The sequence below is a fragment of the Ambystoma mexicanum genome, chromosome 13, assembly GCF_040938575.1.
Source record: "Ambystoma mexicanum isolate Mex_15411 chromosome 13, UKY_AmexF1_1, whole genome shotgun sequence".
Classification (NCBI taxonomy): domain Eukaryota; kingdom Metazoa; phylum Chordata; class Amphibia; order Caudata; family Ambystomatidae; genus Ambystoma; species Ambystoma mexicanum.
In genome coordinates, this window is record NC_090938.1 from 245,881,259 (window position 1) to 245,953,347 (window position 72,089).

Sequence of the window (72,089 nt, forward strand, 5' to 3'; positions counted from 1 at the left end):
TGGGTGTTCTGAAAATGACAATCAGTGGGACAGGATTGGTAAGGTTTGTGGGGATCATGAGATGAACAAGGGGGATTGTGGTGGGGTTGTGGGAAAGGTAGTACTTAATCTGTGCCGGTTGCAAGTGTGGGAAAGAATAATCATAAGGACGTGGAAAAGAAGGATCGGGAGCATTCAGGTGCATAATAGGAAGAAAGGGAAGACAGGGATTCTGGGAGATGTATTTTCCCACGGCACTGGGTTTTGGGTTCTTATAGGATTGATTTTGTATGGAGGGGTTGTTGGGTCTGGTCTGGAGAGATCTAATGGGAGGAAGGGAGGCAAATGCAATACAGCCCATGAAAGCCTCAGATATCTCGTTCTCCTCTCCTTCTCTGGCACAATACTGCGTCTTACCTGGGCATTTCCCCAAGCATAACCCGGGTTCCCCTACCAAGGTCATATTTCCCTGATCGTTTGCCTTCAGGGTTGGGGTAAGAAAGGGCTAGTTCTTGTGTGACCACCTGAATAAGGGGTTCCCGAGATCTACTTGGGAGAACACCCTCAGGTTTCTTACAGAACCCCAGGAGAATCCAAGATGGTGAGACCCATCTGTGTGCTTATGTGTCTCTGCTGGATCCTCTAGCTCCTCCACTTCTACTGTCTGCTTTTATCATCTGGTGACATTTTCCTTTGACCCGGCAGAGTATGTCCTTTGAAGCACTGTCACATTCCCTGCTATCCAAGGGCACTTTCTGTCTTCCTCGAAGGTGACAACCCTTTACAAGGAAAGACAAAAGCTTTTACTGGCAAATCCAGTGGTTGATGTTAGAGGGACCGGCTGGGAGCAGCGGCCTACTACTTTTATTTTTTACTGTAAACAATTCCACTACTTATTTTAACCATTTTTACCATTCTGGAACTGTTCCTTTTGAAGTTAAAGCACACTTCTCCACTTTACCTTCAGATACCAATACCAGTACCAGCTAAACTGAAATCTGTTTCAAATTTTGTCTGTCAACAGCATGACCACAACCTTTGAAAAATGTTTTGCACATTGCTGCCTACTCTGTCCCCCACTGGGGCACAGCTCCACTACTTTTTAGGTACACTTCTTACACTGTGCAGACCCAAATGGTCAGTTTGGGTGAAACTCAGTGACAGAAAGAGAACAGACAGGAGTCCCTATAAGGAAGGTCACCAGAAACCAGATGCCAATAAACTGACACCAAAATGTTATGATGAGTAAAGTTGTGGATTTATAGAGCCAAACATATCGTAACCAACCATGGCTTAAATTTTGATTTTCATCTGCAACCAGGTTAGGGGAGAGCACAATTCTATGATTTAATTTAGATTCATGTTTGCCCATGGTTAAAGGCAGATACTGCCTGCTGACAAAGTGGAATCGAACAATCTGTTGAGAGGAATGCACATATCACTTTGTACTGTCACTTTGCCAAACTGCAGGGCAGTAGCTGTGAGGTGTCAGTTGACAAGCTCAGCAGAGTTACATGCTTGCACTATGCTTTTCACATGGATCACTACGAAAGACGGTTCTGATTAGCAGACTTCACTTTCAAAGACAGATCTACCTGCATGCTTTTAATGCTAAAAATCAAAACCGCTTTGACAATTCCACCCTCACAGACAGTATTCTGCCTCACACACACCATACAAAACAGCAACAGCATGCAAAATGTGCAGAATGCTTGCTGCCAATGTACGGTTGCACAAAGCAATGATGAGGTGTGAAAGGCCAATACACCAAATGAACCATGGAGCTATATACACAGAGTTAAGATGGAAGAAGTGAGGCATGCAGGGTTTATGCGGATCCTCCAAAATGGAGAAACAGGATAAAGGAGGCTGAACAAAAAATATAAAAAGGTGATTGAATAGAAAAACAAGTATAGCGATGGTAGGAGGACTGTAGGGATATATTCTTGGGTGACAGATTTGTGCAAACAAAATCATGTGTGCAGAGTCAAAAAGAGTTAAAGGGGGTTTCATAGTTTAGTATGTAAATGCAGCCATTTCGAAATAGGTGCGAGGCATCTTTTCTTTTTAGCAACAAGCCAATAAGCATTAATTTTGGAAAAGCATTTCAGAAGCATCTACCACCATATGCTGTCATTTTAAAATGCAGAAAATCTGTGGCACTGTATTGGAAATATATCATTAACTAATCCTATACTAATTTGTCCAGCTGACCCATTAACTGTTCCTCTAACATATGATGCAGTTCATTAAACACAGTGAGACTCGTTCCATTTTAGTGTTTTTCCATGGAGAGGAGAAATATTGGAGAAATATGCACCAGCAGGCACTAGATGAAACAATTCTACACTGAAGCCTTCATTCTTCTAACAGGCAAGGGGCTAGTGCAGGACATCCTTGTAATTTGATTGTTAGGTATCAAGACGTGGAAGAGCTGATGTCAGAGAGGGCTGACCTAAGAGTGACAGACAAGGAGAGTTATTTTGATCAGCTGAACTGGGGAAAGTAGGCAGAGCTGCTTGGGATATGAATGCGAACAGTCCTTCCAGGGATTCGGATGCTGTCGGTGTCTCCTTGGATGGGGGCCCAGTGAATGCAGCTTTGAAAACAGCTAGCAGCCCATAAAAAAAAAAAAGGACGGATTGCTGGCATTGAAACCGGAGGAGTTCCGAACTCGGTGTCGGTGAGCTGTGAGGTCATGCTGATGAGGTCCTGGCAGCAAGAAATTCAGACTTCGCATGTCTGGGTGAGTTAGTTTTCAAGTGAGGGGTGCGGAAAATATGAATGAGAAATTATGTATTTTTGCCAGACAGTGTAGCGAGTCAGGATTAAAAATAAAAAATGTTAGATTTCTCTCTGCATAGTTGCAATTGCGATGTGCTTCTTTATTTTTTTATTATCTTTTGTAGGCCCGATGCTGTGACCAATGTGGTAAGAAAAAATGATTGTAACATCACATAATGTAACCTTGTTATTATGATCATGTAATACATTGTGTACTGAAAGCAGATTGCATTTTTCCTTTGTGCTTCATTTCATGCGTCTGTTGGTCATTTTTCAAGGCAAAGGGAAATCATAAGAGTTTGATGTTTATACCCGAGCGGTAAAGCATTTGCCATTTTATCGCCAAAGCTGCAATAGTAAATAAGGAAGAGCATATATATATATACATCTATCTGCAAGGTAGGAAGGTGTGTGTATGTGTTTTGAATGCGCTTTTCTCTGCATGCGGAAGAGAAGGCGGTGCCCCAGAGCACATGGGTTACTGAATGTAAATAAGTCATATTGCATGTAAAAGTTACATGCAATAAGTGGCATTCTGAATAAACTCACTGGGTTCCCTACAGGTGCTAGGTCCACGGAGTACCTGCACTCAGCCAAATGTGGGTCCTAATTGTAATGAGGGAAAGTTTGTTCTATGATGGGGCAATAGTATAAAAGATATGCTCACCACTATACCACAAAAATAAGGTAATTCTAGAAATATCACAAAAAATAAGCTACCACTAAATTACCGCCAATATAAGCTGACACTATATTATCACCAAAATAGAGTAATACTGAACAATCTTTAATGGCAAGGCCAGTTTACCGCCTGTCTACCTCCAAATTACTACGGTAAGAAACTACTGCCAAATCCAGAATTTGCCCCAAAAGACAAAACCTCCTACAAAAATGGTGCGTTGGCCGTGTGGGAACAGACTATAGAGCAACTAATGGGCATGGCAAGTGTGTCCCACACCGCTATACGTGCATTAAAGGGAACTCATTTTGGGAGATCAGTGTGACACTGAAAGTGGAATCTCAGGATGTCTCAAATGGATGCCACATTTCCAGAATTGGTGAAATACTTAGAGGCAAAATTATATGCACATGCCACATGGTCATCAAATGATGCCACAGAATGGCATGACCATATCTATGGGGAAGTTCAGAAAGAACCACTGGACAGCATTTTTGAAGAGGGCAGCATAATTCTGGTCTGTCTTCTGACATTATTTAATGCTGCTGACAAACATTCAAAGAAAGGCTGTTTGATACCGCTCTGTGCCAAAACGTGGTTCATTTTAAATATGTCTCTGCAAATGCAAGAAAATGATGCTAAGCTAATTAGCAGACTAAAAGTCGAATTAGATGGAGCTAGTGAACAGGAGAAAAAGTTAAAAGCAGAACTGGAGGTATGTCAAAAAGACATGCAATCAAAATGCAATGAATTTGACACCCAATTGTCTCAAAGAAGAAAACAGTTTGAGGACAGTGAACAAGAATTAAAACACCTGAAAGGGTTGGTAAGCCACATTAGACAAGACAAAGAGGAGGCTATTTTAGAGATGCAAGCTTTACAAAGAGAGAATCTAGAGAAAGAAGGTGAGCTCCAACCTGTTGAACAAGAGATAGCTAAAATGTTTCAAGAAAGGGACAAGCGGGACAAAGAGTTTAATGAATGCCAAATACAGATGAGTGATATGCAGAATGTGATTAATAAAATGGATGATGAAAACACTTACCTGTGTAAGGAGGCAGACCAGCTCCTTAAAAAATACAAAGATTTGGAACAGCAGATATGCAATTTCAGGTCTCAGAACAAGCGCCAGGGCACCACATTCAATGGGATTGAGGTTAACTCCATTTCTACATGGGGAAATAGTGTCCCGGTGGCTGTGCCGTTGTCTGGACTTGGTTGCAGCACAATTGGGGGTTTGACTCACCCATTCGGGGTTGCCACCAATCCCATACGCCAGAGACAAGGGTTGAACCACAAAGAAATGCAACTCCAAACATAGCGCTGAGTAGCCCTATCAAGATAATGAAGTCAATCAAGGCCGTTCAAAAAAGGAGAGGATTGCTGTATAGAAGACCACTTAGAAGCAGTACATGATATATTTAAAGCCCTAAAAATACCTAAGGAACAATACAGACAATACTTTCACTTAACTATGGATGCTCCCACAGCGAGTATCATCAGAGGATTGAATGAACAGGAGAACATGTCATGTGCAGAATTTGAAAAAGAGGTTAGGCACCATTTTTCTCCATTTCAGTCATTGCAAGATGCAAAAAATAGGTGCCTATACAATGACAGCTAGGCCAAATATGTCGCCTCGCCAATTTCTCCAAGAACTAAAATGAGCCTTCTCTCGCTTTGATGTATCTTTTAATCCCAATTCCAATGAGTTTAAAACTGCCTATTTCTATGGATTGCAGAAAGATATTATATCACAGTTATTTCGTGAGTTTGATCGTGAGAAGTCCCTTGAATGGATTGTACACCAAAGTACTAAATTGTGTGAGGTGCTCTATTGCCAGAGTGGAGAGGGAGATAAAATAAAAGAAACAAGATCAAAACCTAAGGAATCCTCAGCAACAGTAATGGAGATCAGATCTGCTAAAATGTCACTTGAGTCTGCTCAGACTTCAGGCAAAAATAATATGACACCCAAACAGAGGGGTACTCCACAAAGGCTGTACCCCAGGCACCAATGTTTCAGTCACATGATCCGAGTAATAGAGTTACATTAGTCCTAGGTACCTGGGAGACAGACCCCGGGTAGGATACCGGCTCGATATGTCAGGCATAAACAACAATCAGAGACAAAATCAAGATCAAAGAAGTAATAGTCCCAACCAGACATTGGAGACACAAAGCAGATTTGACCCCAACACCATGGTATATGGTAACCAGAACAGACCACGGTATGTGGATCGATTTATTGAAAATGGGAATCAGCATAGGGAACAATACCCACAAAATGAGAGACCAAACATGAGGCAGGATATGAACTATGCTCCACGTCAATACAATCAATCACGGCCACCAGGGGATCACAACCAAAGAATAAGCACACCCTGTTCCCTGCCTCACATGAACCAAGAGTTCAGAAACAATTCAAATAGGAACCAATCCCCTGACAGATATCAGAACAGATTTAACCAGGGTGAGAACAACCAATACCGGCCTAGGCCGCAAAGAGAAGATTCTAGAGAAATGGACAGGTTTCAATGTCTTGAGGCCCAGGTAAATATGTTGGCTGAACAAATAGGGAAACTCTATAAAGTTCAAAAACAGTCATCAAATGAGGGGGCAGAAAGTCATAGATGTGACCTGGTGGCTTCTGATAACAAGTGAATAAATATTCATGACACCTGCAATGATAAAAAGACAGATTCCCATAAGCCAGTTTTGCGTAACGGTCCTGAGCTGCTTGATGATTTAAACATGAAAATGCCTGCAAATGAACAGGAGGCAGGAATTGCAACCACAGCTAAAAAAGAGGTTTGGTTTAACCTAGCGTTCAATCAAACTTTGGAAGTCTGTACAAATGAAAAAGGAAAAGGAGAAAAATATGAAGTTCCAAAGGAGCAAAAGAGACAGATTCAAGAAAGACAACCTATGCACTGATAAAATAACTGATGGGGGAGTAGATGTGACTGTTAGAACACCATACCTATGCAATCAAGATGCCGATAAAATGCAGACAGGAAAAATGAGTACTAAAAAGGAGGGTACGGTTCAGTCACCTGAAGAGCCACATATTTTTGAGGAAATCAAAAAGGCTGATATCATGTCAAATACCAATAAATGTCCAGAATTAGAAAATGGCAACCTGTCATTTGATGTTCATAAGCATGTTCAGTTGGAGAATTGCAGTGTGAACACTGATGATCCCCGGACACACTTCAAATGACCTCTGAACATGGAGAGATGGGCAGGGTTTCTCAAAAGGAAATGGACAAAAAGGAGGGAAAAATGTCTTTTCATTTACCGATGTACATAGCCAATAGTAAGAAGGGCCTGAGAAAAGTGAGTCCTGAAATCAGTATAAATTTGCACTTTCTGTGTGTATTAGAGGAAGTTGAGGACAGATATGATGCTCCCATTACTGTGGAAGAGAGGTGCAATACATTTGCAATGAATGACACAGCTGCACAGGCCACCATTATGTCCAAAGACTTGGTAAAAGGTATCAATGAAGGGAGATCCCCAAAGAATCAGATCAAAGTGAGACAAAATGAAGTGTCACAGAAGTTGACATAAAGATAGGAAAACACAGAATGAGACAGGAAGTATTGATCACATCTATTTGTGAAATTCCATTCTTGATGGGGGCAGATTTCCTGAAAAGATTGTCACCTCTCATTGATGGGGTAATTTGGGTTCTGTGGTCTTTAACCAAAAAACCATTAAGGCCTAGGAAAATAAAGTCACAAAAAAGTAAACGAATGCCATACTGTTGCTAACTCAAATGATGCAGTGGAAGTGTATCTGCAGAATAGCTGTGTGCCTAGTGTCACTGTTATTTTAATGTGTCAGGACAAAATGCAAAGTGAAAAAGAAAAACAATCCATGCAGATTTGTTTGGATCCTAGGAAGAAATGGCAAACTGAATTAGATGAACACACATTGCGCTTCTATTTAAAAGAAGATAAGTGCAAAAAACACCATCCCTAAAGCAGACACAGAAAAACATATCACCACCCTTGCTGAAATACATATGGAAGATGAGCAGCCATGGATTCATGTTGGTATAAATAGCCATTCTGAAGTGGTAAAAGCCACTTTGTCACATGAACAGGAAAGGAGTTTTATTAATTAAACATTATTTCAGAGAATAATGGAAAGGGAGGAGATCCTGAAGTTTAGAATGAAAAACCAATACGTCTCTGGATTGGACAATCCAGATTTTGAAAACAGAATTGCAGGAAGGTGCATGCTAAAGATTTCTGTTGGACAAAAAACCATCTACCACAATGTGTGGATAGTGAGTGGAACACAAAATGATTTTTACCTGGGCAATGACATAATGCACAGGATGTGTATGGTGTTAGATTTCCTTAACCAAAAAGTATGGTCTCGTCTAGGCGGGCCTGTGCCCAAATTTGAAGAGAAAAGAAAGGCTTATCATTGTGCACAATTGGTGCCATATGCAATTGAACTACAGGTGAATAAGGATAGTACTATTCCTGCATTCACCAGGCAGGTTGCTATAACACTAAAGATAAAACATGAACAGCAAATGAAGAATTCTGATACATTTGTGTGCTTGAATGAGTCCATGAAACAGCAAAGGCTGGACTATGAATATACCCCATTGGTAGATATTGGGGAGGGGTCAGTCAACATCATGGTGGATAATAAAGGGTGTCAAGATATTTCTTTAGAAGAGAATTCTGTGCTAGGAATGGCAATACAAGAATCACATTATACTGCAGATTTCAACAATATGGTGATTGGGAATATCCCTGAGAGATATGTAGATGCACAGGGTTTGTTGCCAAAGTCCCTAGATTCTCAACCCAAAAGGATGTTCAAGATTCAGTGTTTTTACCCTTATGATTCCAATGAGACAGTGTGCTGTCACCAAGAGAATTGCATATTATTTGATTTAAATGAAAATGAAACTGGAAATCAGCACATTGAAATGGAGGCTGATATGCCAAAATATTTAAAAGTGGCAACTCTGCAGAGAGATACAGCCACCCAATCAGAAGAAAGCACAGAGGTTCCTCCATTGGAGGATTTCCCAGAATTTTCAGAAATGGTAGAAGAGCAAATTCTGTTAGCAGATGCCTATGATAGCGAAGAAGATAAGAATTAATTGAGAAAAATATTTATGGAATTTAAAGACGTTTTTGCCAAAGACGCATATGATCGCGGCCTAACTGATTTACATGTTGCCACATTACCAGAAGGGTGTGGTAGAAATCCGGTATTTGTGCACCAATATCGATTGCCACTGGCATGCTTGCAGTCATTGACAGAGATAATTAAAATCTTAGAGTCTAGGGGAATTATCAGGCCCATTCATAGTACCTCCAACACTCCCATTTTGGGTGTATTAAAGCCAAATGGTCAATGGCGTCTGTGTGCAGACCTGAGGGAATTAAATAAAAGAGTGCCAGTGTCTAGATGGCCGTTGCCGTTCATTGATGATGGCCTTGCTCAGGTGCATGGGTCAAAGTTGTTTACCACATTAGATCTTACATCTGGGTACTGGTGTGTGCAATTGGCAGAAGATATTCAGAATTTGTTTGCATTTTCGTTTGATAAAACGCAATACGCTTGGTCCAGAACACTATTTGGGTATGTCAATAGTGGGAGTGAATTTGGCATATTTTTGAGAAAAGCTATGCCAGATGCGGCAGAAAGAGGGACCATAGTTTATGTAGATGATGTACTGATAAAAAATGAAAGTCTGAGAAGTCATTTTGATGAAATTAGACATGTACTTGGGCAATTGCAGAAGGCAGGTGATAAAGTACCTTTACAGAAAGCCCAAAGGTGCAAGAAAAAAGTGAATTTCTTAAGCAATGAAGTAACTGAATATGGGTTAAATCCACAAAAGAAAAAGGTGGAGCCCATACAGAAATTGAAAAATCCTAAAAACATTAAAGGTTTAAAAAGTCTATTAGGAATGACAGGATATAACTGGAAATGTATTGAAAATTATGCTGAAATCACTCAACCATTGACTAAACTGTTGAAGCTGAATGCACCCTGAAAATGGGAAATGGAGCAGTCTGAGGCAGTTGCTAAATTGAAGGCACCATGCTTGGTTTATCCCATAAAGAATAAAGATTTCTTTGTAGTAATAGGATTCACTGAGCAGTGTATGTCATCAGTGTTATCTCAAAAATATGATTTGAACCATAAAACGATTGCCTATGCAAGTAAGGCATTTTCTCAGGTTGAAACTAAATTCAGTGAATGGGAAAAGGCCCTGCGCGCAAAGGGCGAATTACTGGTGTGGATATTACTGCTGTTTGGCTGTAGCTGCGAGCGGGAGAAAAGACAGCTGCAGCTCCGGTCCGACGCAAGACTTGGCTCCGCCTCTTTTGCTCCGCCCAGACCCGGAAGTGTGAGGATAAAGCGAGTCCCCAGAGACCCTTGCGGCGCTAAGCCTGTGCGCGCAAAGGGTGAATTACTGGTGTGGATATTACTGCTGTTTGGCAGTAGCTGCGAGCGGGAGAAAAGACAGCTGCAGCTCCGGTCCGACGCAAGACTTGGCTCCGCCCCTTTTGCTCTGCCCAGACCCAGAGGTGTGAGGATAAAGCAAGTCCCCTGAGATCCTTGCGGCGCTAAGCCCATGCACGCAAAGGGCAAATTACTGGTGTGGATATTACTGCCGTTTGCTGCTTGCGGCTTCATGCTTCACGCCACCACGGCAGCACAGCTGAAAAGAGAACACTCGTGAGGGATACATGACCCGACCAACAGGGAAATTATTTTTTTTACGGCCAAGCACGCTGCGGCGACGACGATCAGACTCAGGTGTAAGGGAAAACACGGCAGGATACAGGACACCACAAGTAAGTGCTAAGAACATCACAAACATGATACATTTTCTTAACGGTGCCGAACTTTTAAAAGAAATGCCCGTGCAAAATGAGAAGCAATTAGAAACTATTGAGCAATGTAGTGCTGGGCTAAGGAGCTATGCTGAAATATCAAGTAGCTCGAGCACGTTGTTTATTCGAGAAACCCCACCAGAGTGTGACAAACTCGAGCATGAGCGATGAGACACGCACAACAAAGTACGTGACCTACAATCTGAGCTGTCTCCTCCAACAAAAAAACTAGTTGAATTAGTAAACAAGCTGCAGTCGACAACCTCAGTCAAATTTGCCCCCTCTGCACCGGCACAAAAACCAATAATGAGTGATCAACGTAATGATCCGGACGGAAGCAGAGATTCTGAGAAAATTAGTACTAATGAGTGTGCCGAGAACACAACTGAGATATCCTTGTCTAAGCAGGTCAATCCTGCAATACCCTCGCCTGAGAGGTTTGGAAACAGGGAATCAAATCAGAGAAAAAGTGAGCAAGTACCGACGTTAAGTGCAATTATACAATTATACCTAAGTATGGTGGATTTATTATCATGTGGAGCAAAATACACCTACTGCTGCCCACAAATACAGGATGCACTACTTAGTAAGTATTCACACCAGATACTCTAAACATCATAAACGATGAAGTATTTATAACGGAGAATGCAGGCAAGCAAATCCTATTGAGCAGGACGGATGAGGAATACAACAGCTCATCAGATTCTGTAAACAAATACAACCTACCACCACACAGACGAGATTCAATTGCAGTGGCGAACAAACTTCTGAAAGATCTGATGGGCATAAATCAAACCCTTACAGCAAATCAAACAACTAAAATTCAACTGCTGAGTTGCCATGATCCATTGAATATAATGAAAGCACAAAGTAGACAAAGAAATGACAGATCAATCTACCAGCTTCCTTACCACACAATGTCACAAGGAAACCAGGTGCAACCATTGAAGAGACGAAAAATGGACCAAAGCCCTACAGATACACTTTCGTGCTCACAAAAAAGAAATTGTAACTTATCACGTGGAAAACTAAAACAAATGAACCAGCAAACGCAATCCTTAACAAACTTGCAAAACTCGCAAGCAATGGCAGAACTAGGTGACTCCTCTGATTCGGAGTCATCTACGGACTCCTCGATCATGGAAAGATACTACCCAAAGATATGAAGGAAACCCGGCGGGCAATTTAAAAACAGAAAAACGCTGAACGACGCAGAAGAACGCAAGTGGTGTACGAACTTAATAGGACAAATCATTAATGAGCTACGACCAAATTTAACTTCTGCCTTGACTATTACAGTGGCTCCGCTGATCAAATTGTACGAGCAATTAAAAGAAACAAACAAAGACCAAAACACACTCATAGTACTTCTAAATTAGAAAAACAGTGAATTTAGAAATGGAAATTGTTGATATGAAGCAACAAGCAAAAAACAATGTCAAATCTTATGAGTTAATGACCATGCTGCTCAAAGAACAAATGAAAACAAACGCAGAGGACAAAAGAGTCCTAGCCGAATTGGCTAAAGAAGCGGTTCAAACGTTGAGAAACCAGACACAAATGTCCATGAAACAAGGTACGGTTGACGACGGGAAGGAAATTGCTATAAACCATAGCGAAAACAACCACCAGGAAAGAAATGTGCTCACCGCCTGACCAACAGGAACCCGAGGGGACCAACAAAGGTGCATCACACATAAAGAAATGTACCCAAAAGAAAACAGGACAGAAAAACACCCCTGAAGAAATCATAGACATTTAGGCCACAGAGATGCTCGGAAACAAGAAAATCGAAACCTTGCACAGGCCCCCTAAAGTTATACACGCCGACCATGCAGTAGAGCCTGAAAGTCAACCTTCAACCTCAGCTAACGCAGATGGTTTGGTGGAAATGCCCGCAAACAATGCCATCTTAGAAAATCATATTAAAGAACTATCAACTTCGAATTTCCCAATCTTCAATAAAAACAGTGAAGAAACACGGTCAGAGGACCTTGCAGACAAGAGGACAAAGCCAAAAAAACTGGTACGGAAGACAAAAAACATGCTAAAACGGAAGAATAACCAAACAAGGAGTTCGTGTAAATTTTTGAGAAATGTTAAAAACCTAAACGCTCTCTTACAGACAGGCATAGAAAAAGAAGAGAGGATTACATCCTAAGGAAAAAACAAGTGCTGCTGATAAACCCGAGGGCAAGTCATCAAAAGAAAATGCAAAAGGAATGACAAGCCCCGGGCCGCAAGAAATGAAAGATGCAGCTATGATTGAAATGCTGGCAAATTTACCGACACACGATCTAGATGTGGTCAACGAAGACAACATCAATCTAGATTGCACAGAAGGTGAGGAAGTGGAGGGCGAAGAAGCAAAACGTCCTAATTCACCAGCAATTGATCCAAGCGATGAATACCCGATTGGAGAACAGCCTAAGAGGATCTGTAAGATAATTCACCACGAAAAGAGGTGCCCTACTGATGCACCAAGATCGGACCCTCCGCAAATAACGCTGAGAATATTTACAACGCTCGTTGAACAATGGGCACATTATGCGAAAACAACAAAACCACCTATTTCCAACTTAGGTTTTAAACTCAAAAAAAGCAAGGACGAAATGTACATGACAGGAAGAGACGGTTAACAACAAAACAGAGCAGGAGGACCGAACGAACCGTAATAACATCATAGCCGACAAGTGTCGGGAGGAGAAAAAATATGGGATCAAAACGAACTACAAATCCTAAGAACGAGAACTTCACCTAAAAGAACGAAAACAAATGCAAACTATAGCTTGATGATAGAAAGAGTACTCTGCGGTAAGGATACATTGAAATTAAATAGGCACAATGTCTTGCAGCTATTTAAACATATACCGCAACTTCGATCAATCGACACGGAAGACATCAAAACAGTTGAGTTTCTAAATGAAGGGATAATGGATCGAGTGGTACTACATATACACTCAAAGATAGTGAGGGATTTGATTTTGAACAACAAATCCGATCTAAATTCCCTAGGTTTTGACGTCCGTGAAACAAATGACGACAAATCACTGCTAAGAGTGAATGAGAAACAACAGCTACTAAAACCTAAAGAACCGACAGAAAGCAAACAGTGGGCTAGTAACGCAAATGAGGAACAGACTGATGAGAGAAGATCAAGCGTGGAACTCTACGTAAGAACAAACAACAAAAGTGCCCAAGCAACTGAGAAAAGTTTTCCTGAATGTTCCACAAAAAATGAAATTAAAATAACTATTATCCAATCTAGGAAACCAGGAGACGAGGCGGCTGGTGACCAAACTGGAGAAAACAGAGAGCCGGAGCAGGCCAGATGGAACTGGCTAGCTGAAACTTTAAACTGCAATGGAAAAAGCTAACGCCGAAATGACCAAGTGAGGGAAGATCTAACACTGGGATCTTGGAACACTCGAGGGTTATTTCACTTATATAACACAAAACCGAAGGAACTCCTAGATCTGGACATCATTTGTTTACAAGAGACATGGGTCCAAACTTTACCTGGGGCCTTAAATTACGAACTAGTGTTCAATCCTGCAATAAAACAACTTAAGGGAAGACCTAAGGCAGGATTAATAACATTAATAAAAACAGGGAGAAACATAAAGCTAATTTTGTCGGTAAATCTGTCTCCTTATGTCCAGGTGTCACAGGTAACAATAGAATCCCCTGGAAATAAAAGAGCTAAGAGCCTATACATAATTAACATTTACTGGCAGCATAAAGCCTCAGAATAATCTGACTTCTTAGATCTGGTATGTGAAACAATCGACAAAATCAATGAAATAGAAAAAAACGCTGCAATTATTTTATGTGGAGATCTAAATATGGATTGTGTTCCCAAAGTCCATACGAAGAAAAACAAATTGGTAAGGGGAAAAAAAACAATATCAAATTAACCTGGCTTGGTGTGAGGAGCTGGATGCACGAAACATGATGCTATTGAATGGAAATGTTTCTGCCGATATTCCTGCAAACCATACTTGGGAGAGAGGTGAAAGTAGATCCATACTAGACTACTTTTACATGTCTGAGAACACACTGAGTGCAGTAATTACACTAAAAGTCATATTGATGACACAAAGTGACCACAATCTAGTCACAGTATCACTAAAGATGGCCCAAAGAGATAAGCTGGACGCTTGGAAAAATCCAATAATCGTCGTCCCAGGGAGACATATGGTTCGCCTTGACGAACGAAAACTGAACAACATGACAGACTCACTCTCAGATGTAAGAAATCATGCAATCAATGACCGGATTGACTATAGCGTTTTGCTTGAAAAGTACACTGAACATCAAAGTGTAAACCAAAAAACGGTATTCAAGCATCAGCAGGTCTATAACGTCGAAATAGTGCAAAAAAAATGAGAGCTATGCAAAAAATGATCAGAGCTCTAAATAAAACTGATGCACTTGATAGCCGACTAAAAACCAAGAAAGACAAGAAAATGTAGACAGCGTGGCTAACAGCGCATAAACATGACATTTGCAGTGAGAAGAAATGCTAATGATATCATCAAGAGACGTGAACTGATTTTGGGCCGTAATAAAAAACATAGAAACACCCCAACGAGCACTCCTTTTGAGTTCTGTTACCGAACTCAAGTGGATTGAACACTTCACAGATCTGTTCAAGAAACATAATAAAACACCAGACGTTCCAGCTGACAACCTGACAGAGTGGCCCCTTAACATCACCAAGGAGGACATTTTGATAAACCTTAAAAAGATGAGTTCCTCAAGAGCCCTGGGGCCTGACGAACGTACAACTCAAGCACCACCCAGAAGCATGGGCTAGTTTCGGCTACACTCTTTTTGCGAACATCCAAGTGGAGAAGAGAGTGCCTAAGTCTTGGAAGACGGCAGTTATTGTGTCGGTGTTCAAAAAAGGTGACCGAGCTGAACCGAAAAAAAATTTCAGACCCATTGCATTGCGAGATGTTATTGGGAAGGTTTTTGCCACCCAAATACTTAAACAACTAGGAGCATGGATTAAAGAAACCAAACAATTTGACATCCGGCAAACTGGTTTCGTCAAGGGGGTAGGGTCCTCCTTGAATTTACTGATGATCAACCTGTTAAAGATGGAAGCCTTAAAGAACAGAACAAAAGTGTATGTGGCATTTGTGGATTTGGCTTATGCCTTTGCCAGTGTTGATCGTCAGTTATTATGGACCAGGATTGAGCAAATGAACTGCCCGCCTCACTTATTGAGGCCAATACAAGAACTATACAACTATCAAAATTAGGCTGAATGCTGCAGGCACTTTAACCGCTCCAGTAAAAACGGCAAGAGGTGTAAAGCAGGGCTGCACATTGGGAGCAACTTTATTCAACCTGTTAACAGCTAACGTCAGACATGCCCTAAATGAGGTGAGATCCTTCCCTCCTAGGATGAATGTCCAAAAACTGCGGCACGTGGTGTATGCTGACGATATGGTACTATTGGACCAAACACCAATCGGGTTGCAAAGGAAATTGACTGCTCTGAAAAACTATACGGACAATAATGGCTTGGTGATAAACACCAACAAAACTGAGATTTTGGTGTTACATAACCTCAGAGGAGCCAAAACAAAATGGCGCACAAGTACACATGGTCAATTGGAAATTCCCAAATTGTATGTGTAACTCAAGCACAATACCTAGGATTAACAATAAATTCCTGCATAACCGGCGAACCAATGGTACTGAAAATACAGAGAAAATGCAGGATGTTGGGGGCGCAAGCGGCTGCAATAAACAGAAAATATTGGAAATTCAGTTTAAAGCCAGCAATGGAATTCTACAGAGCCAAAGCAATTCCAGCATTGATGTTTGGTGCAGAAACAATGCTGGGTTGTTCTTTCAGTACCTGGACATGGTGTGAGAACATCTTTTCATCTAGGACCCTCCAACTCCCGAAAGGAGCCCCAGTTGTTTGTTTGTGTTATGAACTGGGCGTATTATCAATCAACGCTAGGGTCCAGTGGAACACTTAAACCTTGTACAGAAAAATCTTAGGGGCTGACCATCTACCCCAATTTCAAATATTCAGTAGTCCAAACAAGACAACAACAGACTCTATTTTCAAACAGTGGAAAGCAAACTGTGAAAAAATGCTAGGCCAAATCGGAACAAACGCCGAAACCGTGATACAAAATCCAAACAAAGTAAAGAAGAAGCTATGGGAACTCAATTGGTGCGAAACTGCAGACCTGAGAACGACCTACAGATGCATGAAAGACGCCCCTCCTGAGGCAAGGATGATTAATAAATTGCCAAAATATCTTGAACGATTCCCATGCCCTATCAGAAGGAAAAGCTTCATTATGTTTCATCTGAATCTTTTAAGACCAAAGAAGTAATACATCTCTGGAAAAGAGGAGACATAAAAGATGATCTCTGCCGATTCTGTGGACAACAAAAAGAAACCTAAAAACACTTGCTCCTAAATTGCACACATTTGCAACAGCAAGAGAAATCCATCTAAAAAAAGTGAACATAGTGAACTCATGCCAAAATACGGACGATGTGTGGGCTGTAATGCATGAAGGATCAAACAGACAATTAATGTTTGCATTAAATAAATATTTGGGGGAGTTAGCAAAAAAACTGGACGAAAAAGACCCTAAATTATGATGTCGTTGAAGAGAAAAAAAAGAAAAAACTAAACAAAATAGTGGACACAGTAGAGAGATAGAATAGGAATGGAGGCAGAGGAAGTAACGGACTTACCTTCGGTGTCTTTTGAGTTCTGATCTGCTTAATTTCTGATCTGCTTAATTTCCTTCTCTTTCTTGGGAATTTGCTTTCTTTTTAAAAGTTTGTAAACAAACTAATAAAAAAAGGCCCTTCTGACCACTGTATGCGCATTGCAACATTTTCGTCCCATTGTTCAAGGGGAAAAGGTGATCAATGAAATGAGTCATCAACCATTGCAGTTTTTACAAAGTAAAAGGATTAGATCATGCAATCTAGCGCAGTCCAGGATTACTTTCTGGACATTGGCATTGTAGGGGATCCCTGTAGAAGTAAGATATGGACAGAATAAAAAGATCCCAACTGCTCAAGGGTTAGCATATCTATATGACTGTGCAGCTGAGTGTGCCTCAGATGAGGTAGAGGTGGAGTCCAATTTGCAGGAATTTGAACTATCACCACACAACGCTTTTGATGAAAATACATGCAAGGATTTGCCAATTGTGTATGTCGACAGGGTGCTTTTTACATTGAAAATGACAACAATAAACAGTTGGTGTCAGGGATAGAAAATGTCTGGTTGAGATGTGAGAACATTCCTAGTATAGGAATGAGAATTGGGGCCAGGAGTAGCCAGATAGCAGAGTTAGCGGCCATTTATAAAGCAATTACTACTGCAGTTGATAACAAATTCAGTGAAATTGTCCTGGTGACTTATTCTGATTATGCACGAAATTGCTTTGTGGAATATTTGCCTGGTTGGAAAGCAAGCGGCATGCTCACATATAACAAAAAGTCCCTTAAACATGGGAAAATGATTCAAGCTATAGACAAATTAGTGTCAGAGAATGGTTTAAAAACCATTGGAGGAACATTTTTGGACATTTCAAAACACCAGGAGAGGATAAGGAGGGAAATGATAGAGCAAATCAATTGGCCAAGATTGGGGCTGTTATGGGAGAATTGTTGCCCATTGAACACCTAATTGGTGAAATACAAGTAGATGCAGTTACACGCTCTAGATCCCCAAAAGAAGTTGAACAACTTGTAGTGCAATGGAGTTATGATACCCCAGATCAGGATTTGATTAAGGCACAAAAAGAAGACCCAATATTGGGAGTTTATTATGATCATTTGATAGACCCTGAACAAAATCCCTTAACTGAAAATGATTGTGCAGAAAAAGAAGAGTTGAGAGTGTTATCAAAGAACAAAAAACTAATTAAACTACAGGACGGTGTGATGATCAGGGAATCCATAACAGGGCTGATACAGTGCGTGGTACCTCTTTCATTCAGAGGGCTAATGTTACACCATGCACATGATCCGATAACTGCAGGACACACAGGTTCACAAAAAACTTTGGAAATACTAAAAGATTATGCTTACTGGCCACACATGTCCCAAAATGTGGAATTATATACCAGGAGGTTTCTAGTATGTGCACAATTTAAAAATGCTTCACCAATGCACAGAGATCCATTAATGAAAAGAGGTTTAACCCTTCCATGGTCAGATTTACAAATCGACTGTAGGGCCTGTAACGAGATCAGGTAGGGGAAACCGATATTTATTGACGGTGGTTTGTTTAATATCGAAATGGGTGGAATGCATTCCTGCGCCAGATTATAGTGCACAACAGCAGCTACGTTGCTGGTAAATCATATATTTTCAAGATTTGGGTTACCACAAAGAAAAGAGTCAGACAGAGGAAGTCATTTCACAAGCACCTTGATGAGCAAGGTGTGGCAGATGTTGGGGGTAAAAAGGAAATAGCATATCGCATATCGGCCTGCCTCTTCAGGTAACATAGAGAGAAGCAATAGATCTGTAGTGGAGATACTAAAGAAGTTTGTGGCAGAGGCATGTTCTAGTTGGGATCTACGCTTACCTTTATTGTTAATGACCATTAGGTCGACTCCTGCTAAAGCAACAGGTATCAGTCCTCATGAGGTATTGACAGAAAGAAAAATGGTACTGCCAAACTTTTATTGTACAGGACACATGAGCAAACACGTGTGAGTGCATCTACAGTTCACGAGTATGTGGAAGAATTGAGGAAGCATTTACAACATGCATTTGCGTTTGCACAGCGAAATTTGGAAAGAGATGGGGAAAGCGCAAAGTCCTATTATGATAAAAAGACATCTGTGAGAGAATATAAAATAGGTGATAGGGTATACAAATTCCATTTTGGTAAAAAAAAGCATAAAAATTCAAAATCCCTTGCAGCATGGCAAGGACCATTTGAGATTGTAGATAAGATATCCCCCGTAGTGTATAAAATATTAAAGACAGAGGGTGAAATGGTGACAGAGCAGTTTGTCCATGTTAACCAAATCAAGCCCTTTCATCCAAAGCATGAAATCATGAGACTTGAGCAGATGGAGACGGGTTAAGTGTACTAGTTGCATAAAAAGAAGTTGTCTTAAAGAATGGAGAGCATAGTATGTTTAATGTTGGCGAATGCATTGAAGGGCAGTTTCATAAGGCATGTAACCTAATGACAACGTGGTTTATGTTTCACTCCATGAGAAACCAGAGATATAGTTTAGTGTAGAAGTAAATATAAATGAAAATGTCACATTTGGAAAAAAGAAAGTGTAGTACCATGCATTCATGGAAGGTGCTGAATCAGGTTAACTAACTCTGGAACAGTGTGGTAAAATTATTCTGCATGAAAATGATTATGATGTATAGTAATGTGAGATGTAAATATTGTTGTTTTTCTCTAATGTGTGTTTAATTGCAGGTATCCAAAAGTGATAAGTCATGATGGCTTAAAAGAACATTTTTATTTTTGGCTGAGTGGTGAAAGGGATGGAAATGTATTTTGTGCTCTGTACTTAATCTGTTCTTTTCTTTTCAATTTAGATGTAAATAACGGATTGTCCTGACAGGGACCGGAGATCGCTGGACCAGAGACTGCTGGACCGGAGACCGCAGGACCAAGGACCCAGGAAAGCCTCTGGACCGAAGTATGGAGGTGAAGATAAATAGTTGAGATGCCAAAAGAGATGATTTTGGTGGAGAAGAGCCCATGAGCGCCGGCCCGGAGGGATTCCACTGAAAAGGATGTCAGTATTGAAGTTTGATGATCAGGTCATCTCAGAGGTGTAGTCCTGAAGATGGTGAATGCCATCAATGGAACAGTAGTCAGTTGAACTTAATTCCACAGCGTTGCTGGTGGGGCATAGTATTGTGCTGTGCTTTACCCAGTGAGACTTGAACTGGACACAGTGGAAATTGGATATTTGTAATTTTAAGCCATTTTGTTATTTTATTTACTTATTTTATTTAATTATTTTATTTTATTGTTTTATTGTGATGCATACACATTAATGAGAACTGTTTACTCCATAAAATACATATGGAGGTGTGCGCTTCAGTCACATGTAATTAGATCACACATGCACATGTAATTAGATCACACATGCACGTGTGTGTGAGGACTGATATGCCCAATTTGGGTTCTATTTAATTTTATGTTACAGTTAAACAATGGTTTATTGTGAAGTGCTTACATGTTCATTTTATTAAGATGTTATTGGTTCAACTGTTGTTCATCTGGCAACAATAGGGAAGGAGAGATTTCCCGGGATGCATACATTTTAGAGTTTGATACTTGTTTCCTCCAATTATGGGTTTATTAGCCAGAATTGTCAGAAAAAGGAGGGTATGTAGGAATATATTCATGCATGACAGATTTGTGCAAACAACAGCAGGTGTGCAGAGTCAAAAAGAGTTAAAGGGGGTTTCATAGTTTAGTATGTAAATGCACAAATTTCGAAATAGGTGCAAGGCATCTTTTCTTTTTAGCAAAAAGCAATAATTTTGGAAAAGCATTTCAGAAGCATTTAGCACAATGTCCTGTCATTTTAAAATACAGAAAAATTTGCATATGTACAGATGGGGTGATTTGTCTGTGTAGAACTGCATTGTAAATATATAATTAACTAATCTTATACTAATGTGTCCCACTAACCCATTAACTGTTCCCCTAACATATAATGCAGTTCATTAAACACAGTGAGATTCATTCCATTTTAGTGTTTTTCCATGAAGAGGAGAAATATTGGAGAAATATGCACCAGCAGGAACCAGATGAAACAATTTTACACTGAAGCCTTCATTGTTCTAACAGGCAAGGAGCTTGTGCAGGACATCCTTGTAATTTGATTGTTAGGGACCAAGAGGTGGAAGAGCTGATGTAGAGAGGGCTGACCTAAGAGTGACAGACAGGGAGAGTTTTTTTAATCAGCTGGACTGGGGAAAGTCGGCCGAGCTGCTTGGGATCTGAATGCGAACAGTCCTTCCAGGGATTTGGATGCTGCCGGTGTCTCCTTGGATGGGGGCTCGGTGAATGCAGCTTTGAAAACAGCTGGCAGCCCATAAAAAAAAGAACGGGTTGCTGGCATTGAAACCAAGGAGTTCCGAACTCTGTGTCTGTGAGCTGTGAGATCGCTCAGATAAAGTCCTAGCAGCAAGAAATTCAGACTTTGCATGTCTGGGTGAGTTAGTTTTCAAGTGAGGGGTGCGGAAAATAGGAATGAGAAATGATGTATTTTTGCCAGAGAGTGTAGCGAGACAGGGTTAAAAATAAACTGTGTCTGATTTCTCTCTACATAGTTGCAATTGTGATGTGTTTGTTTTTGTTTGTTTTTTATTATCTTTTGTAGGCTCGATGCTGTGACCAATGTGGTAAGAACAAATGATTGTAACATCACATAATGTTACCTTGTTATTATGATCGTATAATACATCGTGTACTGAAAGTAGATTGGATTTTTCCTGTGTGCTTCATTTCATGCGTCTGTTGGTCATTTTTCAAGGGAAAGGGAAATCATAAGGGTTTGATGTTTATGCTAGAGCGGTAAAGCATTTGCCATTTTATCACCAAGTAGTAAACAAGGAAGAGCATATATATATATCTATGTGCAAGGTAGGAAGGTGTGTGTATGTGTTTTGAATGTGCTTTTCTCTGCATGTGGAAGAGAAGGCGGTGCCCCAGAGCACATAGGTTACTGAATGTAAATAAGTCAGTAATATGAGTTACATGCAATAAGTGGCATACTGAATAAACTCACTGGGTTCCCTAAAGGTTCTAGGTCCACGGAGTACCTGCAGTCAGCCAAAAGTGGGTCACAATTGTAATGAGGGAAAGTTTGTTCTATGATGGGGCGATAGTATAAAAGATATGCTCACCACTATACCACAAAAATAAGGTAATTCTAGAAATACCACCAAAAATAAGATACCACTAAATTACCACCAATATAAGCTGACACTATGTTATCACCAAAATAGGGTAATACTGAACTATCTCTAATGGTAAGGCCAGTTTACCACCAGTCTACTGCCAAATTACTATTGCAAGAAAATACAGCCAAATCCAGAATTTGCCCCAAAAGACAACTAACTATTTTCTAGGAAACCTTCTGATAGTGGTTATTATTTGTGATGGTGGCAGCTGGCAACATCATATTGACCTATAGGAATGGTTATACTACCAGATTTCTAACGCCATGCAACAATGTGCCTATCCTTTGTTTGCTAATGCTTATATCTAAAACATGGGGAACTAGCTTGCTGTAATACTAATTTTAATCGGATCCTCCTTGGATACAATTACCAGACTTAGGACAGGGCTGTGCACACTAATTTTACCACTGACGCTATCAAATACCCCAAGCTTTACACTCTATGCACAACCAAAAATAAACAGAGCGCACAAGGACAGGCAACACATTTTTCTTTCACAATAGTGCTCATTGGTTTTTATCTGAATTTGTCAAAATATAAGACAGAATCTAAATGTGGCTATCAAACACAGGTAGAAACACTCATGTACATGGAAATGAACCTTAGCAAAATGCAAACATGGGGATCGCTTGTAACATTTCACATGTACACATTTCCAGGCAGCTCCGGAAATGGAAACACTCTCTGAATCCTTTATTTTCATACACCCCCTCCCACGACAGAAGCTCTTTTCTCTCTTAGTAATGTTATTTACACTTCATTATTTGTCTGGAAATGGGCAGCCATCTATAACCTTGAAATGTATTAGATACTTTGCCAGGCTTTCAGGCCCTCAGTTTGCTGACGATATCTACACCTTTGGCTTGGAAAATAAAACACATTGCTAATAGCTGTTTGTATTACCTGTTTTTGACATTAGTTTCACACATCTCCGTTCATTGTAATTACTTTGCAGTCCATGCTTTCCTAATTCAGTGAGGAAACTCAGCTTGCATGGGAGTTGCCTTCCATACACTGGCCACCTCACTCTTGCTCAGGCCTAGAGCTGTGCCCAGCTCCAGCAATAGAACTAGAAACCCCTCCTCCCTTCACCGTCAATTCCAAAAACAGACAGCACGCTGACAACCCATCAGTCAGTCCCCATGCCTTGTATTTTGGTCTCTCTCTTCTCTCCCTATCTTGCTCTCGCAAGTCTCACATTCCCCTCCTTCATTCAGGTCTGCTTAAATGCGCTTCCTGCAGTCCATCCCCAGCATATTCCTTCATACAGAAAGCATATAATTTCATCACCCATTTTCATACCCCCTTTCGTGCAATCATCCATCAATCAACCCTCCTCTGTCATGTGAGCTCTGAGTAGTTTTCCAGAAAGGCTCTCTGTTCCTTCCCAGTCTCCTTTGTACAGTGTTCAGCAGCATTGCTTCCCCAACGCGGATGGATATTTGTAACACTTTAATTCTAATATCCTGTGCTTCCAGCTCGCACGCTATGGGCTGTTTTAGGCAGAATGATTGTGCAATGTCATTGTGCTCTGAGCCTTACGTCTACACTGTGGATTGGTTTGCAACTTGAGCATTTTATTTTCTAAGTCATCATCCACAGTCTGCATCAACAGTTTACATCAACAGTGTGCACCAAGAGTTTGCACCATGGGCTATGGCCTAGGCTAATCACACTCTAATCACTAATTATATTAATTGTTATGTTATGTTAGGGAATTTTATAAAGTGTGCGGTCGCCCGAAGGCATCATGGCGCTGGAGAGACAGGAATCAGATGCAAGGCATAGAGCAGGCCACTGAAAGCTGAGAATCAGAACAGGTGGGTCTTTAAGGCTTTCTGAAAAAGCAGATGGCTAGTCAAAGATTTCACCGCTAGTAGTAGGGTTTTCTACAACTACGCTACTGCAATTGAGAACGCCTGGCCCCCCACATGGGAAAGACAAAAGGAAGATACACGGAGCATGCCAGTAGCCGCAGACCGCAGAGGGCAGTTAGGGACATGGCGCAAAAATTTGGCAAATAAATACTCAGCTCCCTGATCATAATTGGGTTAAAGTTTGTGAGTTAGGTATGTCAAGTAGGTTAATAACATTAATGCGTAGTCCCTGCTATACTACACTACACTGTCATGCTATGCTATGCTACTCTATCAATCAATTCAAGCTATACTATGCTTGCACCTTTCTTTGGTATGTATGGTTCTCAGCAGTGTATCACATCAGAGCAAAACCACACACCGGCTGCAAGACCATCATACTTTGTACACTTGCACACACTTTCTATAGGAGTCAGAGGTCCCGCTAAAAATTATTGCATGGCTAAAATGCTGCACTAATTGTTCCTACATGTAACACCCCTTTTGTTTCTGTAAGGTCCTAAATAAATTTAAGGGTCTCTGCAGTAACACAACTCCTGGCTGTACCTCTATCAATCCATGTGATCCTCAGCACATTCTTTTTTTTAGTAATGCGTGACCATTCATTGATTTACATGGCATTTAACCTGTGAACATGCATTATGTTGATTCCATTTGCATATAAGGTTTTTTAAAAAAATAAAAATCTGTTTTCCCTTTTTCTTTTTAAATCTTTTTTTAAATCTTCTTTTCTTAATCCTTTTTTTTAATAAACTTACACAGCTCGAATTTATATACAATTGTGTTCCATTAAAGATTTCAATGACCATTTAAAAAAAAAACAATAAAAAAATAAAATAATCAATACATTCTTAATAAATATAAAAAAATAAAGTAGTCAATAAATATTCAACTCTACTTGACCAATAACTCCACAAACAGTCCATAAAGTCAACTAATACCAACAGGCATGGCAATGAATGTCCAATCTAGAAATAGCAATTTTCAATACACCCAATGGTAGACGTTATGAAAATGAAAAGAATAATTAAGAAATGTCTGAACTGAGAACTCCATCAGACCGGTGGCGGCATATACATCACAGTGCCCAATGCTGTCCCAGCAATTTTCTACAAATACACCTGTTTGCCAGATACGCTTTGAAGTGGGAAAATGGAAAAACAGACTCCCTTCTTTCCCCTCTCGCGCCTGGCCTAAAGGTTCACGGCCCAAGCACCCGCCACGAGAAGAGTTTGCCCATCTACCAGACGACCAGATACCCTGGTACAGGAACATACGGATGTGTCCATCTGCCTGCCCAGCAGCCCGCCCTGCCCATGCCGATGCCTGCGGCATGGATCAACTGGACTAAAACTATACGTCGTTAGAGATGCCATGACGACCTAGCCAACGGATAGCACACCTGTGCCAACATACACACTGGACACTCCCGCACCAATCTACATGAAGAATATACTCAGTGCTATGACGTAGGCGACAGACATACTCACGGACGTGCATCTTTATTATTTTCCATATAGGCTTTCAGAAATGCAGAAACGCAAGACGCATCATGAACTCATCTAAAGAGCTTGCTTACGCTTCTCCTAAACTTAGGTGCCGTAATGAGAATTATAACAAAGACACGATACTGGCCATAAGACAATATGAGACTATAACCTAAAGTGCCTGTGCATGAGACGGTTCCACCTATAAACTAGGCCTGAGTAGGCTGCAAGCAAGAGCTCTCGTGGACAATTAACAGAACAAGAGTCAGGTTGCTGATCCTGCAGAATGAGCCTGGGGAAAGCAGACAGCCAAGGTCGTAATGTTGCAAACCCACATTACAAAAAGCAGACCATCAAGGGCACGATGTTGCAACCTCGCACGCCGCGCACCAACATCAAAGTCGCACCTGCAATTAAACCAGGCACCCAGTGGAAAAACAATATTAATTGTGCAGAATTCTGCCTCAAACACGGTCCCATCCCACGTGACCAAGCCGAACCTGACGAGATGCCAAACCCAGGAGGAAGGAGGCGTCTGGATCCCTCGTTACGAGACACAGGCAGATACACTTGAAAGGATCAATGGACATCTGCAACGATGGGAGTAGTCGGCCGTCTAGCTCATGAATAAGTCTTCACATTGTCTGCATGTACCAATAGTGAAACATTGTTGCAAATTGCAGGTACACCGAGAGCTGGGAACAGCGATGGTCCCAGGCTGGGAAGCTCACGGGCGCACCAATCAGAACATGGGGCTCTTATCACTGACGCCATTAACATCAACCAACCATTAGGAGTCTTCATGTAACAATTCTCATGTATCTAATTGTAGGGACAACCCAGATATATCACCTGACTAACCCTCAGCCACTCATATTATTCTCTATACGTATGCTATACTAACCCTACCACTCGAGCAACCAATTAAGAGTGGCGATAGGTTTTTTTGTTAATTTTCTAAAGTGACGAAGGTAGCGCGTCATACTACAGTAAAAAGGGCCTGCGAGCCCCACGATTGTGTGTGTGTCAGGTCAGACGCGTATGATCCTTGACCCATCCCTGCCGTTTGTGTTTAATAAACAGCAGAGTCACATTGCTTCTTGTGTGTGTCTCATACTCTATCTCTTTTGGGATATACGGGAGGAGTTGGGGCCTCCTTGCCCGGAGGTCTGCGGACGGCCCGACCGACCCCGGCAGAATTTCCCCCCGACAAGTTGGAGGCACTGCTGAGATCTGTTTAAGATCGGCATTTTTTACTTTTACTTTTTCCAGGCACTCCAGTTGCGAGAAGGCCCAGCGGCGCGGCCCTCTCTGCCGTTGCCCCCTTCTGAGGACTACAGGACCGTCGCGGAACTGCGAGAAGACCGGACAGCGCAATCCGAATATTGGCCCTCGGGAGCCGGTTGAGAAGTATCCCGCCCGCGGTTGGCGAGTGTCCAGACGTGGTCCAGACGAGGGGAGGTGGCGAGCCGCTTGGAGGGGTGCACGCAGTCGAGCAGCCCCGCATCAGGAGAACTTGGTGAGCATGCCACGCACAACAAACAATGTGAAATTGTGAGAGGGGGGGGAAGAATTAAATACGGGAGGCGGGAGGTGTTGAACAGGTGAACGGCGAAGGTTTGATAGTTTAGTGTTAGATATAGAATGAATGATAGTTGAACAAGCGCGAGAGCAGTTGGCAACGTAACACGAGAGAAGGGGGTGGAGCACGAAAACATCACGTGCGGCCGCTCGTAGAAACTGATTGGCCTAGGCCGCGACTACGTGTAAGGGTGTGTGTGTGTGTGTGGTTTCCTACGATTTGGCATTTATTGATCAATGAGTAGATGAGGATCCCTATTGTTCGAGCAAGACACTCGATAGGTAGATGACGTTTCCCTGTAGGCGGTAGCTAGTTAAGTTGCCTAAATACGGAAGATAATTGGCTGGTTAAGCCCTCCTGTCGAGGGGCGTATCACACGCGAGGCGACGCAGCGTGCGCAGTCCGATTATAGTGTTGATTTGGTTACCTTGTTCCAGGAGTGACAGGAAGACAGCTGTGGGGTTAACGGGGGTAGATTGCAGGTGTATTTTGGATTTAAAAAGTATATGAAGAACTTACGATGTAGCTCTACGTGATCGGTGACGTCACCAATAGGGTTTTCATAGGATATCGCAAACACGAGGCATCCTCGTTGTGAGAGTGTTAAGGAAGAGAACGGTGGTAAGGGAGTAGACACGGAGATAAACGGTAAAACGAGTTGATCGAGAAAAGGCGAAACGTGGAACGTGGCTGCGCACGGAGAATGCCGGCCACGGCAAGTGTAGAAGGGGGAGGAGCATGTGAAAACAGGACGACTGTATAAGCACGTAATAAGGGGTACGCAGCCGCAGGGGGCTACGTGCGCCTCGGCCGTAGGGGGCCGTAAGGGTGTTGTATAAAGGAAGAAGGGCAGAGGAAAATGTACAAATGTGACATACTATATTTTTATAATTTCCCTTAAGCAGACTATCGTAAGTCCCCAAACTTACGGGGCCAGGTAACGATATAAGGTTGTATATTGTAAACTACTAGTGGGATAAACTGACACCAGATTAAGGGAGGGTAGCGAGTGGAGCGCTACTATGTCATACGGAACAGGATCAGGAGGGTGGGGGAACACCCTCACTATGCCACTACAATACATATGCACAACACTGCCACCCCATAGGGAGAAACTGATTAAGTATAGCATAGAATGGACCCAGGGGACGGATAACAAAATGCTAACACCGTGGCCGCCTAACGGTAGCTTCGATCCATATGCCCAACATTCACTATTAAATCATCTGCACAATACATATAAAGGGAAGAAGTTGGCAAACCACATGGAGGTGTTTAACTTATGGAGGATTTCCAGGGGTCCCGACCAGGACCAAATGGAATATTCACTATGGGGGAAATACCAAAAGGAACAGAGATTAAGGTGGAAGAAGAGAATGGGAAACAGGGGTATGAGGACCCAAAGAACACGGGGAACAGAGGTGAGGGAGGAGAAAAGAATAATAAAGGAGATGAAATAAAAAAGGAACCGAGCAATGATATACCCATAGGAGCGGGAGTAAAAACAGAGGGAGGGGGGTTGTACCCTTTAAGAGAATTGGGAGAAATAGAAAGAGGACAGTTAAGGGCCGCTGAGGGATACTCGAACCCGGCATACAGCCCTCCACCATATGTGGCTCATAGGAAAATGCCAGCAGGAGAAGGGAGGACTGGGGAAGACCAGTCTGTGGAGATAGGAAATGATGAATGGGTAGCTGCACAGATATTATTAAAATTACGAGGTTCATTAACGGGAGAAGAGAGGGAGGTAGTGAAGAAAACAGACGAGGATAATACCAGGGAGAGTGAATTGATGGAGGAAGAGCTGTTAAGACAAACAGAAGAGATTTTGGAGGAACGATTAGCAAAACTAAGGGATGAACAGAATTAATTGACCAAGCAGCTTGAGAGGGAAGAGAGAGAGAGAGCGAGGAAAAGGAAAGAAGGTAAGAACGAAGTGGAAAAAATAAGGGAACGAATTGAGGAGCAAAGGAGAGAAGCTGACAGGGTAAAAGCAGCAGCAGAAAGGGTATCAAGAGTAGTACTGCGGGAAAAGAAAAGGGAAGAAGAAGAAAAAGAAAAAGAAATGGCAATATGGAGGAGGAGGTTACTATCAGAATCAACTAAGAAATACGAAGAAGAGAGGGTGATGGAGAGTATAGTAGAAAAAGAAAGGGCGAAATGGGAGAGGGAGAAAGAGGATGAGAGAATATTAGAACAGATGAGAAGTGAAGTGATGGAGGAATTGAAAAGGAAGAGGGAGGAGAATAATAAGGAGATGGAGGAAAGGTATGAAGGAGAAAGAGGGGATAGGGGAAGAGAGAGTGGAAGATGGGGGAATATATATCATGACACAGAAGTAGCAACAACATCAGCACAAAGGGGAGCGGTTGACAAAAGAGAAAGAGGAGAACTGGACCTAATAGATTTACAAACAGTAACGATCAGGGGGGAAAAGACCGAGTGGGGGGTGCCGTCTATAAATAGCTTTTGTAGTGAGGAAGAGAGAGTGGAAAGTGAAGGGAGGAAGAGTGAAAGGGAAAGCTTAGATAAACTATACATCACCCGGACCAATATGGACTCACCATGGATGAGTAGGAGAAAGGATGAGATGGAGAGAAGTGAGGGGGGAAAGACAGGAGTAGAGGAAAGACGGGCAGATGAGGATGCAACATCCCCATCCGCATCATCCCCATCACGCCCTCCCCTATCGCACCCTACAGGATCAACCACCTCACGTTCGTTACGCAAAATAAAACTAGCTCCCTTCACAGACGAACTGACACCCTATACATGGCGGCTTAGAGACCTCCCTAGTCGCAGGCAGGAAAGAGGTGTACACATGCCCACATTAAATACAGAGGAAGATGGAAGAAGGGGAAAAGATGGAGAAGAAAGGACCATGAGCAGGGGAAATACAAACGAAAGTGAAAATGCGGAAGAAAGAGAAGTGGAGGAAGGGTGTGAGGACTCAATATTATGGAACACAAAGGGTGGAACGGAACATAATTTAATGCCACTGTTGGAGAGAGGTGGGGTTAGACCACAGTATGTTCCTTGGAAGCATACCGATAAAGAAAATATCAAATGTAGGCTCCCATCATTAAGTGGAGGTGCGGGTAAATGGATATATGAAATGGAAAAACACACCGCAGGACAGAAGCTAGCAGTAGGAGATGTAAAGGGCCTTCTAATATCAATATTAGGGGATAGAGCGGATGACATATGGAAAAGAGTGGGATTTCATGGGGTAACAATAACAAATACATCGCACGACGGGGCACCGTTCGCAAACTGCAGACATGCACTATGGTATGCATTGAGGGTACAGTACCCAGACACCTCAGATACAGGAGCAATTACATCTCGCAAAATGCATGAGAACGAAGATCCTGTTGATTATATTCAGGAAATCCAAGAGAAGTGGCGCATGGAAACTAGAGAACAATGGGATAAAACACCAGCAATATTTTACCATATACTGGTACAAGGGCTCCCGGAAGGAGTTCAGAAACAACTAAAGAAAGTAGTGGGAATGGAAGCAAAACCATGGCCCGAAATACAACTGACTATAGTGCATCATTGTAGGACGTGGCAAGGAAAAATGAAACAAAAGGAAGAGGACAGGAAAACAGAAGAGGCTAAACTAGTACAGAAAAAGCTTACTAAGTACACAATGGAAGGGGCACTAATAACTACACCTCCAACAATGACCCAAAGCCCCACACAAGTAGTGGCTGCACAAGATTCCTCACAAATACCACCTTCACAGATTACAACACAACAGGTGCCGCCACTCCAACCATACACGCCCAATTTGGGAGGAGGATACCCAATGCAAGGAGCTGGATATTACAATTATAACAGGGGGAGAGGAGGACTTATGAGGGGGAGAGGGTACGGGTATGGTACCCAACCGCAGGTGGGAGGATTTAGAAATTCCTATCCCACAGGGCAACCAGTATACCAGGACAACACCGGGAGCTTTCCATGGCAGAATAGGGAACCACCGGTGTGTTGGAGCTGTGGACTATTGGGGCACATGTCACGCACGTGTAGAGTTAGACCAGGAACACCATCATGGAATAGTGAGGGACAACCACGGCCCGCACAAGTACAGCAAGGCATACCACAACAGCAAATGTTGCCACAAGGAAATGAACAACAACAACAATTAACACAACAACAGCCCCAACCATTGCCACAACAACAGGTAGCGATCACACAACAACCACAAATACCACAAACGCAATTGGGTAGGGTGACGGTTTTGGGACACAACCCTTATACCGGGAATGGCCAGTCGTTGTACCCCCAATAGGACAGCCCACAGACGGCCTTGGTGTGTCCCATCCTGTCAGTAACACCTAATAGTGCGGAGGAACCACGCATAGAGGTAACGATAGGTGACAAAAAATTATCATTCCTTGTTGACACCGGGGCGACCCGGTCTTGCATAAGGGAAGGTAGATTTAAGATGTCAGGTGAGACCATGAACACCCAAGGATTTTCTGGGGCTAGAGGGTTGGTTCCCTTTACTGATAACATTCCCTTATCTATTGGAGATTACGATCTGTCAGTTCCACTTTTATATTATAGTGCTTCACCAGTAAATATACTGGGGAGAGATATAATGAATAGGTTGAATATGACGATCTCCTTTACTGAGGACGGCATAATTTGCTCTACTCCAGGGATTAACATGCTCACAGCACGGCAAATTATGCAGGCATACTGTGGACAGACAGCGATTAGGGCGGAGCCAGTAGATGGTGAACTGTTCCAGTATGGAACAGACATGGCAATTGCATGGATGCCAGGGATAGAAGGGAAAATATGGAGAAGGCCAGCAGCCTATCTGTTTAGACCAGAAACACCTGTTAATGAACCAGAAGGGAAGGTGGTTTCAATGGATATTGAGAGCATTATTGCAACAGCTGATTATATTGCTGTACATGCCCAAGACAAAGAAGGAAGAGCATGGAGGGCAGTGATAGCATTAGCAGAAGGATGTAGGCTCACCCAGGTGTCAGATGAAGAGCTGTTTTCAGATGAAAAGGAGGAAGGTGAAATGGTGTTTATGATGAGTGTGGAAATATGGCTAAGAGTGGCCTACAAACAAGTAGCACAGAAAATTGCAATGGCACTTGAGGCACCCACATGCACCCCGGTCCCCTTCTTTAAGGACGACATGTCAAAGGTACCCAAATCATTGTGGACTACTGGCCCCTATGACGTGGGCTGCATAAAAAGTATAGGGGGAGTAAAAATAAAATTGAAAAAAGGTGCAATACTCCCCAGAGTAAAACAGTACCCACTATCAAGGGAGGCAGATGAGGGCATATATGAAACCATAACGGCCCTTATAAATAATGGTATATTGGTCCCCTCAGAATCACCATGTAATACGGCTGTGTACCCAGTGCGCAAGGCTAAAGGAGGGTCTTGGCGCTTTATACAGGACCTCAGGCCCTTGTACAACATAGTAGAAGCAGAATATCCCGTAGCTGCAAACCCGGCCACAATATTGTGTGGCATTCCAGCAGAAGCATCACGATTTACAGTGATCGATCTTAAAAATGCTTTTTTCTCAATACCATTACACCCAGACTCACAAGATCTGACGAGCTTCACTTACAGAAACGCTAAGTGGAAGCACACCAGATTACCACAAGGGTATTGTGAATCACCTTCAATTTTCAACAGAGTGATACAGATGGATTTGGGTAACATTGAAGTAGAAAGCACAGTGTTGCAGTACGTGGATGACATAATAATTTGCAGTAAAAACGAAAAAAACATGCAGAGAGGACTCATTAAAGATGTTGACAATATTGGCTGACAAAGGTTACAAGGTAGACATGGAAAAGATACAGTACTGTCAGGAACAGGTACTTTACATTGGTCAGCTTATATCCCAACATGGAAGAAAGATCGCACCACAAAGAGCACAAGCTATTTCGGCCACTCCAATGCCACAAACTGTAAGGGAACTGCAGCAGTTCCTGGGGCTCTGCAACTACTGTAGAGCTTGGGTATTTGATTACAGTTCATATATAGGGCCCCTGCTTGAGGCGTTACGGGAAGCTAATAAAGGGGAGAACAAATTGGGGTGGACGAGGGAAATGAAAGAAGCTTTTGATGAATTAAAAGATGCGATATCAACTGCTCCGGTGCTGGCATCCCCAGACTATGAGCGGCGATTTTTTATATTTTCACATTGCGACTCAGCAGTAATGAAAGCCGTGTTGGCTCAAAAAACAAGCATGGGCTACAAACCAGTAGCATTTTACAGTGGCCACTTAGATCCTGTAATGTTAGGACACTTCCCCTGCGAACAAGGTCTCGCCGCAGCCGCTTTTGCGGTGGAGAAAGCATCAACAATAACCATGGGGTGCCCGACTACACTATTTGTGGAACATGCACTTTTTGCAATATTGAATAAACCTAAATCCACCCTAACCACGCAAAGGGCATCAGGTTATGAGATCATTCTATCCAGAGCTGAACTATCAATTGTTAGATGTAGCACGGTCAACCCTGCAAGGTTCCTAGCAGAAGTAATTGAGGAGGGAGACTATGCCCATGACTGTACTGAAACAACTGATATGTACTCATGTACTAGAAAAGTTGAGGAAAACGCACTAGAGGGGGGTGAGCTGTTATTTATTGATGGGTCATCAACCATCGATCAGGGGGATGGTGTGAGGAGGACTGGGGCAGCAGTGTTGAAAATGATGGAGGTACCGGTGTGTGTGGCAGTGAAATGTGTACAATTACCACAGCATTACTCCGCTCAAGCAGCTGAACTGGTCGCACTGATCTTGGCGTTGAAGGAAAGCTTTGACAAACGAGTGACTATATATTCCGACAGCGCATATGTTACATCAACGGTCCACTCAGGGTTGTCGAAATGGAGAAGAAGAGGGTTTAGGAGAGCTGATGGCACCCCAGTGCAACATGCTCTCTTATTGGCTGAACTGATTGAAGTAATAAATGACCCCCAGGAACTAGCTTTAGTAAAATGCACCGCACACACCAATGGTGAAGACCACGTCTCAAAAGGGAATGCAGCAGCAGACGCACATGCGAAGTATGCTGCATACTTTGGTGAGATATGGAACCCCCCAGAGTCACAGAGAGGGAGAGGGAGGGGAATAGCAAAAGAGATGTTGTTAAAAGAAGGGTATACCCATCTCCCAGCCACACAGATTATGGAGCTACAAGCGGCTGCACCAATGGCCGAAAAGGAAATATGGGTAAAAAGAGGATGTACAATGTCCCCAACTGACGCACTATGGCGCCAGGGTGGCACTGGAAAGGTTGTAATACCATTGGCACTTTTGAACACTGCCCTGAGCCAACTACATCATCCAGCCCACACAGGCAAGGAAGTAATTGCAGCACGAATTAGGGAAGACTGGTTCTGCCCCGAGTTAAATTCGCATGTGTCGAATTTTATCAGTAACTGTATCACATGTCAACAGTTTACGGCCGGCCACACTCTAAAGGTGATAAGAGGTACTATACCCCGGCCAGAGGGACCTTTCCGGCATCTCCACATTGACTATGTTGATATGATCAATATATGTCAAGGAAATAGGTATATGATTGTAGTAGTATGCCCATTCTCTAGGTGGATTGAGGCAGGGCCCTGTTCACACCCAGATGCATTTAGAGCAGCCAAGTTTCTAGTGAGGGAGGTCTTCCCCAGGTGGGGGGTGTGCGAGGTGTTAAGGTCAGACAATGGCCCACATTTTGCAAACGAGATGTTTCAGCACATTACATCACTGCTGAACATTAAATATAAATTTGCATGTGCATACCACCCACAGGCCAACGGTATATGTGAACGCCTGAATGGCCTATTAAAGGAGGCAATTGCTAAGATACAGCAAACAACAAAGAAGAGTTGGTTATATTGTCTTCCATTAGCATTATTTGAGCTGAGGAATAGGCCAGGGTCCGACCACCACCTCACTCCCCATGAGGTGGTTACCGGACGTCAAATGCGCCTTCCCCTAACGCCAACGTCAAGAGCATTTAGCGACCAGGAAAGCACTGCAAGTGTTCTGGGTGATGAAATGTACCAATATGTGTCTTCTTTGATTACTAGTGTAGTGTTTGTGTCTCAACAGCTCGAGCGCACACGGGGCGGGTCTAATAGAAGCCAACAAGAAGACGCGGATAAAGAACTAGAAAAGGAAGGACTGTGTAAGATTGCTAAAGGTGACCACGTACTACTTCGCAACTTCAATAGGAAGTGGAATGACAGACGCTTTACTGGTCCCCATCTGGTAGAGGAGGTATCAACAAGAGCAGTAAAGTTACAGGACAAGCGTGCCTGGAACCACCTACACGACGTAAAGATCTACGGACAACAGACCCGCCCCAGCGCCACCGACAGGTCCATTGAGAGAACAGCAACAACATCGACAACAGACGAAGGAGGTTCTACCACAGCCAGCGGCTCAAGTATTCCCATACCCTGTCACTCCCCAGACTCCCCAGAGACAATAACTGAAGAAGAAAGGGGTGATCCCCATCCAGCCCACCCCATGATCACACGCTCAAGGAGTAAAACAACGCCCACCGGTTGAACACAAACACCCCCTGCCCACCATCCACTGACCCCTGTACCCATTACAGTAGTAACTGTACTAAAGGACATTGCCTCGCACAAATACACATGTAAACACGTGAATGCTCTTTTCTTTTCTCTCGCACACGCAGGAACCGCGTATTATTGTATTGCTAAGAAGTAGATAATTAACAAATTCACTGCCCAGGAGTAGATGGTACCCTCAGACGATAATTACCCAGAAGAATTGTCACACCAATTTGTATATGAAATAAAAAGGCCAACGTACCTGAAAAGGAAAAGGGTACGAGTTTACTACACAGCGTTCCTTTTGGCCATAGAATATTCAATGCCCCACCTCCACCCGTACTTACCTGCCCTAAGAGATAGATCGCTCAGAGTAGCGTGGGGACAGCTCTTCGCCTGGGCACTGAATGACTATTTGATAGGGAGAGCTTAACAACTAACATTAACCAGCATATTAAGAATTTTCAGGCGGGCAACTCTAATATCGCAAGAATTAGCTGCCGGACTGCAGCAAGGTAAGAGCAAAATGCCGGTGTAATTAGCATATGTAATAAAAGTAATAGGGATTTTGATAATCACCGGGTTCGTAGCTGCCTCTGTATGGCAGTACAGCTATGCTACCAATATTATTGCTGTACCCAAACCTAACGCACCCCCATCCCCAGCTGCAACAGGTGTTACGTCAGGTGATATTAGCAAAATTGCGCACAAGCAGAATAGAGTACAACGCAGCACATACTCAGATAATAAAGGTATTGACAATTATATACAAGATTCAGCACACGTCTCAAACAACATATGGTATCAACACATGACCCGCATTGGTAAGCAGACAACAGAAGACAGCTGCTACGTTTGCTAATTAATACCATACGCCATGAGCGCTTCTCGAACATTTGTTGCCACAGAAATAGACGAAAAAACGGCACGGTGCATAATATACTTGGCACTGTTCCAAACGAAAGGAAGATTTCAAGGAACAGTGGTGCATATGACGTGGAAAACACGAGACTCATATCCATACGAAAACAACTTCCTCAAGACTTATTTGAGTTACCACAAGAGCAGTTTACATGCTGAAGCATTTAGATACATAACAAGTGGTCCTGCAAAAGGAGAAACAAAGAAAGTAACACTGCAGTACTTATCATGTGATTGGTACGCCACTGAAGTTCCTGGTAAATTAGGATGCTGGGAGAGGCCACTGGTGACGATAATGGAGAAAGTATACTTGGACAACAAATGGGAGATAGGAGTCGTTGGCAGCAACATGGTAACAAAAGAAACTATTTCAACTATCGATGCGCACAATCACAGATGTTGGACAACGTGGATCAAATACGTGCCCATGCTCACATGGATATAAACGGATGAAGACCCGATAACAATACTGCCGTTGACTGCGCCTAAAGTATGCTACCAACATAAAGGAGAGGTGGACGTAGGATATAACACCAATTGTGGAAGCGTGATGGAGTTACCTGAGGGGGAGCAGGAACAGCAGTGATAATGGACCATTACTGGGCCTGTGGAGAAAAGGCGTATCACACGCTGCCCCCTCTGTGGAATGGTGTATGCACGATGGTGCACGTCAATGTACCATCGCTAGTGGTACCCCAGAAGCATGTGAATGTGGCAAACTTTCCCAAAATGGATGAAGGAGGCAAGAGAAATAAGAGATCTGCACCGCCTCAGGGGGAGACAGGGAACAGGACCAACGGCAATGAAACTGTCCTAAACAGACGAAAAAGACAAGGGGAACCTCTGACAGGAAATTACCTATGGGGAAGGTCGGAAACGGCACTCACTTCGATTCCGCCAGAACACAGACTATTCAGCAGAGCAGCAATGTTCTTCTCCTCAATAATACATCCAGGATTGCAGACTTACGCGAACGCAAAATGGCTCCAGATAACTAGATGGGAACTCATGATGACCATCAATTCTACAGTAAACAGATTCAACGCAATAAAAGAAGAGCTGCGAGCAATAAGGATGGTAGCACTGCAGAACAGATATGTATTGGACCTCCTCACTGCCATGGAAGGAGGAGTTTGCGCAAAGATAGGACAATCATGCTGCACATTCATTCCTGCCAATGATGCTGACAACGGTACACTGACAAAAGCAGTTTCACAACTGGCCCAGTTACACTCCAAAATGGTGGGTGAAAGTAAGGGTGTGAAAAAGGATGAGAGCTGGTTTTCGCTATTATGGTCATGGATGCCATCTTGGCTGTCAGATGGACTGAAAATTATAGTTGGCTGTATTATTTTGGCTGGAGCTACCCTGATCATAATAAGATTTTGGAAAGCCCGGAAGGCACGCACCACTGATGAGTTGCTTGAAATGGTCGGTATGCACCCACTGATGCCAGCAGATGACGGCCAACACACAGGCATAATAATACAAGAAAGAGAGAAATTGCGCAACCAGATCATCACCAACCATCTGGACCCACCATCGGTGAAGGTTGAGAACCCAAGAAACCCCAGGAGTTACATAGGGAAATGGGTATACTGTACTCCTGGAGGAGCCTGTGAGTATATGTATTGGTCGTTTGAAGATCATGTTAACCATTATGGACATTTAGGAGGAATAACTAAAGTGTGGAGAGTAAGAGGAGATAACGAAAAGGATATGTTTGTGGTCGACAAGTCGACCAGAGGGGGGACTGAAGTGGGAAAATGGAAAAACAGACTCCCCTCTTTCCCCTCTCGCGCCTGGGCTAAAGGTTCACGGCCCAAGCACCCGCCACGAGAAGAGTTTGCCCATCTACCAGACGACCAGATACCCTGGTACAGGAACATACGGATGTGTCCATCTGCCTGCCCAGCAGCCCGCCCTGCCCATGCCGATGCCTGCGGCATGGATCAACTGGACTAAAACTATACGTCGTTAGAGATGCCATGACGACCTAGCCAACGGATAGCACACCTGTGCCAACATACACACTGGACACTCCCGCACCAATCTACATGAAGAATATACTCAGTGCTATGACGTAGGCGACAGACATACTCACGGACGTGCATCTTTATTATTTTCCATATAGGCTTTCAGAAATGCAGAAACGCAAGACGCATCATGAACTCATCTAAAGAGCTTGCTTACGCTTCTCCTACACTTACGTGCCGTAATGAGAATTATAACAAAGACACGATACTGGCCATAAGACAATATGAAACTATAACCTAAAGTGCCTGTGCATGAGACGGTTCCACCTATAAACTAGGCCTGAGTAGGCCGCAAGCAAGAGCTCTCGTGGACGATTAACAGAACAAGAGTCAGGTTGCTGATCCTGCAGAATGAGCCTGGGGAAAGCAGACAGCCAAGGTCATAATGTTGCAAACCCACATTCCAAAAAGCAGACCATCAAGGGCACGATGTTGCAACCTCGCACGCCGCGCACCAACATCAAAGTCGCACCTGCAATTAAACCAGGAACCCAGTGGAAAAACAATATTAATTGTGCAGAATTCTGCCTCAAACACGGTCCCATCCCACGTGACCAAGCCGAACCTGACGAGATGCCAAACCCAGGAGGAAGGAGGCGTCTGGATCCCTCGTTACGAGACACAGGCAGATACACTTGAAAGGATCAATGGACATCTGCAACGATGGGAGTAGTCGGCCGTCTAGCTCATGAATAAGTCTTCACATTGTCTGCATGTACCAATAGTGAAACATTGTTGCAAATTGCAGGTACACTGAGAGCTGGGAACAGCGATGGTCCCAGGCTGGGAAGCTCACGGGCGCACCAATCAGAACATGGGGCTCTTATCACTGACGCCATTAACATCAACCAACCATTAAGAGTCTTCATGTAACAATTCTCATGTATCTAATTGTAGGGACAACCCAGATATATCACCTGACTAACCCTCAGCCACTCATATTATTCTCTATACGTATGCTATACTAACTCTACCACTCGAGCAACCAATTAAGAGTGGCGATAGGTTTTTTTGTTAATTTTCTAAAGTGACGCAGGTAGCGCGTCATACTACAGTAAAAAGGGCCTGCGAGCCCCACGATTGTGTGTGTGTCAGGTCAGACGCGTATGATCCTTGACCCATCCCTGCCGTTTGTGTTTAATAAACAGCAGAGTCACATTGCTTCTTGTGTGTGTCTCATACTCTATCTCTTTTGGGATATACGGGAGGAGTTGGGGCCTCCCTGCCCGGAGGTCTGCGGACGGCCCGGCCGACCCCGGCAGAATTTCCCCCCGACAGCTTGTTTCCATGCTACAAATGTTCCCACAACATGTACTATTCCCCACCTCTGTGTTCCTACTTTACGCTCACCAGTTCCTCCATCTTCCCCCTTTTTGGATCCAAGGGGTTCTGATCCAGGGGTCTCCAATACAGTGGTCTCTCAGCTCCAAGGACACCCTCCGATGACAACCAGCTCCAGGGGCGCTGGTGAAGGAAGGCAGTTAGCAATCTAAATCATAAAAGAAACAGATGGATTAAGTATCAAGCCAATTTTTTTATAATGCCATTACTCCACTTCCCTTTGCAACCTGGAAAACAATGATGCATTATACAATTTACAAACACATTATACATCTCCCTTCGCAACCACCTGAAAACAAATGCATGGATTAAATATAATAAAGACATGCAATTCAAGCACATCACCCTTTTGTTCTGCGTATTTGGAAACAAGCATTTATACTACATATCATTAACCTAAAAATACAATATTAAAAGCCTACAATCTTATTTATTATTTTGTATTTCTTTTTATTTCACATTGCATTCCTACTCTCACACACACCTACTCACCTGATGTATCGCCCCACTTTTACAGCTTACATTAATAACACCATTCACACCTACTTACCTGCTATGGTGCATCTACTTACCTGCTACAGTGAATTCCTTCAAAGTAAAATGCCATATTTGTGTTGCTGCTTTGATTTTATTGTAGAACTATACCTTTCTTTCCCTATTAGTTTTTCCAGCTTGTTCAAGCCCTTTAACCTCATGATTCAGGTGAAATGGCTTGATTTGGTTCACATGGACAAATTGTTCCACAGCCAGATATCCTTCCTTTACCATAATCCTGTAGACCACAGGTGAAACCTTGTCCACAATTTTGTATGGACCGTGCCAGGATACTAGAAATGTGGCATTCTTGTGTTTACCTTTTGTGAAGTTGAATTTAAAAACTTGATTGCTATTTCATATTCTCTGACAGATGTCTTCATATAATAGTATGTTTTGGTATTATAAGCGGCTCTTTCTAAATTCCGCTGCGTAAATGAAAATCCTGCTGCAAGTGCTTTCTCACATTTTTCACATATCCATGAATTGTAGATGCATTTACTACGACTTGTTCATTAGTCCTGTATAATAAATGTTGTGGTAGGACCATTTCCGGTCCATCCTAGTTTCATGTGGGCTAAGGCTTGTGGATTTTGATGGTGTTGACCTAATAGCCATTAGCACCAAGGGGAGTCGCAAATCCCAGCTGGATCCTGCTTCAGCTACCAACTTTTCACAGCGCCAGAGAAGATGGCTGTTAGGAAATATGCAGTTTCCTTTTTTTTACTCCCAAAATGTGCCATATTTAAGTCATCACTGCACTAGTAACATGACTCCAATGGTCTGATTCTATTCTTTGAAGCGAACCAAATCTGGAAAATATAAGATTTACAAATAAGGTTGCCGCTGTTTGCGCACTGCAGTCAGGTGCCGGAATACACTCCAACTATTTGGACATTAAACAATTCACTGTCAGCATATATCTGTTTCCTTGTGCTGATCTCTGGACTGGGCCAATAAAATCAACTTGCAAATCTGACCAGGGTAGTGTCAGACCTCTTTTCATCATTGGTGCTCTATGTGTTGGAGAGGCAGGTTGAAAATGCCAAACATCCCTGAGTATACACCTCTAAGTCTTGGGACATGTGTGGCCAGTAAGCATATTCTTTCTGAATTTCCAATGTTTTCAGTGACCCGCAGTAATGGCATCATGGGCATGATGTAGCATCAACCCCAAAATGACAAAGGCACCATCCACTGGATTTGGCCTGACATGGACTGCCTAACCATCAGCCTGTCTTGAATAATCTTTCTGTTCTTTAACAACACCCTCAGTTCTTCTCTACCTCTACAGTCCTCCTCTTTCAGAGGCTTTTGCTCTGCATCCACCAAATGGTGGTAAAACAAACTTAAAATGGGATCTTCCTTTTGTGTCTTGACCTGGTTCTGATTAGGGGTATCAAAGTTCCACTGTGCCACAGGCTTATCAACTGTTTGCTGAGATTTGCAGCGTGTTAACCCATCCACAGGGATTGTTCAAATTTGATCAAATTTGTTTCTTACTCTGTGTCATCAGAGGCACAGACAGCTGCAGAACATGTAAGTCTGCCAGCCCTTGAGCAACTGGGCTCTTTCTATTCTGTCCATACGGAACCCCTGCAAAGACAATGTCCATGATGTGATGATTCTTAGTGTTCAATAGTGCCTTTTCGCATTCGCTAAATTTAATTTCTACCTGTGATAACGCTTTGCTGGCATATGCAATGGTTTTGTTATTCGAATAAAGTTTTTGATATAAGACTGCTGACATACACTGATCTCTAAATCCTATCTCTATAAAGAAATCTTGGTTCTTTTTCAGATACTTTTTCAGGCTTTCTATAATGATACCTTTTGCCAAGCCTTTTGTAACTGGCTGAGCACATGCCTAATTTCAGACAAAGTACACAAAGTAACTTTTTCTTCAATCTTAATCAAGACATCATCAATAGATCACAGTTGCCCTCTTGGCTGCATCTGGGATTGCTTTGCTCAGAAATATCTCAAACTCACTCCAACTATTGATAAATCTGAAAGGGGTAGGTAAGGGAGGCATGGTATCACAAGTATGACGCTGACACAAAAGGTACAATTTGTACAATCTTTATTCAATTTAAGGGGTTTGGAAAAACTCCTGCTCTGCCCTTCAGCTAGGATGGGAGTAGTCTCGACCATCAAATAATAAATAAAACAGTCCTAGTTGAGTCCGTCAAATCAAAATGGCCTGTACTAACAAAACCTAATGCCTACCCTATCCCAGGTAAAATAAAAGTGTATAAAGGAGTATATGTATGCAATGGAAAATCAGTGTTCGAATAAAGAATAAGTGTGGCTGAGTCAGCTCCCCTCCCCACGTTATACAGCACGGAGTAAGGCGGTCCTTGCAAACAGGATGACACAGGCAGTTCAAAACATCAATCGAAGCCTGTCTGGCCTTCCACGTTAAATTCGCTCTTTCCAGCGTTCAAAACACAGTTCAACAAAACGTTCATGCCAGTCACCCTCAGTCGGGCTCAGACTTTTCAAAGCAAAAGTTCTCGTAGGTCTCCCTCAGTCAGATCAGACCTTTCCAACACAACACTTGCAGGGGTTCTCTTCCCCCAGTTTAATTCACTTCCTTTAGGGGTTCCCTCCCCCTAGCTTATTACACTTCTGGTCTCCCTCAGTTAGGCTTCAACCTTCTCCTGACATCAAAGCCTTTTGAATGTGCGTGACTTTTGCTATAGACCTCTGCAGAGCAACTTCGACTTTCCCTTCAATTCACATTCTTGCAGTATTTGCCTGGGTGTCTCTTGGTCTGGGTAGTTCGATGTCATAAGCAGACAAGTTCAGCATTCACCTTTTTTAAGTTCCCCCTTTTCCCCGGGGATAAGTTTGATCACTGCACTGTTTATAATTCATTCACTTTATGAAACAAAAAAACAATTCACCTTTCACTGAGACATTCTAGTGGGCTACTTCCTTTCACCGAACCACTCCACTACTCAGTATCGCTGGTTTCACAGCTGTCAATAATTCAGAATGTTCATCAAAGGTCTGCTATTCTTCGCGTCCCATTCACACGCGTGCAGCCTTCAATTGTGCAATACCACAGCCTTGGCCTCGCCTCCCCAACTCTGTCGTTCACCCAGCAGGGTTGCTGGCATCCTTAAAACACAATGCAGTCTTTTTGATTGGGATTTGGTCTTCTCCACATATCTTTCGATGTCTTTTGGAGGCAATGGCCTCCTGCAGGGAAATCCTGGGGTTCTCCACCCTTTGCTCTTGTCCCTCTGTCCATCGCTCTGCTCCAGTAGTTTCACCTTCACCCCAGAGGTTCTGCTCTCACTCGTGTTCCACCGTGCTCAGAGTGTTCCGCCTTTTATCCATTTGACTAGAGCTAATTGGTATCAGATGTATGCACTTAAAGTCAAGTGTGTGACTGACCCGATTGATGGGACATATCCGATCAGTTACGTAAGAGTTAGTCTCTTTACCCTCAGTCGCCCTCTTCCTTGGCCCAGTGTTTGTGTGGAAAGAGGGGAGTTGGGACAGTGGAGAATCCTATAAAATAGGATGGGTCGTGTGTAAATGAAAGGGGGGAATAACGCGTCTCACCATCTGTCGTGTGAGGAATTATTGGTGACAGGTAAGACAGACAGAAGTGATCACAGTTCAAGGATGTTTGTTCAACAAGGAAATGCTGTATGCAGGTTGGAAAAATGCCTAATCTGAACCTAAATCTAAGATGGGAGCAAGCGTCAACCATCAAATGAAAATAAGGAAGTCCTAGTAGTGTTGTATCAAAACAAAAAGGGCCTATACTTAAAAACCGATTGCCAAACCTCACAATTTACACCAAAAGGGGTGTGGGATAGTCCTGAAGAAATGAAAGATGTGTTCTCAAATAATATGTCAGGATGAAGTAGCCTGGGTCTCACCGCCCCATGTTTTGAACACTGTCACGCTGACCTGGTCTCCACGGGGCGTCGCACGAACCTGCACGAGGGACGTCTGCACGTGTCTTCTCTCTCACACTATTACTGGACAGGGGAGCATTTGCCTAGAATGTTGAAACAAGATGTTAACCAGCCATGAGGGGCGGGTTAGGCTCCCACCTCCCGTAACCTCCTAATGCCCCTCTCTGCTTATGCCTCACCTTAGGTGTTTCAATGGCGGGCTCTCTGTCTTGCAACTGCGTGCAGGGGTGCGGTATTGTTCCAGCCTTTCTTCTGAATCTAGTTGCTTCACTGATCCTGTGGGCTGTATCGAAGTCTTGAATAGCTTGACTCTGTAGGTAAGTCTCTATGCCAATACACTCTTGGTATAGTTTGCTTAAATGTTTCTTTTATTGCCAAAGTTCTCACAATTGTTCTTTATTTCTTTACAGTTGCGGTTTAGGAGGGTTTCAGATGAAGGATTGCTGTCTCCCACAATGCAGAGCAGAATTCCTGAAGGTGACTATTAGTATGAGTGCGGGGCGTCGAAATGTACTATAAATGGTTCTTTTCCTGTGCGCGACTAACCTGCTGTTCTTTCTTTACTGTTCTGCAGGTGCGGTGTGGCTTCACAGCACCGATCGTGTGAACCTCATCAATGGAATTCAGGATGATTGCAGCCAACGGGTAAGTATTGGCTCTCTATGCGTGTGTTTCCTTTCGGCAGATGCGATGATCCGTAGAGCGGCTGAAGATAAGGCCTTTTGGATGGACCGCTTCAGGTAAGGACTCCACTGCTGTTCTTGTTCTTCTTCTCTCTTCCTTTCCTTTCTTCACAGGCGCTGATGTTCATGGTCCCCAAGACGGGTGTGGCTAAAGATCGGGTAACAGGAGCTGAGCAGACACGGTGAGCGTTACTCTGCAGGAGTGCAGAATAACGCGAAGCGTGTTCTGTCTGTAGGGTGTGGTAGTCCCCAGCCACACCCGAAGCAAGACTGAATGGCTCAGTTCCTTCAGGCTGGCCTATGTGTAGTCCCATGCTGCTTACCACAAGATGGAATAATATGAGTCTGGTGCCAATGGTGCCAGGACTGACTCCAGGAAGTCCTAAGGCAACCTTTTGAGGCCTTAAAGGTTCACATGGGTGCCCGTAACTGGGGTAGAATGGTCTGCTCCTGATGTCTGGGAGCATGCACCATGACAGCACTCCCCCCCAAGAACCCCCTTAAGGTGGGTTCTCCCATTGGTCCAGGTTTGCTTGGGTGATTATGATGGAACCTTTTCACTAACCGTGGTGCATGAATGTGGTTACTAGGTTCCCATGTTCTTTCTTGTGGTCCATAGCCTTTCCAGTCGACCAGATAGAATAGTTTTGACTTGACAATTTTGGAGTCCAGAATATCCTTAACCTCAAATTCAGGTTCCCCGTCTACCATGATTGGTTTCGGTGGTTTCGTTACTCGAGTTCCAGGTTGCACTGGTTTCAAAAGCGAGACATGAAACATGGGATGAATCTGCATATGTGGTGGTAACTCCAATTTTGCAGCCACCGGATTAATGATGGCCTTAATGGTGTATGGACCCAAATATCTGGGATTGAAGGTATAGGTTCCTTTCATTGGTATGTGCTTCGAGGCCAGCCAGACTTCTTCCCCAACCTGATACCTCGGAGCTTCAATCCTATGTAGGTCTGCAGATCTTTTATATTTTTCCTTAGCTTGCCTCAGATGTTCTGTCGCCCTTTTGAAGGCTTGTGTGATGGTAGTATGCAAACTTCTTACAGCTGACATTTCCAGAAGTTGAGGTGGGTCAAGATTGGAGGTTCGTGGATGCATCCCGTATATCGTATAGAATGGACTCTGCCCAGTGCTGGAGTGTAAGGAATTGTTATAGGCATACTCAGTTATCCACAAAACATCTTGCCAATTGCCCTCCTTTTGGTGTAATATGCATCTTAGGTACTGTTCCAATGTTTGGTTGGTCCTCTCGGCCTGACCATCGGTTTGGGGATGATGGCTAGTGGAAAGTCTTACATCAATTTGGGCTAACTCCCAACATTTTTTTCCAAAAATGTGAGACAAATTGACTGCTACGATATGAAATCAGGATGGAGGGAAATCCGTCTATTCGGACAATCTGTTCTAGAAACTCCTTTGCCAGGATCGAAGCTGAGGGTAAACCTTTTAGTGGAATGAAATGGGCCATTTTGGAAAACAAGTCTACTACCACTAAAATGGTGTTGAATCCATTACAAGGAGGGAGATCAGTGATAAAATCAAGAGACAACGTATGCCAGGGTGTAGGTGGAATATCCAGAGGTTGTAGTAAGCCTGTAGTTACCTTTTCTTAGCCTTGTTTTTTGCACAAATACCACATGATAGTACGAACTGCTTGATGTCTTTACGCCATTTAGGCCACCAAAAATGCTGCTTGATCTTGGCTTCAGTTTGTGCAATTCCCGGATGACCTTCTACCAGTGATTTGTGGTAATTTGAAATGACCTTTTCCTGAAGTTCCTTACTGGGTAGATAAAGGAGTCTCTGAAAGTATGGCAAATGATTTGTGACTGAATGGTGTTTGCTTTTAGTTGGCCAACCCAGCAGTGTCTTGGCATCGATGAGATGTGAAATTTCCTCATGGATGTCATCCAGGGTCAGAGATGTCGTAATTCCAAGGATTCTTCCTCCAGGGATGATGGCTACTGGGTCTGGACTTGAGTATGCGTCATCAATCCCAATGCGGGACAGGGCATCAGCTTTTCCGTTTCGACAACCAGGTCGGTATGTAATCACAAAATCAAATTCAGCAAAGAACAGCGCCCATCGGACTTGGTGAGAGGATTAGACCTGTGCCATCTTTAGGTATTGTAGATTGCGGTGATCTTTGATTACCGTGATGGTGTGTCTTGCTCCTAAGAGATAATGCCACCAGGCTTTGAAAGCCGCCTTGATTACTAAAAGCTCCTTGTCCGTCACGGCGTAATTTAATTCTGGTGCTAGGAATTTTAGTGACCAAAAGGCCACTGGGTGAAGTTGACCCGTCTCAGGGTCCTTTTGAGAGAGGACCGCTCCCATTGCTAGGCTGGAAGCGTCGGTCTCTACTACATATGGGCGATCTAGGCCATGGTGTTTCAGGATTGGAGCTGAGGTGAATTTTAGTTTCAATTTCTGGAAGGCCTTTTCCGCCTCTTCCGATCATTGAAAGCATTTATTCTTTCGCAGTAAGGATGTTATGGGGTGTACTAGTTGCAAAAAGCCCGGAATAAATCGACAATAGACGTTCGCAAACGCGAGCATACTCTGAACTCCCTTGATTGAAGTTGGAGAAGGCCAGTTGAGGATGGCATCTTTCTTTCATGAATCCATACGAACACCACAAGGGGTTAGGACAAATCCAAGAAACTCGACCTCGGTAACATGGAAGAAGAATTTTTCTAATTTAGCATATAACTTGTGTTGCCGGAGGTTGTCAAGGACAGCACGGACGTGTTTCACATGTTCTTGCTCGGAAGAGGAGTACACCAGAACGTCGTCGACGTACACTACGACACAGACATCAACCAATTCTCGTAGTACATCGTTCATGAAGTATTGAAACTCAGCTGGGGTGTTAGAAAGCCCAAAGGGCATCACCTGATATTCAAATAGCCCGTATTTGGTTCGGAAGGTAGTTTTCCATTCGTCCCCTTTTTTAATTCGTACAAGATGGTACGCCCCTCGGAGATCTAACTTAGTGTAAATTCAAGCGTCTTTAACTTGATCCAGCAGTTCAGGAATCAGAGGCATAGAGTACCGATTTGTAACAGTCACTTGGTTCAATGCACAGTAGTCAATACAAGTCCTCAGATCTCCTTCCTTTTTTTAGGCACAGAGAATAAGGGCAAGGCCTCTGGGGACTTGGACGGACAGATGAAACCGTTTGCCAGATATTGGTCTAGATACTTTTTTAAATGAAGATTTTCATGCTCAATGAGTGCATAGATTCGACCGCATGGAATCTGTGCGCCAGGTATAAGGTTGATCTGGCAGTCATTTGGTCTATGGGGCGGAAGTGTATTGGCTTGATCCTTCTGGAAAACATCCTGATAATCTTGGTATACCTGGGGTAGTGGATTTGTTAGACTCACGATTGTTGCCACCTCTTTGGTCAAAGGTTCTCCTGCTTGATAGCATGTACGAGCACATTCGACTGAGAAGGTAAGCCTCTTAGCACGCCAGTCGATGCAAGGATTGTGTGATTCTAAGCATGGCATTCCCAGTATTATTTGGAATTGTGGAGCCTTGATTAAGTCGAACACGATGGCTTCCTGATGCCCATCTTGGCACAAAAGTGTGATCTCTGTCGTTGAGTGTGTTACAGGACCTGAAGAAATCTCTGTTCCATCGACAGTGGGACTAAATCACTTGTTGCCTTCTCGCAAAGAGGAAGATTCATCCTTGAAGCCAATTCCTGATCCATGTAGTTACCAATGGCTCCGCTGTTGTTGTACGCTCTGACAGCGTGCATACGGGACGGTGGCTGGTGACTGATGAGAATCATTGGCAAGGCTAGGTACGAGATCTGGGAGTCCTTCTTTTCGCTCGACAAGCGGACTTCTACGTTTGTCGGGCATGGAAGTTTTCCGGCTCTGGCTCTGCCTCAACCTTGCCGGCTACCCTTGCTGCCTTCTTGGGTGGTTTCACCGGACACTCTCAGAGGAAGTGGCCGGCTGTTCCGTAATACAAGCACAATTTTTGTTGCCTTCTTTTGTCTCTTTCAGCCTTGGATAGTGGCCCCCACACTCCTCCAATCTGCATGGGTTCAGAGATGTCGGCGGTTTTAGAAGCATTTTCCTTTGGACGCACAAACACCCGAGCATCCATTCTAGCTCATCAGCTTTACGATTCTGCAGTCTGTGATCAAGCTGGACCACCAAGACAATGTATTCAGCACAGTCTCTAGGTGGATTGACTACTTGAGCCAAAATGTCCTTTAACTCGCCTCTCAACCCACAGTGAAACAGCGTTGTTCTTTTGTCGTCCGGCCAACCGGTTTCCACTACCAGTCTGTTGAAGGTTGCGATGTACGTTAACAGATCTTGATTCCCTTGACGCAGAGACAGGAGTTTGTTATCTAATGCTTGGCCTTGGGAGTGCCGGGCAAACAACTTCTCCATATCCTGTTGGAACCTCTGAAAGTCTCGTAAGAGGGGGTCATCCCGATTGACAAGTGGTACCGACCAGTCTGCGGCACTGCCACTGAGATATGAAAGCACAAAGGCCACCTTTGATTGGTCATTTGGAAAGGTTCCCGGCATGCATAGGAAATGTAGACGGCACTGATTCATGAAAAATGCATACCTTTTTGGGTCTCCCACAAAGTGTTCAGGGGGAGTCAAAGGTACGGCTCCCAGAAGGGACCACCTGTACAGGGTTACTTGATGGGGCTGACACTCTCAGAGGAAGTGGCCGGCTGTTCCGTAATACAAGCACAATTTTTGTTGATGGGGCTGGGACTGAGCACCCCATTCCAGGTAGCGATGTTTGGCCAACCTGTGATTGAAGCAGTTGTCTGGCTAGGTCATCAGTGCGATCCTTGGCCACAATCAGTTCTCTCCTTAAAGCATTGGTTTCTTGCCGAGCTCAATGCACCTCAGCCCTGAGTTCCCCCAAAAGCTGGGCTAACTGGTCAGTCTCTGAGGTTTCCATGACAACCAAATAGAGGATTTTTGTAAGGCTTCACGTTCTGTCATGCTCACCTGATCTCCACAAGGGTGTTGCATGAAGCTGCACGAGGGACGTCTGCACATGTCTTCTCTCTCTCACTATTACTACACAGGGGAGCGTTTGCCTAGAATTTTGAAACAAGATGTTAAACAGCCGTGATGGGCGGGTTAGCCACCCACCTCCTGTAACCTCCTAACGCCCCTCTCTGCTTATGCCTCACCTTAGGTGTTTCAATGGCGGGCTCTCCATCATGCAACTACGTGCAGGGGCGCAGTGTTCCAGCCTTTCTTCTAGATCTAGTTGCTTCACTGATCCTGCGTGCTGTAGCGGAGTCTTGAATAACTTGACTCTGTAGGTAAGTCTCTATGCCAACAGACTCTTGGTATAGTTTGCTTAAATGTTTCTTTTTGTTGCCAAAGTTCTCACAATTGTTCGTTATTTCTTTACAGGTGCGGTTTAGGAGGGTTTCAGATGAAGGATTGCTGTCTGCCACAACGCAGTGCCGAATTCCTGCAGGTGAGTATTAGCGCGAGTGCGCGGCGTCGAAATGTACTATAAATGGTTCTTTTCCTGTGCGTGTCTAACCTGCTGTTCTTTCTTTCCTGTTCTGCAGGTGCAGTGTGGCACTGGAGCGGCGATCGCGTGAACCGCTTCAATGGAATTCAGGATGAGTGTGTTAGGGAGTGTTCTATGTAAGGATAATTTCCCAAACCTAGTGAGTACCACAGCAGCTTTGCTGGATTTTTGGGGTTTATTTTTTTCTCTCCTGCTAAGAGTGAGATTCTTTTGCTCCCACTCTTAGACATGATTTGAGGTGTTCCTTTAACTTTCCATGTGTTTTATGGGCTATGGGGTCTTTTACTCCATAGGGTCTCATGTGTTTTTTTGATGTGGGTTACACCGCACCCTCCGTGCCGTAACCCAGAGGTGTCGTAGCGACCCCCCAACATAGACTCCATACCCTGGCACTGACTACTGTCTCCCAGGGCATGTAAAGTCACCATTGGCTTTGCTAGTCCCAAATTATGAACAGAAACCAGTACAAACCATCACTGGACGTACTGGGATCTGTTGTTCGAGGGGGCACGTCTCCGTCCCCCCTGATTGAGTTTTGGCTGGTGGCAGTGGATACTACTTTTTATATTCGACCGCAAATATATCTCTATGGGATTTTCCCATTGTTCGAGGCTACCAACTTTAATTATTTAATTCTTATAGCCTCGAACATACCGCCGGTTTATTGATTTAATATTAATTCGCCAGTTGGTATTTTTTGCCAGAACTCGATTCTAAAATGGTGTTTGTGTTTTCTTCTGTGACTCCAACCCAAGTCGAGCCCTTTGTTCCACTTTTTGGCAGGCTTCTCCACAGAAGCCTCCAAAAGTGGTGCCACGCTGTCTGGGTACCACAGGGGGATGGGAGGGGGTTTAGGCACCCTGGACTGAGTTTCCTTGGTAACTCAAGTCGCACTCTTGTGTGATTGGCCGGCAGGCTCACCACTTAGCATGTTTGATTGACAGCTAGGCTGAGTGAATGGGGGTGTGCTGCATAAAAGCAGGGCTTTGGGGACTGGAACTTCAGAAGTCGCCACAGGACCCAAGAATCTGAGGAGGGAGAAGCTGAGCCAGCCTGCAATGACGACACCACCGGTGGAGCCCTGCTGAACCATTTCACCACTTTTCCCAATGACAGAGGAGATCTCCAGCCCAGAGAGTCGTCTTCCTTCGACTGGTGGGGATAACCAGTCTACCCTCTTTCCGCCTTCCTGGAGCATCTCATGGCCGCCTTGCCTGTGCCAACCACCCCGGCAACCGGGATACCACGTTTTCACCACTACCGCGAACCGAAAGGGTAGTTCCTTTGCGCTGGTTTCTTCCCTGGCAGTGCAACGACCTTCATCTTTCCTCCACGATGAGATCTTCTCTTCCTCTGGACGATGCTGCGACTTGCAACCACTGCCAGGAACAACTGCCCCCACTGGAGGATCCTCTCCATTTAAGGTACCATGTTCCGCCTGGCTTCCCTAGCAACCGATTGAACAGGGTGTATTAAATCCTCATCCCTCAAACCTGGGTTAGCCTGGGACACCCTAGCTAACTTTTCTGAACTGAACTAAACCTTTTTTCGAACTACCTCCACAAACTTCGAAGACTCCATGTAACTGTCTGATCTTGGGCATCTTCCGCCTGGCTCCCTGGAAAGTGGGCCTGGCACCTAAACTTCCTTGCTCACCAGTAGACTGTGCCTTCCTAACTTGCTGTGGTTCTTTAAAAAGTGTTTAGTGTGTATGCTTCCATAATTTTGTTTTTCCCTCCCTTTTTATTTAATTTGTTGGAGTGCCATCGAACCTTAAGCGCTCACCTCTGTCTGGACATAAGTGGTGTTAACTAAGACTTGTCCAACAAGTAATCAGGGATTTACATATGATAATAGCGATTGTGTTTTGAACTGATCTTACCAATTTAGTGCTAGTGTGTTTTATAAGTGTGTGTTAAATAAATAATTATATACTTTTACAACCAAGCTCTGGTCAGTGTTTGCTTGTGCTACTGTATTTCTGTACCTATTTTGTATGCTCTGTATACTGCCTAACTCTTCTTGAGGGAAGTCTGACTGCTCAGCCACAGCTACCAAGTGAATCTGTGTGGTACAGACGGCTACCAAGTGGGTTTACTGCCAAACACCTGTAGTCTTAAATCTTTTGCAGTGGTCCCTAAGGGAACTGCACAGGTTTCTGCCTAACAGAGTGTAGCCAAAGGGTAAGTATTGGCTCTCTATGCATGTGTTTCCTTTCTGCAGATGCGACGATCCGGAGAGCGGCTGAATATAAGGCCTTTCGGATGGACTGCTTCAGGTAAGGACTCCACCACTGTTCTTGTTCTTGTTCTCTCTTCCTTTCCTTTCTTCACAGGCGCTGATGTTCGTGGTTCCCAAGACGGGCATCGCTGAAGATCGGGTAACAGGAGCTGAGCAGACACAGTGAGCGTTACGCTGCAGGAGTGCAGAATAACGCGAAGCGTGTTCTGTCTGTAGGGTGTGGTTTAAATAGCCCTGCCCAAGTAGTCCCAGGTAAAGTAGTCCCTCCAGCCACACCCTGCACAAGCAGTCCCAGGTAAAGTAGTCCCCAGCCACACCCGAAGCTAGACTGAATGGCTCAGTTCCTTCAGGCCGGTCTATGTGTAGTCCCATGCTGCTTACCACAAGATGGAATAATATGAGCCTGGTGCCAACGGCACCAGCACTGACTCCAGGAAGTCCTAAGGCAACCTTTTGGGGCCCTAAAGGTTCCCATGGGTGCCCATAACTGGGGTAGACTGGTCTGCTCCTGATGTCTGGGAGCATGCACCATGACAGACACAGTGTAAAATGGGAGCTTGAAGCACTGTACAGTCTCGGGCTTCTCCAAGGCGAGACAACATTTCCAATGGCAGCGCTCAGGGCACACTCTCTGGCTTTTCTAGCACGAGATGTCAGTTCAGCTTTTAACCCTCAAACTGTCAGTTATCAAGTCTCGTTTCACTTGAAAGTCTATTGCCTTCGAGGACCTGACGTGTTCAAACAACAAAACAAAAGTTCCTTTAACAAATGAAAGTTTGTTCAAATGTTTGCTGGGTGATGGGGTAACCCCTTGGTCCCCCTTTTCTGAGAGTCGACCCTTCTCAATCACATACCACAGTTTACCATATGGTGACGATTTCACCCGTGAGTCCCCCTCTACTGAGTGCTCACCCTTCTCATATCGTATTTCAAAATATACCACAGTTTCTTTATCAAACAACTTTGGGTGATAGCTTCACCTCTGGAAATCCTTAGTCGGGCTCGGACCCCTCTTCTCTTTTTATCTTCTTGGGTGATGACTTCACACCTGGATCTCCTTCAGTCGGGCTCGGACCCCTCTTGCCTCTTGCAGGATTTCTCCTCCCTTAATTTCTGAAAGTCTTTTGCTAGGGTGATGGCTTCATGCCTGGATCTCCCTTGGTCAGGCTCAGACCCCTCTTGACTTTAATGGGATTCAATTCCCTTGGTTTCTCAATGTACACTGTCCCTGTGGGATTCACTTTGCTTTTTCTCATACTGCTTGTAGATCAAAGTCTTTCGATTGTACTGGGATTTTGCTTGAGCCTCTGTATGATCACTTTGACCTATTTCGCTGGCCCCCCTACAGCCTTCTGGTACTTGTAGTTTCTCTCATATGGGGCTCGACCAGAGTCTCTCGAGTTAGCACTCACATGATGATGTTTTCCCTCGGCAGCTGGTCTCCCCTTTTCACTTTTAACAGTTCATTCAAAGTTCATTAGCTTTGGTTTTAAACTTGCCACTTTCCGATTCCCACTCCTCACAGCCTGGTTCTTATCGATTTTTCCCTCGACTCACCGGCTGTTTCAAACCGCTTGGCTTTTGCCTTTCTGGAGTCAAGGCTGGTACAACGGGCATGGGAGCTTCCCTTGCTCCTGCTTATTGGCATAGGTTTGTCCCATGTACCGTTGACATCTATTGCAGGACACATGTGCTGATGTTCCTGGTCTTAGGCTCTCTCCCATGAAGGCTACACGTGCCCGCGACGAAAAGGGCAAGGTCACTTCTTTCCTTGCCACCCTCTCGCTTTCTGCCACCTTTCTCCTTCTTTTGAACTGCCGCGTGGTAGCTGTCTCATTGTACTATCTGCTGTACTCGCCTTGCTCGTACTGCGCTCCCTTGCTCCACCTTTTATCCCTGTGGGGAAAAAGAAGGGCCATCAGGTATGTATGGTTCAATTTAGTCACCTGACTTTGCCTGACCCTCGGGTTGGGACATGTCAGGTACACAGGCCACTATTAGTCCGTTGTTTTTGGTATTCGCGAGAGTATGTGTTGGAGAAAGGGAAAGTTTGAATGTCAGAGCATCCTATAAGGAAAGAGGTGTTGTATGGGATCATATCCTTTAGATTTGGGTTTGGGTTGCTCTCAGAAGGGTAGGTTTGGAAGGTTTGTTAAATGGATGAGAATGACCGGGATGGAGAACAGAGCATAAGGGATTGTGGGAACGGTAGTATTCGGTCATAGTAGGTTGGGATTTTGGAAGATGACAATCACAGGGAGGGGATTGGTAGGGTTTGTGGGGTAAACGGGAATAGCTGGGGCCCTGAAATGAACAAGAGGGATTGTGGGAAACATAGTGTTTTGTCTGATCAGGTTGGGGATGCGGAAAATAATAAGCAGAGGGATGCAAGGAAGAAGGATGGGGGTTATTCGAATGGAGACCGGTAAAATAAGGATTCTGGGAATTATGTTTTTTGGGCGTAACAGGGTTTGGGACCTGGGAGGATTGATTACGCATGCAGGGTTTTTGTATCTGGGCCGGAGAGATCAAATCGGAAGAAGAGGGCAGATGTTGCACAGCCCATAAAGGTCTCATGGATCACACTCTCCTCATCTTCTCCCCTGGAAACATACTGCATCTCACCTGGGGCATTCCCCTGAGTATAACCCTGAGTACCCCTATCCAGGTGATCCTATCTCGGGATCTGAGATTAAGGGTTTCCCAAGGTCTACTTGGGAGAACACCCTCAGGTTTCGCACAGTCATCTCACCCCAACTCCCTGATCCTCCCGCACGGGTCCATCCCCAGGAACTGGATCCAAAAGCGATGGCTGTGTCCTGGCTACCTGGATGATGAGTCCCCGGGAACTAGCGGGTGAGACGCACTTTGGTTTCTCGCGTATCCTTACCCTATGCGAGGTGGATAGGTTTGTTCTTCTCTGATGTCCTCTCATCTGAGGGCCTCGGAGAGAAGAAGGGGAAATTCTATCCAGCGGCTCTTGCATATTCTCAGGGTTTCTTTTTGGCTGTGCTGGTAGGGGTTGCTTGTTGACGTTGGTCCCCTGTAAGTAGCCCATGAACTGGGATTGAGAGGCTCTTATACAAATTACATGCTTATGAGGGTCTGTTTCTGTCCATACCGGAGAGGTCTGGGAATAGAAATCAGATTGCCACCGGTCTTGTGGTGTAAATTATCTGGGTGGAGTTGGAAGTTCTTAAAGAAAGGTGGAACATTCCGGAAAGTCCCTTCCTATAGTAACCTCTTCCGCAGGTCCGGGGATAATGGCCGATGACACTAGCTGTGATACACCTCTGATATTAATGTATACTGGTACTCTGGGATATGTCTTGTTATCTCTGTGTACACAGGAAACTCTAACGATAGTTGCATGTTCTAGATCTGCTGAAGTGACCAAATCGGCTGTTATGGCTGTCTGTTTACTGCCAGAATCAATTAATGCCTTTACCGCCTTCCCATTTACCAGAACTCTATCATAGGTAAAATCAGTGGCGGATCGGCATAAACATATGCTAAAGGTTTCTAGATCTTCCTCTTGTTCTTCCCATTCCTCTCCTTTTAGGCATGCTATTTCCATAGGCTCCTCTTTTGGATTTTTGGGACAATGCGGGCCAAATTACCTATCTCTCTATATGAGAAGCAGATGGGTGGTAATGGTTTAATCCCTCTGGACTCTTCTCTCCTTAGCTCTTCCTTACCCTTAATGTCGTTTTAAAAAAAATGCCTAACCTCTCTTGCAGAGTCCACTCTCAGGTTTTAGCGAGTCTTCCTCCTCGTTCTAATGTCTGGAATTGAGAGCGGTAGGTTGGTTTTGATCTTTTCTATCTTCGTTTGTATGTAAGGAATGGAAATGTTTTACTGCGTCTGAATGATTTTGGGCAGTCTCAATAGCCATGCTTAGGGTGGGGGGTCGATTAAATTGCAATACTGCTTTTTGTAAGAAAGGCGGCAAAGAATTGGTAAACTGGTCCAAAATGATAATTTCTACCAGCTGCTCTAGAGTTTTATTACTGACCCAAAGGGAGACAGTATTTGTAATTAGTTCCCCTATTTCCAGGGGCATCTCACCCGGGTTTAATCTGATGGATGTTAGTTTTTGTCAATAAAGATTACTGGTTTGGCCTACTGTTTTGAGGAGTCCTTCTTTGATGGATATCAAGGTAGCTCCCAAGGCGAGATTAAGTAACTGATAGGCCGTTTGTAGCTCCCATTTTAATAGAGGTCCCAAGTAAAAAAAAGGAAAATATTCTCCCCATCCCAGCTGTTTAGGTAATCGTTTGAAATTCAAAAAGAAATTCCCTAGGTCTTCTCCTTCCTAGTAGGGTTGTAATATCCCTTGAGGTAATGTGGGTCTTGCTTGTAATTCAACCAACTTTGTCAAATCTTCTTACAAACAAGCCTCGGCCTGAATCTGATGGGCAGTCAGTTGAGCAATGACTGCCTCAATATCAGCCATATTTTCGGGAGGGGTAAGGGTTCCCTCTGTTGGGTTTTCTGACTCAGAGAAGAAAAGGAGGGTCTCAACTTCTTCAGAGAAGGTTTCAAAGTCGTCTGGCCCTTCCAAGCTTGATTCTGATGAAGGGGTTTTGGCACTGACAAAAAACTGTTTGGGAAAAAGTGGATTTAAGGCACAAGGTCTAATGAAAATGTGGGAGGGTCTTATTTTTAAGACTATTCAGTCCCACTGTTGAATTTAATAATGGGCTATTGGTAGGGTATCTAATAGTACCTGGGATTTGAAAAACAAATCCTGTTGACTAACCTCGATTTGAAGTTGGGAGAATAAGATCTCCTTAATGGTGGATATTTGATCAGAATCATGGACTTCAGTGATCCTGTTTTCCCCTTCTGGTGGGATGACAATTACTAGCTTGTGTTCTCAACTTATATCAATTGAGTCAGTTACCATCCTGACATCAAATGTAATGGAGGCATAGTATCACAAGTATGACACTGACACAAAAGGTACAATTTCTCAAACCTTTATTCAATTTTAGAGGTTTGGAACTCTGCCCTATAGCTAGAATGGGTGTAGTCTCGACCATTAAATAATAAACAAAACAGTCCTAGTTGAGTCTGTCAAATCAAAATGGCTTATTTTAACAAAACCTATGCCTTCCCTATCTCTTGTACAAAAAGTGTTTAAAGGAGAATGGGCCTCATTGTGACATTCACAGTAGCCATGCCTATAATACAGGCATGGCTGCTGCCGGTGTCATTTTTTTTCCTGCGCCTGCCAATGGACAATTACTGGGTCATTACGGACTTGCCAGACCCGGTAATTGGCCATTTGCGGGCACCTCGAAAAAGATGCTCCCCATTTCCATTCGGCCCCATAGGGCCGAATGGGAATGGGGAGGTCGGATGCACCGGCACCCTTCATTACAGTGCTGGTGCATCCGACATGCTGTGCTCGCGGGTGCCTTTCTGCCAGCCAGGTCCCACCTGGTGGCCAGAAAGGCACCCGCGAGCACAACTCGTAGTTTACCAGTCCGGGAACTACGGTACCAGCAAACTTACTGGTACCGTATTCCCCGGACCGGCAAACTTATAATGAGGCCCAATATGTATGCAAAGGAAAATCAGTATTCGAATAAAGAATAAGTGTGTCTGAGTCAGCTCTCCTTCCCACATTAGACAGCACGTAGTAAGGCGGTCACCGCAGACAGGATGACACACTGTGGCACAGTTTCTCAAAACAAAGGCAGTTCAAAACGTGCATTGAGGCACACCTGGCCTTCCATGTTAAAGTCTCTCTTTCCAGCTTTGAAAACACAGTTCAACAAAAAGTTCACGCCAGTCTCCCTCAGTCGGGCTTGGACATTTCAAAGCAAATGTTCTCGTAGTTGTCCCTCAGTTGGGCTTGGACCTTTCCAACACAACACTTGCAGGGGTTCCCTTTCCCTAGTTTAATTCACGTCCTTTGGGTATTCCCTTCCCCTAACTTATTACACTTCCGGTCTCCCTCAGTCACGGTTGGACCTTCTCCTAATGTCGAAGACTTTCGGATGTGTGTGGCTTTTACTATAGACCTTCGCAGGGCCACTTCAACTTTCCCTTCAATTTACACTCTTGTAGTATTTGCCCTAGTGTCTCTTGGTCTGGGTAGTAAGTAAGCACACAAGTTCAGCGTTCACCTTTTTTAACGTTCACCCTTTTCCCCGGGGTTAACTTTGATCACTCCACTTTTTATAGTTCATTCACTTTATCAAACAAAAAAACTATTCACCTTTCACAGAGACTTTCTAGTTGGCTCCTTCTTTTCGCCAGACCACTCCACTACTTAGTATCGCTGGTTTCACAGCTGTCGATAATTCAAAAAGTTCATCGCAGGTCTGCCTTTCTTTGTGTCTCAATCACACACGTGCAGCCTTCAATTGTGCAATACTCTGTTGCACCTTCAATCTTTCCTAAACACACACCGGTCTTTCATGTCACTTGCCAACACACCGGCTGTGTGCATTTCTTTCTTGTTTTGCATTTTAATTCAAGGTTAATACCACTGGCTTGGCCTCCCCAATTCTGTTGTTCACCCGGGAGGGTTGCTGGCATCCTTGAAACACAATGCAGTCGTGTTGTTTGGGATTTGTCCTTCTCCACATATTTTTCACAGCCTTTTGGAGGCAATTACCTCCTGCTGGGAACTCCTGGGGTTCCCTGCCCTTTGCTCTTGTCCCTCAGTCCATCACTCTGCTCCAGTAGGTATGCCTTCTCTCCGGAGGTTCTGCTCTCACTCATGTACCACCTTGCTCAGAGTGTGTCCCTATGTTCTGCCTTTCATCCGTGTCTCACCATCAGTCGTCTCACCCCCACTCCTCAAAGACCCCTTGCCCAGGTGATCCACCCACACTGGTCCATCCCCACGAACTGGATCCAAAAGTGATGGGCATGTCCTTGCCACCTGGATGATGAGTCCCCGGGGACCAGCGGATGAGACACCCTTTGGTTTTTTTCACAGGTACGATTCCATGTATACTGTAGTCGGTTAACCAAAAAGGCAAATAGGTTTTTAATATCTTCAGCTAGTGGCATGCACCAATACCATGCTGTAAGATCAAAAGTGGTAAATATATTTGACCCTTGAAGCACTGAAAGGCCTTGATCAATAAATGGAAGTGGCCACCTTGACACATGTACCCCGTTGTTTAATTCTCTCATGTCTGCACACAAGCGCCATTGACCATTGGGCTCAAGTACACCTAATATGGGTGTATTTAATGTACTAAGCATAGGTCTGATGATTCCTCTGGATTCTACTTTTTTATTATTTCTGCTAGGGACTCCAGAATAGCCTATATTGTCGCACGAATACAGGCTCCCTACCATAACCTTCTGAAAGTGTAGCACCTTGAAAATCAGTAAGCCCAAAATCATGGGCATCTTTGGCAAATACCTCTATAAACTCCATGAATATTTTCTCAACTGATCTCTTTCTTCTTCACTTGTGCAATCATGTGCAGCTTGAATTTTTTAATCTACCATTTTAACAAATTCTAGGAAATCTTTTAAAGGAGGGACTTCTGTGCTTTCCTCTAGCTGTGTGCAGTGTTTCTGTGAAGAGACGGCACCCTCAAATATCTTGGCACATCAGCTTCCATTACAATTTGCTGCGCTTCAATTTTCTGTTTTTCTTTTTCAGATCTGCCCACCTTAAATAGGATGCAATTATCATGATGACAAAGAATCACATCCTTTGATTCATAAGGGTAAATAGACCGAATGCTGAAGATCCCCTTTGGCTTAGAATCTAATGACTCAGGCAATTCACCCTGTGAAGTGACATAGATTTCAGGGATGTTTCTGATACCTGGGTTATTTAGATCAGCAGTGTAGTGGGATTCCTGCACTGCCATCCCTAATGATGTTATGTACCTGTATTCAAATGTCGCCATCCCCAATCTCTACTAATGGTGTATACTCACATTCCAACCCCTGCTGTCTCATGGATTCATTGAGACCCACAAATGCACAGGGCCTTTTCATGTGTTATCCCTTTCTGTACTTTAATACTATTGCAACCTGCCTGTTGAAAGCAGTAATAGTAACATCCTTCTTCACCTAAAGCTCAATTGCATACGGCATCATTTGTCACAATGATAAGCTTGCCTTTTGATCTCAAATTCAGGGTCTGTTCCCCCCAGGCTAAACCATACACATTCTCTGCATGATGTTATTTGCCAAATAGAATATAGTTTTGGTCCACCTACAATCCATACATTGTGGTGAATGCTTTTGGACCCTACTGTGATTTTCAACATGCATCTTCCCACACATCTCCGCCCCAAGTCAGGCCCATGTAGAAGACCAAAGATGTGTTGATTTTTTATTTTAAAACCTGGTATCTCTTCTCTGTCAAGCATTTGTTTAAACACATTTTCATTAATGAAACTCTTTTTCCTGCTCTTGGACCAACATTGCTTCAATCATTTACATGCACAGGAATCCAGGCCTGTCCTTCTTTCATGTGTATCTCTGCAATTTTTTTTATATATTTTTCCTCATCGGTCTCTGTAGCAATTCTTTGTTTACAGCGTTTCTCACTTAGATAAAAACACAACATGCTTTCGTTTAACTGTGTTTGCCAGTTTTTCTTGGGGGGTCCAAATAAATCTCTAAAGATTGATTGTCTTTTTCTCCTTGCATTTCACCCTGGCACATAAGAATGACAGTGACACTAGGCACACAACCATTCTGAAGATATACTTCCACTGCACTCTCTGATCTAGCAGTGGTGAGGCATTCGTTTGCACAGTTTTGGGTCATTACTTTTTTAGGTTTAATTTTTTTTTGCCACAGACCAAAACACCCCATTTACCCCGTTACTAAGGGGAGACAGTCTCCTAAGGCAATTTGTGCCTAACAGAAATGGTGCCTCTTCAATGGGTGTGACCACTACCTCCTGTCTCATTCTATGCTTCCCTACCTTGATGTCAACTTCAGTCACACCTTCCACCAGAATTTCTTCTCCATTGAAATTATGCACAGGGTCTTAAATCCATCTCAAATTCAACATATCTTGTGGGGATTTCCCTTGAAGTATGCTGTCCAATAATTTCCTTGACATCACGTTGCCTTTGTGTCTGTGTCAATCATTGCAAATGTTTTACATCTCTCTTCAACAGTGATAGGGGCAGAACACCTGTCCTTGCATTCTTCAAGTTATGCAAAGGAAATGTGGAAATGTGAATTGTTACTGATCTCAGGGCTTAACTTGTTCAGGCCTGCCTCACTTCTTGCTAGGCAAAGGGACATATGAAACGGCATTCTACCCACCTTTTTGCCCATTCCACTCTTCTTTGTTTATTTTTCTGTCCTGAGAATTCATTTGGAGCTTTTCCGACGATTGGCTCCCTTTGGGACCACCAGTGTTCACCCCCCCATTTAGCTTCTGCTTTTTCCCCATTGCCAAGATCTCTTTCATTTACCTCCACTCTGGAACCCAGTTGTCCTGTATTTTCATTAGCATCATACGGAAGAACATCAGTTTCTGATGTGTGACACTTACCTATTTCTTGTACCGTACCTGCCATTTCGGCCTCATGGAACATCTGTGGCTCAAAATATTCTTCAGGGAACTCATTTTCATCTGACCTTTGCAATTTTATGTGGGGACATGATCACTATTAGAACTGTCAAGCAATGCACTCTTTTCACTTGTTTTTATAGCATCACCTATCATTTCATTTATTTCACATTCCCTGTCCCTTTTAAACTGTCTTTTGATTGTTTGTTGTTTGGGTTCTTCCTGTCTAGTTCTGTTGTGTTCTTTCTCATTTTCACATATGTGAATGGTTTGGTTCAACTCTATATTAAACCATACCCCCCTTCTTGTGTGTGTTTTCATTTCCTATATCATTGTCATTGATTTGTTTTCTTGGTTTTAAATCACTAGGCAATTCGATTTCTTCATCTACTGATAAATTATCGTCATTTATACTTTCATTGTGAGAGGCCTGGCTAAGTAGTCATTTGTTCTCACCCCTTGCAATGTCACTCTATGTCATTCTGTGCTCTCACTCACTGCTGCTTCTGTACTGCACACAGTTTTCCTATCTGCTCAGACAACATCTTCACCTGCGCCTCCAAGCATTGGAATCTGTCCATCTCCCTAAAAGCATCCCTCTGTGCTCCAGGCCAGTACTGGTTGAATTCACCCTGATCAGACCTGTTCTGGCACCTTTCAGGAGACTGGTTCCTGTTTGTGTTTCCTCAGAATTCCCGGGATACGGAAGATGGGGAGCATGGTGTGACCCTCCTCTGACCATGGCCAACCTGTGGAGAGAACTGAGCATAATGGCGAGGTGCATAGTTTGAATTCTCTCTCTCAATTGTCTGAAATTATTCCCCTTGTTGATTTCTATACCATTGTGGCAGGGTCAAATCTACTCTGTGCCCCCATTGCCTTATTGGGCTGTTATACATCTGATTCTGGGTGTTATTTAGCCCTGACATATCATAGCGAAATTCCACCGCAAAGTACCAAGATAATGAGGACTAATGTTTGAGCTTCTGTCACTGGGATCTATGGATTGGAACACAGGTGTTTGTGGTGATGCTGTCTTCCCTTGCATGGCCACGCAGCTCTGCTTACGTGGTATGTCATTCCATATTTGAATTTGAGCTGTCTCCAATAGCATCTTCCCAGATTTTGCTTCTAGAAATACAGGAGTAGATACTTTAGTTTTGTGCCTGGGTTCCATATTCCTAACCTCTATCGTTCTCATGAGAGATTCATTTATAGATTTTAGTAGCTTGTTCAATGATCTATTCTCAGGCTATATCCCTATTCAATTCAAGGGCCACTTGTGAAACTATGTCCCGTTGCAATCCATAAAAAAAGTGGCCTTGAATTCTTTTAAATGATTGTCAGATGCCACATCAAAACGTGAGAATGCGCTTTTCAAATTTTGCAAGAAATGTTGTGGCGACTCATCTATTTGAGCTGTCAAACTGTACGCGGCCTTCTTAGCATCTGGGATAGAAAGATAGGGAAAGAATTGTTTCCTAATCCCTCTTCCCATGATAGATCCTTCTGCTCATTTCAACCTCGAATGAAGGTAGCAGAAGTGGGATCCATAGTGAGGTGAAGGAATCTACCATATTAGAACTTGGGGATTTCAAGTGTCTGAAATATGTCAGTCACATTCTCGATGTGTTCTTCTATGGAGATACCTGAATCCTTTTTGAATGGTTTGATCAAAGTCTTGATAGACTTCATTATTTTTTGTGCATTGTATGATGCATTGCATGGTGGATAATTTTGACCCCCCTTTCTATGCTCTGGGTAAGCAGAGTGAACCATGAGCATCGGAGAGCAGCCAGCTCCTGCTGAGTGAACAGCAGCTCGAATATTTCCCAGATTGTGGCTGCATTAACCCTCAGTAAGAGCAACACCCTGCTGTCCACTCTGTTAGAACAGCTCTGCACTCCTAATACCCTTGACACTCACATTTTGCTGCCTTAGTTCCCTACGCTACACCTGGAGACCCAGTGTTTCACTGTAAAGTGCAGAATTGTCTTTCCCTAATTTGGCTATTTCACCATTCAATTTTGTAATTTGCATTTTAAAATGATCAACAGTTTCCATCCTTTTATCATTCTCACCCATAAGTCTAAAAGTCTAATCTTCCAATGCCTGTAATTCTTTAGATGACTGACTACCACACTACCTGGGCGCTTGTACCTCTGACTGTGCAATGTGTTTATATTTTTGAGCACCCTTCAAGACCATTTTAAAATGTTTAATTTCTCTCTCTCACTTTCCTGAAAAATGTCTCTTTCTGTACCAATAGTGCATTTACATCATCGTACTGGACCTGCAGACAATTATCACCCTGTTTCAATTTCTCTTCTAATTGCAGCATTTCCTTGCACATAGCTGCCAGGTCTGTGTGAAAGGTTGAAAAAAGCCTCATTGTACTTCACTCTTAGTTTAACTGATTTATGTAGATTAAACCACATCTTCGCGGAGGTTCAGACAGTCTATCTGTTCTTTGAGATCCACTGAATTAAAGCGTCTCAACATGCATGTCTGCAACACACTTCCATCAGCAAACAGTTCTTCGGGATCTTCCTTATCAACCTCAGAAATTATGCATTATCGCCAACTTGACAATGTGTCAGAATACCATGTTGCCAGTCCAAACATTTACATCTCTGCAAAAGTGCAAAGATCAGTAATCCCAGCTTCTATCCTGTTGCAGTGCAGTAATGTCCGCCCAATGACACTGAAGTAAATGCAGTGCTAAATTACCTGTCCAAAAGCAGTTCAGATAGAAGAGAAAGAGAGAAAAGAAAAAGACATAGAAAGAATAAAAATTGATAATTCAAACAGCAGAGAAGAGAAAAAAATTGAATTGAAAATGCACCAGCACAACACAATATGACCCTACTACAAAAGGCCATTCCTAGCAATTGCATTAACCAAAGAGGCTCCCTGGCATCAGCACCAAAATTATGTAGGATTTTTCATACCACCAGGTCACTACCGCCACCTGCAAGCACATGCACCAATATGCATATCCTTTGTTTGCTAAAGCCTGTATCTAAAACATGGGGAATTAGCTTGCTGCAATACTCCTTTTATTCGGGTCCTCTTTGGATTCAATTACCAGACTTAGTGCAGGGCTGTGCACACTAATATTACCACTGACCAAGCTTTACACTCTAAGACTCATCAAAAATAAACAGAGCACCCAAGGACAGTGCACACGTTTTTCATTCACAATCACGCTCATTTGCTTTTATCTAAATTTGTCAAAATACAAGACAGAATCCAAATGCAGCTTATCAAGCACAGAAACACTCATGTACATGGAAATGGACCTTAGCAAAATGCAAACGTTGAGATCTCTTGTAACATGTCACATGTATGCATTTCTAGGCAGCTCAGCAAATGCGAACACTCACTGCTGCTTTTGTACTGCAAACAGTTTTCCTATCTGCTCAGACAACATCGTCACCTGCGCCTCCAAGCATTGGAATCTGTCCATCTCCCTAAACGCATCCCTCTGTCCTCCAGGCCGGTACTGGTTGAATTCACCCTGATCAGACCTGTTCTGGCACCTTTCAGGAGACTGCTTCCTGTTTGTGTTTCCTCAGAATTCCTGGGATACGGGAGGTGGGGAGCATGGTGTGACCATCCTCTGACCATGGCCAACCTGTGGAGAGAACTGAGCATAATGGCGAGGTGCATAGTTTGAATTCTCTCTCTCTACTGTCTGAAATTATTCCCCTTGTTGATTTCTATATACCATTGTGGCAAGGTCAAATCTACTCTGGGCCCCCATTGCCTGATATGGGCCGTTATACATCTGATTCTGGGTGTTATTTAGCCCTGACATATCATAGCGAAATTCCACCACAAAGTACCAAGATAATGAGGACTAATGTATGAACTTCTGTCACTGGGATCTATGGATTGGAACACAGGTGGAAAACAACGTTTTCTCCCATTCATACAGCCTGGCTGTCAATCACACAGCAGGGTGGCTGTCCTGGCAAGGCCAGTCACTCAGCCAATCAAACAGGAGTGCGACTTGGGTTAACAAGGGAACCCATGGCAGGGGTCCTAAGACCCCTCCCTCACATCCTGCCTACCCAGACTTTCAGGCGCCTTAAGGAGGGCTTCTGTGCAGAAGCCCATGAAAAGATGGCGAACAAAGGGACCAAACATGGTTTGGCGCGCAGAGTAAAAATCAAGAAAGACATTTACAAAAAGAAATGGCAAATAAACCCAGCCAGAACCATAATAAAACATATATGGTGAAGCAGGTTTATGTTTGAGGCTAATATAATAGCCTAAAACAATACCATGGTTATTTAAGATAACCGCGGTATAAAAAATAGGGTAGATACCACTGCCACCAGCCAACTCTTAGTCTAAAGGGAGCGAAACAATGCTCCAAGAGACACAGACAAAAAGGGATAAGAATTAACCCTTTCCAATACTCCATGTAAAATGGGGTGTATTGGGTCTGTGGTTAAAGTGACTATTATAAAGTTAATGGCAACTTTATCTTTTCTGGGGGACAGTAGTCAGCCCCAGAAAATGGAGTCAGTGGGAAGTCAGAAAGACAACCCTGTGTCACTGCACTGAAGGTGCTGTGTAACACACATGAAAAATATGGTGCCATGGAGTAGGTGAAGCTCCAGTGCCCAAGATCACACAAAAGGTAGAAATACACACAGCAAAATACATCTAAGAGTGGGAAAAAGGCTCACACTCTTACCAGGTGAAATAAATAAACCCTAGAAATCCAGCAAAGCTGCTGAGGGACTCAGTAGCTAAGGGAAATTAGCCATTTATGAGAATTCTCCCTAACACTTTGCATTCCATGCTTACCTAATTCAGCAAGGAAACTCTGCTTGCATGGAAGTTGCCGTCCATACATGGGCCGCCACTCTCTCGCTCAGGCCTGCAGCTGTGCCTGGCTCCAGTAATAGCGCCAGCAACCCCTCCTCCCTTCATATCCAAATCCTAAAACAGACTGCACACTGCCAACCTGTCAGTCAGTCCCAGGCCTCTGATTTTCTTTTTTCTTTTGGTCTCTCTCTTCTCTCCTAGTCTTTTTCTCACCCGTCTCCGATCCCCCTCCTTCTTTCAGGCCAGCTTAAATGCCCTTCCTGCAGTCAACCCCCAAGCTTATACATATATACAGAAAGCATATCATTTCACCACCCATCTTCATACCTCCTTTCGTGAGATCATTCATCATTCAAACCTCCTCTGTCATGTCAACTCCGAGTAGTTTTCCAGAAGGCTCTCTGCTCCTTTCCAATCAACTCTGTACAGTGTTGAACAGCATTGCTTCCCGAACCCGGATGGATATTTGTAACACATTCATTCTAATTTCCTGTGCACTCAGCTCACACACAATGGGCTGTTTTAGGCAAAAGGATTCTGCAATTTCATTGTGCTTGAGCCTCATGTCCACACTGTGGATTGGTTTGCAAATTGAGCATTTTATTTTCTAAGCCATCATTCACAGTCCGCACCAACAAGTTGCAACAACAGTTTGCACTACCAGTTTGTGCCGAAATCTATGGTCTAGGCTAATCCCACTCTAATAACTAATGATATTAATTGGGTTAAAGTTAGTGAGTTAGGTATGTCAGGTAGGTTAATAATATTAATGGTTAGTCCCTGCAATACTACACTACACTGTCATGCCATGCTATGCTACTCTATCAATCAATTCAAGCTATACTATGCTGGCACATTTCTTTGTTGTCTCACATCAGATCTAAACCACACACTGACTACAACACCATCATCTTTTGTACACTGGCATACACTTTCAATAGGAGTCTGAGGTCCAGCAAAAAGTCTTGCCTGGCTAAAATGCTGCACTACTTTTTCCTACAGAACTAAATAGTTTAAGGTACCTGGTTGTCATGGAGGTAACTGGATCAAAAGTGGATCACAAGTGCAATCACTGGCAAAATACATGAATTTTCATAAAGGGGCTTGTTGGGGTGGTCAGGAATGTAGCTAGCGCCATATTTGTGATTGGGGGTGCAACAAACTTAGTGCAAAATTGCAATTTCATATGTATCCAGTGTAGTTAATTATGGATGGGATATGTCACTTTAGTGTTATCTCTTGTTTAAAGTTGATACATATTGGATTTGTGCACCCGCAGAAAGATGAAATGCTGAAATTACCAAATGAAATATGAACACGATTCGCACATGAGGGTGCTACGAAGTACATGGAAACTGAGAGACGGGGATGTTTTTAATGAGCATGCGAAGGAGGAGACTGTCTTGAAAAATCCACGGTAAAGGCAAAGTCATTTTTCTTAGACATGCACACTGAGGAACATGCAAGGGGATTTTGTTATAAACTGTATGTAGTGTGCTTTTTATTAATTCCTTTGGACTTTGCAGCTAGCAGTTGCATGAGGAATTTCAGGTGACTGGGAAATTCTGGTTTTGCAGGCTTGGTGGTTGACAAACAGTAATCCAGCAGAAGGTCAGCTGTCAAACAAGACACAGGTGTATGGATTAGCAGTTCCACAGGGAACAGAAATAATCTCCCTGAGTGCATTGAAGTCTTAAAGAGGAACCTGACCATTTGCTTTGATCTGCAATAAATATGGGGTGAAGTGGGGCCATGGTGTCTGCTCCTGAATTATTTCCTTTGGGTGGAAATAGAGTCCACGCATTTGAATTGGTCCTTTTATTAATTAGAATGTTACAATGGAGCCAGTAAAGCTGGGAAGCATCGCCATCGCTCGTTCAAAGAGAACCTGTTTGCTCAGCATTTCCTCATGTTGCCCGGAGTATCGATGCAAACCATGTGCAATCACAATTAAGGTCACAGGCCAGTTGTTACTAGTAATGAATTATGTTTGTAAGTGAATGCTTTATTATGTCATGATGTCACAACCTACCACGGACGAATCCCAAGAAAGGGCGTGCTATGAAGATCATCTGAAGATGGTAGTTAAGATAACAGCTACCAATGAGAATGCAGGAATTGGAAATAGATGGGATTTCTTTGAAGAGGTTTTGTCCAATCACAATGAGGGGTGGAATGTAATACAAATTATGGGAGTATGCAGAATTGTATATAATGTATCGACTTATAGGGTTGATTGAGACGTGGTTTAGTATGACTCCACAGCGTCATCTAACTGCTTCCCAGACTATTGGACAATAAACTTGCTTTACTTTCAAAACAAGCACACGTTCCTCAGGTGGTGGGCTCTCTTGAGTTAATGTGATGAAGGGGCCTGCCCCCACAGGCTTCATATAGCCTGTGGGGGCAGGCATCAGATTAAGGCGCTATATAAATAACACATCATTATCACATCATTATCACATCACATCATATAGAAGCTTCCTAGGTCTCAGCTGCTGGCATCAGCTAGCTCCTTCATCGAATAAGGTGCTTTGAGAAGCAACTGATACAAAAACCTCATTTGGTGAGGTATGAGCTTTGATTGGAATGAGTTCCTCATTTGTGCCTCAGCTGTGTAGGTTCCCTTTCACTGCACCTACCAGTGAACTAGCAGCCAGTCCTCCATCATTCAATATAGATCAATCATATATACTTATGTAAATTGTAGTGCAAACATTCACTCTTGGTCTAGGCAATCTCCTTAATGCATAAGGTTGATCTCATCGCTTTTACAAGGGGATTAACTCCTGTGTTTGCCCAAGAGTATAAGTAAATTAGAAAATAGCTATCTCTTACAAGTCAAAAGCACCTTAGAACAGAAATAATTTCATTTTTTTTAAAACTTTTATTTATTGGTGGAAGTTTACAGCACTCACGATCAGTGAAAATATAACATACATTTAGGTGGACACAGTTCTCATTGCACATAAGCAATTGACATTTGCAGACATTCTAAAGTACATTGAATGTAGCACCATCTTACATGGTGTTCTGTTGTAAAGGTTACTCCAGTGGGGCTTCCGGTGACGATGGACCTGAGTCACCATCAGACAACCAGATAAGGTAGGCACAAAAAGCAGACCATACATTCTTGAGTCGAGAATGTGTGGGGAGGGAGTTGATGTATTCCTCCTCACAAGTCCGAGTCCAGGTGAGTGCCTTCAGCCACATATCAAAGGTAGGCGGGGAGGCACATTTCCAACATAGAAACACACATCTCTTAGCCACCATACAACTGACATTAAGAATTGTAGACATTTTCTTGGTGTTATCGCTCTCCCATACTCCAAACAGCACTGCCAGTGGATCCAGTAAAACCGTGTCCCCCACAACGTCAGAAAGGGCTTGTAGGACCTTGCCCCAGAAACCAGAGTTTGGCACAGGACCAGAACATATGCAGGTCAGCCCCTTCAGTATAGCACCTTGCACAGGTCTGTCTAACGTTATGTGTGAATTTAGCAATTTTGTATGGGGTATAGTGTAGCCTGTTAAATCGTTTACACTGCATACAGCGGAACCTGAAATTGAGGGACACCCTGCATGTGTGAAGGCACAATTTCTTCGATGTGTTACCCGAAATCTCAATCCCGAGTTCTTCCACCCAATCATCGCGTACAGTGAAGGGTTGATCTGGGTATTTTGTTAGCAACATTTTGTACAGAGCAGAGACCACACCACGGGCACCACCCAAGTTAGCTATGTAGCTTATTTCGGGCGATTCAGGGGGTTTGTTTGGGTAGGATGACCACATGTTCCGAGCAGCCGCCCGGAGTCTGTAGTATTGCTGCAGCTCCAATGCAGACCCAGAGTGGCCAGGGTGCCAAGTTTGCTGAGTAATGCATTTCCATTCAGGGAACAGGTCGGACAGGGATTGGAAGCCAGCACTTGCCATTGCTTGGTAAGAAGTTTATCATGTGTGGGCTCAAGCCCGGGAAATCTCCAGATGGGGAGACATTTGTAATATGAGCGTGGGTCCGAAGTTGGGCTCAGTAGCCAGCTCCAAGCCAGCAGGGTGGTTGCAACAGGGTCAGAGGGGGAGTCACTTTCACCTCACCAGCAGCGAGTGTCTCTAGTTTGAGATGAGGCGATGCCAGTGCTCTTGGGTACCAGTATGTGGCATATTGAGCTTGTGCCGCTATCCAGTACAATGCTAGATTGGGGGCAGTGAACCCACCTCTCTCATAAGGTAAAGTCAAGTGTATCCAATTTTTACGGACCGCACCGGCATGCCAAAGGAACTGTGCATGCAATTTGTGTATCCTGTCGAAGTATTGTTTCCCAGGCCAGACCGGTACGTTCGCAAAAATATAGAGCAGCTTAGGGACCAGAACCATCTTGACCAATGATAGCTTCCCAGCCAGTGAAATCGGGAGAGACCGCCATCTTATTAGCCTAGATTCAGTGTATTGTGCAGCTGCAGTGTAGTTCTCAGCTAGCAGAGTCGATTTGGACAAGGAGACCTGGACCCCCAAATATTTGACTCCCCCCGGGGACCAGCGCACAGGGTACTCACACATGGGTTGTTGCGTTGCGCTTGTGAGCGGAAATATTTCTGACTTGGAGTAGTTTATAGTGAAACCAGAAAATGTGCCTATTCGCGTCACATCTC